The sequence below is a fragment of the Lepus europaeus genome, chromosome 12 (assembly GCF_033115175.1).
Source record: "Lepus europaeus isolate LE1 chromosome 12, mLepTim1.pri, whole genome shotgun sequence".
Lineage (NCBI taxonomy): Eukaryota > Metazoa > Chordata > Mammalia > Lagomorpha > Leporidae > Lepus > Lepus europaeus.
In genome coordinates, this window is record NC_084838.1 from 35,076,008 (window position 1) to 35,143,541 (window position 67,534).

Below are 67,534 nucleotides of genomic sequence, written 5' to 3' on the forward strand. Positions count from 1 at the left end.
ACTACGCTGGAGGCATCAGCGCCTCTCGGTCCTGCTGGTGTTTTGACCTTCTCAGGAAGACGTCGTGGTAGCCCTGAAACTTTATGGCCTGGGGTGGCGCCAGCTAGGCTGCAGGTGATCCGTGGCCTTCTGAGAAAGAGAGGGAGGTCAGAACAGAGGGGCGAGATTCAAGATGGTTTGCTGCCGCCACACAATGCGCCACAGTTCAAACAGTCGCCAGCCTCCGGCCTTTCAGACTGCCCCCAGCTTTCTGAGCTGACCGTGAGCGAGTGTGGGAACAGCTCGAGGCCGAGGGTCCCTGTGGTTATCTCTAAGGGATTCCGGAGAAAGCAGAGTTGACTGACTTGAGGCTCATGGCGTGTGTGGCTGCGTGTGTGGCTGCGTTGCCTTCTATTTGTTCAACAAATGTTAATTGAGTGCCCAAGAGCCAGGCCTGGTTCTGGGCACTGAGAATCCCTGGGGCAGCAAAGAGACCAACTCTCTGTCCTGGAGCCCAGCGTCTCTTCCCACCAGCCACGGAAGGGAATGTCTGGCTCCCTACCTCGTCATCAGCGAGATCATCTTGTAAAAATCCATCCTCGCTGGTGCGCATTTGGCACAGTGGCTAAGACATCTTTTGCGCCACTTGCATCCCATATCAGAGTGCCTTGGATTAGAGTCCCCAGCTCCACTCCCAATTCCAGCTTCCTGCTACTGTCCACCTTTGGAGGCAGCAGGTGATAGTTCAAGTATTGGGGTCCCTGCCACCCGCGTGGGGGACCCAGACGGTGTTCCTGGCTCCTGGCTTCAATCTGACCCGGCTGCAGCTGTTGAGGGCATTTGGGGAGTGAAGCAGTGGATGGAAGACCTCTGTGTGCCTGGACTTGAACCCAGGCTCCCCAGTGGTCCCAAGCATCATCCCAACCACTGTGCCAACCATCCACCCCCTCTTTGTTTTAATTTGCTGCTCTGTGTTGGACAAACATTGCCTGAGATTTAGAGTGCATTTCCATTTCTTTCTGTGTGATCTGTCTATTTTTTTTTTTCCAGAAAGAGGTTTGTCTTTTCCTAGCTGCAGAAGTTCTAAGACATTCTAGGAATGTACGCGTTCTGCCCGCCGTGCGGCACCCTGGATATTTACAAGACCTCGCGAGGATCTTGCAGACATGGGGGACGGGGCCCTGAGCAGAAACAGACGGGTTCCCTGAGGAACTGGGGATGCCTGGGGAAGGCAGAGTGTGTGCTCCCTCACTCCCATGGGGGTGCCTCACGCTGGGTGCTGGGACAAACAGGATCTGCTCTAGGAGACTGGAAGGCAAGCGGTGTGACCAGGCCTGAGGGAGACCCAGCTGGCTTGGGCTGTGCTCCGGAGAGGCAGGGGAGCTGCAGGGGCCCCGGGATGATCAAGCAAGGTCGGGGGTGCCAGATGCACTCCACACCCCCACCTTGGCAGGTCCCACTGACCATGGTCAGTGCGGGAACGGCTCTGAGAAATCCGCAATACACAGACTCGTTTAACCTTGTGCAAACCTGCACCTCTCCAAGGTCACCGAGGAGAGAGGAAGAGAAAGGACGTGGTGACAGCAGGAGGAGTTGCCTCTCCAGGTGAGGGTGGTCCAGAATTGCAGGGAAGTGGGCATCCTGAAGACGGTGTCTGGGAACTGAAAACCCTGGGACTTAGCTCAAGATTGGCTATGGAACAAGAGAAAGGGAAAGGTCAAGGCTGACTCCCGGGCTGCAAATTTGAGCATCTGGAGGGTGACGCATCCTTGTTGGAGAAGGATTGTGTCTGAGGCCAAAGGGGAGGAGGTTGGAGAGAACATTGTGCATTTGCAAATCAACGTTACCTTTAGACGTTTTAAGTTAATAAATGCCAGCAAACTATGGAACCATAGACAGAGGCCCGGATTAAAGACTTGAGTGCTCCATCCACTGCAACACACGAGTGGTGGTATGACCGTCACGGAGCACCCGCTTCCTCACCTGCAAATGGAGATGGTATGTCCCATTCTAACTCCTACACACCGCTATCTGCTTGATCCAATAAGCTAACAGAAGCGACAGCGCGTCCTAGACTGTAGGATGCGATCCAAATGCCAGAGCGTGGTTAGCAACGCCGCTAGTGGTCTGAGAGGGCACCCCAGGGAACTGAGACCCAAGGTCAGCAGACGCGGAGTGGCAGGCAGCTGGGCTATGAACCCGCGGGCTGGCCCCCAGGTTCACCGTGATGAGCCGGGCAGCATTTTCCCTTCTTTTTTCCCTCTGGCATTGATGTCTCTTGCATTAATCAGGAGGGGACTCCAACCAGGGCCACCCCCAGGCCATGAAAACCTGCTCTCAAAAGTCATTGGCTAGGGGCCAGCGCTGTGGCGCAGTAGGCTCATCCTCCGTCTGTGGTGCCAGCATCCCATATGGGCACCGGTTCAAGTCCCGGCTGCTCCACTTCCGATCCTGCTCTCTGCTATGGCCTGGGAAAACAGTAGAGGATGGTCCAAGCGCTTGGGCTCAGAAGAAGCTCCTGGCTGCTGCTGGCTTCAGATCGGCCCAGCTCTGGCCATTGCAGCCACTTGGGGAGTGACCTAGTGATGGAAGACCTTTCTGTCTCTCCCTCTCTCTGTAATTCTACCTCTCAAATAAATAAATAAAATCTTTTTAAAAAAAAATAAGTCATCGGCTGACTGGCGTCTGAGGAAAAATGTCAACAGAGCATGAGTGCTTTCTTCCCAGAGACCCAAACCCTGCCAAGGAGGGGATTTTTTTTTTTGCAAAGATTTATTTATTTACTTGAATAGCACAGTGACGGATAGAGAGAGATTCCAATCACTGGTCACTCTCCAAATGGCTGTAACAGCCGGGAGTGAGCCAGGCCAAAGCCAGCAGCCCAGGACTCCATCTGGGTCTCCCACGTGGGTACAGGGGCCCCAAGGACTTGGGCCATCTTCCGCTGCTTTCCCAGGTGCATTAGCAGGGAGCTGGATGGGAAGTGGAGCCGTATCCCACCAAGCAGCAGCTGAACCCGCTGGGCCACAATGCCGAGCCCAGGGGATTCTTACTGGTGGCACTGGGAGCAAAGAACCAGGGGACATACTCCAAGAGAGCTGAAAGCGAAAGCAGCCAATCAGAGAAGGGCAGGCACTGTGTGCTCCCCGCACGTGAGACTCCCCCCACGGGCAGAGTCCCGGAGACAGAACACAGAATGCTTTCACTGCCAGGGGCTGGGCGCAGGAGGGTATTGGGCGATGTCCCGTGGGCAGAGTTTCAGGGTCGCCGGACGGAAAGGGCTCCGGACGTGGTGGTGGTGATGCCCGCACACCAGCGTGACTGGACGTACCCGAGCTGTGCCCCGGGGCACGCGTAAGATGGCAAGGTTTATGCTGCACGCGTTTCGTCACTGTGAAAAGTGACAGGCGGCAGCGAGGAGGTCCAGGCTCACGGCGCCTGTCCTGGTGCTCTGGGAAGCGCCTCGCCGAGGCAGCCGGCCCCTGCACACACACGTGTGCTCACACACCCGCACACGCGAGCTCCGCCCTGCTCTGCCTTCTTCCAGCCAGGCGAGCAGAGCTGAGCCTCGTCATGTGGGCCAATCTGGGGCTCATTCTGGAACTTTTAAGACTCAAAAGCATCTTTGTTCCCTCTGTGGAGCCATTTCTCCTCCCATTGAGCTCTTACATAAGACATCATTTGGATCCGATATATGGCAGGGAAAAAAAACCCATTACCCATTTCACTCATTCTGAATAAACTAAAAATAACTACCCTTCCCATTTCCTGGAGCCAGTAAAGACTGTTTGGAAAGGAGAAAGGAAAGAAAGACACGGAATATGGAAAAAACCCTGGGCTGGGCAGACAGGAGCCTGAGTTCAGACATGACCATGTCCCTCCCCCTATTGCTGTGTGGCCTTGCACAAGCATCTGCCCCTCTCTGGGCCTCAGGGACCAGAACGCTGCAACAAGGGGGTTGTGCTGGACTCCTCTGGGCTTTGAGGTCCCTTCAGTCCTACTTTGCGGTAAGAAACAGGACAGGGAGTTGAGACATCTTATTTTGTTAATCGTCTGCCGGATGAATCATTCTATTATCAGGAAATGTTTCCAAATTAATTTTGATGTGATCCTGCTGGGAAAAAAACTGCTCACGGCATCTCTGCTGGCACTCCTGGCCTAGTGTCTAGGAAGCAGTCTCCCTGCTCTTGTAAGTGACTTACAAAACGCCTCCAGGTGAGCATGGGTGTGACCCTGCTTGTCCAAAGTGGCTCTGCCGTCCCGTGCCCGATCCCGCTCCAGCGTCCAGACAGCGGCCCCAGGCCGCACAGCCTCCACTGCCTCCACTCCTGCTCACTCCCCCGCCGCTGGGTTTGCAGCTCCTCATGCCTTGGAAACCCGCCTGGTCCAGGTCACCCTAACCTCGGCGACTCAGCCCTACAGGCCCCGGTCTCTTTCCCCTTGGGTCTCTGACACGCTCCCAGCTGAGGGACCCTCCTCTCCTGCGTGGGACACTCTCCTCCCTGCGAGCGTGGGGCAAAGAGCTCGCCCTCCCGGAGCCCCGAGTGTGCAGGACGTGTGCCCTGACGATGGACCTGCCCAAGTCCCTAGGCGCCATGTCCATAGCGTGCTTGGCTGTGACTTGCTTTCCGACTGCGATTCTTCATTTTACTGCCAAATCCTAGGGTCTCTGCCTGGTTCATCCATTCGTTTGTTTACCAATTATTTGTTGAAAGCCAACTATTCACCAGGCACTGCATGACGTAATGGGAGTAAAGCAAGGCCTGCGCCTCCTCTGCCCTCCCGGCATTTTCAGAACCAGGCCTCGAACGGGCAGCACAAGATCCGTGTTTCATTACAGACAGCACAAGCCTTCCAGAACTGGCAGCCCCAGAGCAAGGGAACCAAGTGCCCGCTGGAGAGGGACGGATGCTAAGATCGTAAAGTGGGGAGGAGCCAGCAGAAGCAGGTGGAACGGGCAGGAGGGTTCCAGGCACAGGAAGCCTGTGGGGCCTGGTGAGGACAGCAGCTTCAGAGGGGAGCCTGGTGGCTTGACACTGTCATGTCCCAACAGCACTTGCTTTTTCCATAGACCAGGGATTTGGGGGAAATGGATGAAGCCCCCACCACATCCCACCCCCACCAACCTCCGGCACCAACCCCGTGGCCAGGTCCAGAGGAAGCCCTTGCTTGGACCGCTGACAGGACTGGAAGAGGCCAGAATGAGTGAGAGCGTGGGGCACCTGGGTGGCGGTGTGGGTCCCACAGGGCCTCAGAGGACAGCCTTGGGAGTCACCCAAGGGTGAACATCAGCCTGTTGATCTGTGGGGATTTGGGTGGATCCTGGAGACCAGCTCTTTAGCACCGACCCAGCTTAGACCCAACAGGCATGGAATTAAAAGTATCTTGTGATAGAGGAGGAAATAAAACCCCTTCCTCAGCGACCTGCGGGGGGCGGGAGCACCTGTCGTCAGCACCAAGCCCGCAGGTCCTGCATCCTCAGTGCGCAGAGAAGGACCCCTCAGCGCGACGGGGAGGACTGCAGCCTCGTCTGCCTGGCTCCTGAGCCCTCCCCTCGCCCGCCTCAGAGGCCACCTGGGCCAGCCTGCTTTGTCTGTGAGATGGGGAAACTGAGGCTCACAAGGTCTGGAACCTACACCCAGAGCCGCGGCTTGGTTCCTTCCCCTGCGTCCCATGGGTGGCCAAGAGAAAGTGTCCCCAGAGCAAGTGACAGGATTGTGCAGCTGTGGCGAGGCCATGTGAGGCGAGCAGTGACTGCTTTCCCCGGAGCTGGAGCAGCTGCCGTGGGAGCTGGAGGCCTGTGCAGCCGGCCCCCGTCCCAGGAACATCCAAATTTTGGGCAGGAGCCCATGGGAACAAGGGCCGCGTTCCCCTCTCCAGGGGCTGCCTTAGCAGCTGAGGGTGCTCCCAGCAAAATCCTCGCCAAACATCTGTACGGGGCGTGCAGGGAGCCGGCACAGACTCTGCTGCCACGGCTGGGTAGGGGGCTCCGTGCAAGCCCCCTGGGGCCGTCACCCCTGATGCCACAGACCCTGGCTCCCAGAAGCCACAGCCTGACCCTGGAAATCTGCAGCGAGTTAGGGGGGTGTCAACAGATGTGGCTCTTTCCAGTTTTCTGCGGAAATTAAGTGAAACCAGGAGGCGTGTGATACAGGGGAGAAGGCGAGATCCGAGGAGATGCGTACAGGCCGGGTCGGTGTGCGAAGCCCTTGTTTCTCCCTCACTCCGTGCTCCCCAGGAGGGAGCGGAGCTCTGGCAGGGTGCTCTGCTCCGAGCATGTCCTTGGCCAGCCCTGGCTTCCGTCCTGCACCCCACCCATGGCCCCCACCCTAGGGTGTTCACAACGAACCCACAATTGCCCACACTCGATGCTCTTGCACACTTCTTTTTAAAAATTTTATTTATTATTTACTTGAGAGGCAGAGCTAAAGAGCTTCCATCTGCTCGTTCATTGACCAAATGCCTGCAACAGCCACAGTTGGGAGCCAGGAACTTAATCTGGGACTTCCACGTGGGTGGCAGCAGTCCAATTATTGGAGCCATCACCTGCTGCCTCCCAGGGTGGCATTCGCAGGGAGCCCAGCCGGGACTCAAACCCAGGCACTGTGACATGAGATGCAGGTGTTTTATTTAATTTTTACTTATGTACTTAACTTGAAAAAGTTACAGAGAAGGATACAGAGAGAGAAATCTTCCATCTGTTGGTTCCTTCCCCAGATGGCCACAATGACCAGGGCTGGACCAGGCCAAAGCCAGGAGCCAAGAGATTCTTCTGGGTCTCCCAGGGGGTGGCAGGGATCCAGGGACTTGGGCTATCTTTCACTACTTTCCCAAGTGCATTAGTTGGGAGCTGGATCGGAAGTGGAGCAGCTGGGACTTGAACCAGAGCCCATATGGGATGCTGGCGATGCAGGCTGGGGCTTTAACCCGCTGCACCACAGTGCCGGCCCCAAGATAGAACAGCTGTGCCAAATGCTGCCCCTGTTGCCTGTTTCTGAGCCTTTGCCCAGGCTGCTTCCCCAGCTGTCAGGGCCCTGTCTTACCTCTCTTTCTGGAGAACCCTACTCAACCCTCATGGATCAGCTCAAGCAAGAACCCCGAAACTCCCTCCCTCCCACGTTGGCGAGCGACATGGTGGTCACTCCCATGGGGACAGAAATCCCCCACGGAGGCCTTGTTCCGTGGATGGCAGTCAGTTATCACCCAGTCTCCTTTGCCAGCCCACAGCAAAACTGTGCTCTGATCAGCTCTGTGTGCAGGGCCATGCAGAGCCCTGGGGCAGACGACGAGTCCGAGAAATGACCTGGGGATGAGAGCAGAAGCGGGACATGGAAGAGGGAAGGGAAGAGATGGAGACAGAGAGAAACGTTTTCCCTTCAAAGCCTCCTCTGTTGATGGAGCCTGCACTTGCCTCTTCCAGTTAGGAAGGACCCTCACAAAGCACGTGGAAAGTGCATACATAGCCCAGAAACACAACGCTTAGACTTCACAATCTTTGCACCAAAATAAATGCCTTGTAAGTCCACTTTCCAGGCACTTTTGGAAGTGTCCCTGTGAAATGTCCCTGGGAAACCCGTTGACAAAGCCGAGGTGAGCTGCACAAGCAGTAGCGACGTCAGCGCGGACAGAGTCCAGTTCCCACTCACAAAAAGAAGCCATCCTGAGCAGGGTGAGGCTGCTCCTGGAAGTCACAGGGCTCAGGCCAGCCCAGACCTCAGCTCGCCCGAGTCCCCGCTTGGCCCTCTCTACCTGGCCCCTTCTGTCTCCGGCTCTGCCAGGTGGCACAAGATGGCGCACCACCATGTCTCCACTCCAGCCATGGGAGGGGCAAAGGGCAAAGGGCACGAGAGGGCACACCTCTCCTTTCAAAGGAACAACTTATAATGGCTTCCTTTAAGATTTGTTTTTAAAGATCTATTTATTTATTTGAAAGGCAGAGCTATAGAGGCAGAGAGAGAGAGAGAGAGAGAGAGAGAGAGTTTTCCATCCACTGGTTCATCCCCCACATGGCCACAATGGCTGGAGCTGAGCCGATCCGAAGCCAGGAGCCAGGAGCCTCTTCTGGGTCTCCCATGCAGGTGCAGGGGCTCAAGGTCTTGGGCCATCTTCTACTGCTTTCCCAGGCCATAGCAGAGAGCTAGATGGGAAGTGGAGCAGCCAGGACTCAATATGGGATGCTGGAGCTGCAGGCGGCAGCTTTACCAGCTATGCCACAGCGCCGGCCTCTAAGATTTTTTAATTTTACAACTGTATGAAAGTGGATCCCTACAACCCTTCTGTATCCACTTGTAGCCCATGACACGAACTATACAATACTACTAAAGAACAGTTGTTGTGTTAGAGGCTTTTGCCCACGTGTAAGTTGATGTGAATATCTTGAGCACATCTGTGGCCGGCTGGGCTGAGCTCTGACCTCCTGCATCCTACCTAGGTGTATTAAATGCATTTGTAACTTACACTGCTGCATCTTACAATGGCTGTACTGGGACTGAAGCCCATCGTGGACCAGGAAACACCTGCATACGCTTCCCCTCCCCTCCCGAGTCCACGCGGAGTGCAAGGCAGGCTGGGAATTTTGGTCTCGTGGTGAGCCTCTGGGTGCCGTGCTCAAAATTCTCTTCCTGTGTCAGAGTGGGGAAGGGGATTTTGGAAACGACCAGAAACAACAGCTAACGGAACCAGGTTTTTACACTTGATCTTAGCCAAAAGGCTGAGAAGCGATGAGAACCAGTTTTTTAAAAAAACATATTTTAAAGCCCAGACATTTTAAGTATTAATTTAATTAATTATTTAATTATCTATTTGCTCACCCCCACAAACCGATGAGGAGATGAGGCTCCGCGTGGAGATGCTGTCGGCCAAAGGCAGTGTAACAGCAAAGGAACACAACAGAAGCCTGAATATTCGCTCTGACTTAGGATTTCCAGCTGTGTTGTGTGCAGTGGAATAGTCCATTTTATTTTTTAAAGATTTAGTTAGTTATTTATTCATTTATTGAAAGACAGAGAGAGAGCGCGAGAGTGATATCTCCCATTAGCTAGCTCATTCCCCAAATGGCCACAACAGGAGCCTGAAACTCCCTTTGGGCCTCCCACGTGGGCGCCAGGGGTCCAATGGCTCAGGTCGTCTTCCGCTGCTTTCCCGGGCACATTAGTGGGGAGCTGGGTTGGAGGTAGAGCAGTCAGGACTCGAACCGGTGCTCCTATACGGGATGCTGGCTTCAGAAGCAGCAGTTGAACCCACTGGGCTACAATGCCAACCCCTGTGATTACCATTTAAAACTTCAGGTACTAGAAAGAGGAAAGGGAAAATACGACTGAGGATCTTTCAATGGGAGATCTGGGCGTGGGAGTAGACCCCAGCTCATTGTATCTGCTGTGTCACTCAGACTGGGCCAGCTTAGGTCACACACTCACCCCTGAGCCAATCCGTACGGTTGTGCTGACTGACTTAGACCGGATCCATGAGCACCACACTGAGAGCTTCGGTGGCCCCATAGAGACCACAGAGGCTAACGCGGGAGGGACGGGTCCCGAGGAGACAGTGGAGCTCTTACCAGGATACGGGAAATAGATGCCAGGGAGACCACTTCTTTCTAGCTTGGCGGCCGGCATGGGAGCAGAAGAGCAGGCTGGGGAGAACTAGCCGATGAGTCTAGACCACCCTGCGCTGTGACTGCAGGCTGTACGGGACAAGCAGAGGGAGGAATCCAGCAAGCAGAGGGTCAAGGGACTCCCAGGCTAGAGCTGGAGCTGGAATCGCCAGTGTTGATGGCAAGACACAAGCTTAAGGTGGCACAGACTTGGGGGGCTGTTCTGGCTCCCTGCTCCAGGAACAGCAAGTGTGTCCCGGTGAGTCTCTTCCTCCTTTCGCTGTACAGGATCAGGCCGTGCTCGGCCCCTGCAGTCTAGGAGTGAGCGTCGTCCCAGCCTCCATCCGCAGCTCTCTTCTTGGCTTTGGCTGCTTCACACCTTCCCCTCCCTTAGCTGATACCAGCAGCTGACGACCAGAGTTGATCATGATTTGAACCACTGGTGCGATCCATGCCTGGCCTTGGTTCCAGGACGCGTGGCAGAGCCAGGGTCCTTCCAGGCTTTTGAGAGTGTGCAGACCAACAGCTCCCTAGGAGACAGGAGGTCAAGCAACTCCAGACAGTGACACTGACGGCCCCTCCCACCTCTCCCCAGGCCCATGTAAGTCGTGTCCTGGGGGCGTCCCAGGATGAAGAGCTTCTGCAGACCACTGTCAGCCAGCACCACCTCTCTCCACGGTTTTTCACCTGGCACCCCCGGGCTGTGAGTGTTGAACAAAGTCCTACAGAGTGGACAACAGTCACTCTCCCCTCTTCTCTGACTCGCCGGCCCTTGAGCTGGTTGCAACGTGCCAGCTCCAAAACCCACATGGCCCAGCCTCCTTGGCTTCTCAGGGGCGGACAACACGGCACAGGTCTGGAGTGCGAGTGTGATCTGTGGGTCGTTACTCAACACACCGGCAACTTCTCCGCTCCTGCTAGGAGTGAGCAGGCGCACTCAGCCACCGAGGTGGGGTTGGTGACATAACTCACGGTACAGGGTGAGAGGAGGGAACAGGCAGAGAGACCTTCGATGGACCTGTCCAGCTTGGCTTGCTTCTGGCTCTGATGAGCAGGCACTGCTCACGTCATCCCTGCTCACGCAGCCTGGGTCCTGGACCGGTACCCTTGGAGCAGACCTGGAGCCAAGACCTGCCAATTTCATTCTGGAGCACTGCCCACACGAGCCCGGCCCAATCAGCTCATACTGGATTTGCTTGGTTGCTACACAGCCTTCGCCCCGGAAATGACTGCATGCAACGGGTTGGGTCCCCAGGGCTCACGTGCTGGAGGCTCGGTCCTCTGTGTGGGAGTGTTATGGTGACAGGGCCTTAAGCGGAGTCGCTTGGGCTATGGGAGGCACTGCCCTCAGGAGGAGTTGAGGCAGCTCTCGTGGGATCCCCAGTTAGTTCTCAGGAAGGCGAGTTGCTACCTGAGCATGCAGACCCCTGAGTGGCCCTCCGACTTCCTGTCTGGCCAGAGGTGTCTTCCTCTCTGTCATTGTGATGCCATCAGTCTTTCGGCCCTCACCAGAGGCTGAACCTGCAGGGCTGCCCTACCTTGGATCCCCAGCCTCCAAAACTGTGAGCTAAATATCCTCATTTCTTTGTCAAGTTCCCTAGCCTCGGGGGTTTGGTTACAGTAATCCAAACAGCAGGGTGCCACACAGAGGAAAGCTGGCCTCCCTGAGTGGCTCCTGGAAGACTGCTTGAGGGAGACGGTTCAGCCAGCATGTCTCTGACCCTTGTGTCTCTCCTTCTTTGTGAATAAAGACGGGCTGCAGGCTTGGAGGGGAGCAGGGGGCTGGCAGCCGCAGGTGCATGGAAAGACAGGATGAGCCTCTGCAGCCAGTAGCATCACAAAGCCCTGAGATCGGACTTGAAATGCCAAAATCTGCACTTCACCTTACCCAGGAAAAAAAAAAAAAAAAAAAAAAACCTCTAAGTTGATGGAGCCACTGTTTTTTTCAGTTTCTGATATTTGCCACCAAATACAAGTCCTGACAGACAAAGCACTTGACATCACCCACCGGAACGTGAGAGATCAGAGAAGGGTCCAATGGGACCCTGGGCAATGTTGCTCGAGGCTGCCAGAGAGGGGCTGGAGCTGGTGCACTGGTTTAAGCCACTGCTTGCGATGCCGGCAATCTATATCTGAGCACTGGTTGGAGCCCTGGCTGCTCTACTTCTGACCCAGCTCCCTGCTAATGCACCTGGGAAAGTGGAAGAAGATGGTCTAAGTATTTGGGCCCTGTCATGCACATGGGAGACCTGCATAGAGTTCCAGGCTCCTGGCTTTGGCCTGGCCCAGCCCTTCGGGAAGTAAACCAGCTGGTGGAAGATTCTCTCTCTCTGCCAAATAAATATTTTTTTAAAAAGAGAATGTCGGCAAGGAAGCCCACAGAAGTGAATGAGAGGGAGGATCTGGGGGTGGCTGCAGAACCAAGAGATGCAGTGACACAAGAAGAGAGGATTCTAACTGGGACAGGGCTAGACCAGGCTGGATGCAGCGGTGAGAGTCGGGAACACAAGGAGGAAATCTTTTCAGGGATTCAGCCAACCAGAGGTCTTTGACCTTGGCAGGGGAGGTTCAGCTCAGGACTGGGGACACGAGCCAAACCACAGCTTGTGATAGAATCGCAGCCCTGGGCAGCTCGCGCCGAGAGGGCTGGAGCTCGAGGAAGGGTGACGCAATGGGAGGAAGTGCCTGGGCCAGCCTCGTCCTCCCCTCGGAGCCCCCAGGGCGCAGGCTCCACTGCACAGCATGGCAGCTGGCCCACCAAGGGGTACACCCCGCCAGGATGTGCGCCACCTGCCACAGTCCAGGAACACCACCACCCACCGCCTCACCTGGCACAAATGCCACCCCCTCTTAGGATGAAGACAAAGCCACTCCCTTCTCCAGGCTCCTCCCACGTCTCCAGCTTCCACCTGGAATTGTAATAGGCAGAGTCCACGTGGGGTTTGCTCCCTGGGGGGACAGTATCCGTGCTGCGTGTTCCCCACAGAGCAGAGCACACCGGCCTGGGCCGCACAGGGCACCTGCAGCAGCCTCGTGAGCTGTCATGGGCTAGAGACACCCTGCCTCCATGAACTCCTGGGCCAGGAGACCATGCGGAGGGCTTTGTGGCTGCATCTGTCCCCTTCCATCCCACAGAGGGCCGGAGGGTGGGGGGAGAGGGGAAGGAAGCCCGCACATCCGCAGAGAAGTGTGGGGGCTTCTTCCCTTCCCCCTGGGGACAATTCCCAGAGGGCAGCTGCTTCCTGTCTCTCAGTTTAGAACTCGAAGACATGACTGTGCCCAAATTTAGAAGACAACCAGAAACTGAAATGCAACCCGTAGTTTAGGATCCATTTTGCCAGCTCCACCCCGCCGGCAGGAATGTGTCTTCTGAGCTCTGGGGGTGAGGAGTCAGCCGCAGAGCAGCAGCTTAGCCCGCTGCAACATCATGGCCTGGGTCTGGGGGAGGGAGAGCTGTTCTCATCAAAGGCAGGTGAGGGGCAAACAGCCAGGCCTGGGGGCAGCAGATGGGCCCAAGTGCAAGGAAGCCTCTTGCCGGCTTCTCGTTTCTGCCAGTGCCAGAGGAGGGATGCTTTGGGAGCCAGCGCAGAGACCAACCACAGGGGCGGACCCTCCTTCGCGCCAGGCTACTTTTAGCTCTTTGTGCTGAGCTCTGTGGGGAAACCCAGAGACCCAGGCAGACAGTGTGGCCGCCTTGGATCATAATGGCAGCCAGGTACTGGGTGTGCGCTCTGCACCAGGTGCCCTGCGATGAAGACTCTGGACTCTCATGCCAGGAACTCGCTGGGAGTCCTGGTGCCCCCGGAGACAGAGAGGAGCCAGCACTTGTGAGCCAGAACGAATGAGATGGCTTTGTCAGGAGCCAACGCGAAGGCTTGCTGTGCTAGGATGGCATTCAAGAGGCATTTGTGCTAAGCTGTCAGGGAAGCTGCTGTGTCCTCTGGTCCCATTAATAGAGATAAAGTAGTCAGACTAAAGGAGGCTGGGGCTGGTGCTGTGGTGTAGCAGGTAAAGCTGCTGCCTGCAGAGCCGGCATCCCGTATGGACGCTGGTTTGAGTCCCAGCTGCTCCACTTCCTATCCAGCTCTCTGCTATAGCCTAGGAAAGCAGTAGAAGATGGCCCAAGTGCTTGGGTCCCTGCACCCGTGTGGGAGACCCAAAAGAAGCTCCTGGCTCCTGGCTTCAGATCGGCCCAGCTCCAACTATTTTGGTCATTTGGGGAGTGAACCAGTGGATAGAAGACTTCATTCTCTCTCTCTCTCTCTCTCTCTCTCTCTCTCTCTCTCTCTGCCTCTGCTTCTCTGTAACTCTACCTTTCAAATAAATAAAAAATCTTTAAAAAAAAAAAAAAGCGGCGGCCATCCTCTCACTGAATTCAGTTCCTATTAATCCAAATGAGACCCATTCTCTCTGTCGGTTTCTTCCCTTATAAATAGGAGCTTGAAGACATCCCCTTCACGCGGTCATTTTGAAGATTAAATGAAGAATGAAGGCCAGCGCTGTGGCATAGCAGGTAAAGCCACTACTTGCAACAGCAGCATCCCACATGGGCACTGGTTCAAGTCCCGACTGTTCTACTTCTGATCCAGCTCCCTGCTAATGCACCTGGGAAAGCAGCAGAAGATGGCTCAAGTACCTGGGCTCCTGCCACTGATACAGAAGACCCAGAAGATGCTCCTGGCTTCAACCAGGCCCAGTGCTGGCCATTGTGGCCATTTGGGGAGTGAATCAATGGATAAAAGATATCTCCATCTTTCCCTCTCGCTCTGTAACTCTTTCAAAATAAATAAATATATCTTTTTTAAAAAAAGGAATGAATGAAAATCAATGTCATCTCTTACAAGTAGTACACACTCAGCAAATGGCAATAATTATAATTGCTGTTGTAGATCTTGGCATTTATAAAGGCGTAGGGGGAAGGGCATTTGGTAAAGTGGATGAAGCTGCTTGGGACACCTGCATCCCATATCAGAGTGCCTGGGTTTGAGTGTTGACTCTGCTCTCCGTTCCAGCTTCGGGCTGATGCACACCCTTTGGGAAGCAGTGATGGCTCAGGTGGCTGGGGCCCTGCCACTCACATGAGAGACCTGGATGGCGTTTTCCACTTCCGGGTTTGGCCTGGCCCAGCTCTGGCTGTTGTGGGTACTCAGAGAGTGAACTAGCAGATGGAACACCTCTCTCTCTCTCTTTCTTTCTTGCTCGCTCGCTCGCTCTCTTTCTCTGCTTTCAAATAAATAAATAATAAAAATAAAACATATGAAGTGAGGTTGGGCATTCTCCCAGGGTGGGAAGAATCTGAGGGTGGATGCTGACTTCTTATATCTGAACCCCTGAAACGGAGGAAACGAATCTGCCTTTCTCCAAGGGACAAAACCATGCTCCCTGGGCAACAGCTATTAATGAGCCAATTTCAGCCAAACGAAAGAGACTGTGATCATGAGAAAAGACAGGGAGAAAACACTTCCAAATGCTGCTGTCTTTGGGTGGTGAAAACTTAAGTGGGTTCTTTATATTCTGTGCAGTTTCCAAATTTTCAGCAGTGAGAATATGTAGCTTAATAATCTAGAAAAAACAGAATGTATTAAAGGAAACATAACCCAGGCACACATGAGGAATGCTATAGAAGGAGCGGGAGACCAAAAGCAACTCGAGATTTTAGCAAGTGTGAGTCTAAAACGCTAACATCTATGGCACAGAGGCCCCGGTCCTCACCCCCAGGGGACAGAAAGCAGACATTCTGACGAGGGCCCGCAGAGTCCAGCTCCACAAGTACAAGGGCCAGCTCCAACCACAGGGTGTCCCCCAGAGACCTGGAAGCCAAAGGACCAGCAAGGAGAGCGGCCAGGCTCCATTTGCTAAAGCAGGGCCCAGTTCGCCATCAGAGAGTGGCAGAACAAACCCTTCCCTTGACTTTCAATGAAGAAAACAGCCCTTGGGGCTGGCATTGTGGTGCTGCAGCATCCCATATGGGTGCTGGTTCAAGTCCCAGCTGCCCCACTCACTTCTGATCCAGCTCCCTGTGAAGATGCTTGGGAAAGCAACAGACGATGGTTCCATCTTTGGGCCCCTGCACCCATGCGGGAGACCCAGATGAAGCTCCAGGCTCCTGGTTTTGGCCTGGCCCAGCCCTGGCAATCGCAATCAACTGGGGAGTGACCAGGAAGATGGCACATCTCTCTTCTGTCTGTCTGTCTCTGTAACTCTGCCTTCCGAATAAATGCATCTTTTTTTTTTTTTTAAATAAACAGCCTGAGTGGGATTCTAAAAGGCAGAGCCATGGAGTGAGAGACAGGGGCAGGTCACAAGGCAGAAGCTGGACCGGCAGCAGATGATGGCTCTGCTTTGCTGTGTGAGGCTGGATCAGCCCCTTCCCTCTCTGGGCCTATGGCACCCAACCTGCCATGTCTGGGGATTGGGCAGAATGAGTTCCGAGTCATTTTTGCACTTAGCGTCAGCAACCTGGTGCCCCAAGCGCTTGGCCGCCTTCCTCCCTAGACTGCAAGTCTCCTTGGCCCAGGGGACGCTGGGAGTCTCTTATTGTTCCCCCCCTGTTTCTCGTGCAGCCACATCTGGAGCGCATCTCCCTTCATCCCTCACAGCTGGGTGCCCATCAATCAATTTGTTCTGCAGGCAAGTTCCCAGAATTGTCCAGCATCTTAGCCTGAAAGGGCAGTTCTATTTCCTGGCAGCTTCTGCTCCCAGCCATCATCAGCTGAGCCCAGTCCTCATGGGGACAAGCTCCCCCGTTAGTCTTCCAGGTCCCTTGGCCAGTGAGGGCTCTGCAGAGCGGCCAAGGCCCATGTTCCTGACGTTGGCCGCATGGGTGAACCGGCGCCTTCCTGCCCTCTCGCAGGGAGTGGGGTCCCTAACTCTACCCAGAGTCCTTTGCCGCCCTTGGATTTGCTGTGTTCCCAGCGAGCAGAACTGGTTAGCAGAGAAGAAAGGCTCAAAGCCTAAGAGCCCTGTGGAGGGAGGCAGTGAGCACAGAGCCCAGCAGTCTTCATAAAGAGCAGCTGTTCCTCCCGCGGGCAGGAGACGCCCCGTGGTTTGTGGCTGCGGCCCTGGTCCCCACAACATCTCTCTGGGATTGAGCAACTTGGAAGCCTGGCCTGGCCAGCCTCTGCTCCCCGGCCGCAGATTCTGGCTGCGTCTCCGCGCCTCCAGCCGCGTTCAGCTCAGCTCTCTCGGCTTCACGATTCCTCCAAGGCTCCAGCATCGCCCTGTTTCACAGCCCAGGAAGCCAAGGCTCAGGAAGTGAAGCCAGGGACCCCGCAGGGTTTATACCCAGGTCTGTCCCACCGGGACTTCCGACTTCCGCCCTCCATTCGAATAAAGTCACAGCCAGGCCCTCCTTCTGTCCCTAACAATGAGAATTCAGACTAAACTCCAGTTAGGAAAATTGCTGAAGATAACTTTTTATCAAAGGAATGCACCTGCTCAGGTAACAAAGCTCAAGAGCCCCTAAGGTTTATAATAAAATACAGGGTACAACCGGCTCCGTGGCGCACTAGGTTAATCCTCTGCCTGCGGTGCCGGCATCCCATATGGGTGCCGGGTTCTAGTCCCGGCAGCTCCAGTTCCAGTCCAGCTCTCTGCTGTGGCCCAAGTCCTTGGGCCCCTGCACACACATGGGAGACCTGGAAGAATCACCTGGCTCCTGGCTTCGGATCAGCACAGTTTAGGCTGTTGTGGCCATTTGGGGAGTGAACCAATGGAAGAAGACCTTTCTCCCTGTCTCTCTCTCTCTCTCTCTTTCACTGTCTGTAACTCTGTCAAATAAATAAATTAAAATCTTTAAAAAAAAAAAAAACACTAGGGTCCCCTGTTCCTCCCCTCACCGCCTCCTCACCTCCCAAGAGAGCCCCTACTAGCAACTCTTCCAGCTCTTTCTTCCTGTATTTGCCTCTGTGTTTCAAATATCATAACCAGCCCTGCTTTCTCCATATTTTTCAATTGTAGACCATTATGACTGGCTTTCTACTATGGACAACGGATGGATGTTTTTAACACCATTTCTTTTCTTCTGGTCTCTCTCTCTTTTCCTCCCTCTGTCTCTCTCTTTTCCTCCCTCTCTCTCTTACATACACACAGGTGCCCCAGTGCCTCTCCCCATCTCCCCTCCTCACAGCCGACCCTCAGGACAGGGGTCAGCCTGAGCTGGCCGGGACCCCTCCGCGGGGGTGCAGACCAGAGTCTTGACCGTCAGTTAAAAGCAGCAGAGTGAATGCAAATGTCTGTCTGCCCTCCCTCCCTGAACCCCAGTGAAAACCACATCCCACAGGGACGGATGGAGAAACCAGGGTGGCCTGCCTGAGGCAGAGGAGGTTCAGGGACACAGCCTCTCTGTGTGACCCTCCAGGGGCCGTCCTGGGGCAGAGAGAGCAGACACGCTGGGTGGCCTCAGAGGGGACCCAGGGCCTCGAGGAGACCCATTTCAGCTTCATTGGAAGCCACCTAAGAACAGGAGGGGCTGGCCAGTCGAACGAGGGCTTCCCATCAGTGGGCAGTGGGCAAGCCAGGGCTGGCTGACCGCTGCTGGGGGCTGCGAGGGTCACCCGTTTCCCAATGATTTGCTCCCTTTTGTGACAGTTGGCGAGCAGAACCCCGGGCTGCGTTGCAATCACCCTGCAGTTAATGACTAGAGCGGGCCAACCGGCACACCCATCTGGCAACCCCTGGATCCGATGCTGAAATCACGAACTGTCTTCCCATTCTCATGAGCAATCTCTTCCCCTGACCCTTGCCTCCTAAGAGAAGGTTCTGGAGCATTCACAGAGGGATCGTGACATGGCACTTGGGACAAGGCTCTGCAGCCCCTGGCGCTAAGCACTCTGAGGAGGGACGAGGCCTGCGTGGAGCATTTGCTGCGAGCTGGCTGCTGGCTGTGGGCCTCTCTGGCTACAGAGAGAAACTCAAAGGAGGAAACTGAAGAAATGCCTCCCATCTGTGCCCCGTTTTAAGGAGAAGGAGGGCAGGGCATGGGTGTGGGTGTAGCCAGAGCTCTACCTGGACACCTGCTCATGGAAGAACAGGTCTGGGCCCCGGGGCACTGTGCTTGCAGCCCCGTCCCGGGTCTTCTTCCTGACTTGACACTTTGAACAGTGACGTGCTTGGTGAGCTATAAACCTGGTCTAGCCAGCACTCTGCACGCACGACAGGCTCTCAGAAGCTGCCACGCTCCATCTGGCACGGTGTGGAAGTCGGCAAGAGTGGCCGATGGCCCTGGGGCACACAGAACCAGCTGCGAGACTTGGTGAGTCCCCTCTGCCAAGGCGGGAGGACAGAGCAGGGAGGGCGTCTGGCACAGTGGTCACGTGGCTGCTTAGGATGCCCACAATCCATATGGGAGTCCCTGCGTTCCAGTCCTCACTCCACTTCTGACCCAGCTTCCTGCCGAGGCACAGCCAGGGAGGCAGTGGGTGACGGCTCAGGTAGCTGGGTGCCTGCCACCCGTGTGGGAGACCCAGATAAAGTCCCAGGCTCCTGGTTTTGGCCTGGTCAGGGAATGAACCAGTGGATGAGAGATGTCTCTGTCTCTATCTCTATTCCTTTAAATTAAATTAAACTAAAAAGGACATAGAAATTTTGGCTGAGCTGTGAAGAAAGACTGGGTGCAAACTCCAGCCCCAGTAGCTGAGACCTCAGACCAGTTCCCTACCCTCCCACAGCTCCCATGTCTTCACCTTTAAATGGTGGGGTAGGGTGGGGTGGGGTGGGGTGGGGTGAGGTGGGGGGTTGGGGGGAGGGTGTGTCCACTAGCAACTGGCTGAGTGTTCGGAGAATTAAATTAGCACAGGTGTACAAAGTGCTTAGAACAGTGTGCATGGTGTTCTAGTGATTGCTATTATTATTATTATTACTGCTATTAGCAGGGATGAAGGGGAGGCTGTGAGCCTCACCCAACTGACCTCATTTGATCCAACACAGCAATACCTGGGGGAAAACCCAAGCTGCCAGGGTCTTGCCAGGCCCACAGCCGGCAGCCAGCTCGCAGCAAATGCTCCACGCAGGCCTCGTCCCTCCTCAGAGTGCTTAGCGCCAGGGGCTGCAGAGCCTTGTCCCAAGTGCCATGTCACGATCCCTCTGTGAATGCTCCGGAACCTTCTCTTAGGAGGCAAGGGTCAGGGGAAGAGATTGCTCATGAGAATGGGAAGACAGTTCGTGATTAAATGTGAGGAATGTGGTGCACGGGCACCAAATCTCACAGATACTGGGAGACTGGACGAGGCCAGCGTTTCCAGCCCACGCCTTACAAAATAGACTGGACTTAGGAAACACCAAGTCATGTGCTATACAGAACTTTTCATCAGGATAGAAAACTAATTTGACTTTATAACTGCATATCACATAGCAAAGCTAATTTTGCAGACAGAATTTAAAATAGAGAGAGAGAACCACTCTAACACTACAAAAAGCAACAAACCCAGGCCAAATGTAGAGAACACTGGTTGCTAAATGGATGGCAGGTACTGACTGAGAAACTGTCCCCAACTTGCTGTGTGGTCTCGGGCAAGCCCCTTCTCTCCCCAGCCTCAGTTTCCCCAGTCAGTTACACATGGCACCAGAAGACCTCGGGGTGCCTTCGGGGACCCCTATCTCATGCCTCTCTGCTTTGGAGGATTTTTCCTGACCCGTACACTTGACCTCCTCACAAGTGTCATCACATTTGCTGAAGCAACACCACCCTCTAGTGTGCGCCGGCGAGGAAGGCACGGCTCCCTCTTGGTCTTACTGGAGTGCTTGTACAAGCCGGCAGCAATGGCATCGCCAGGCGCCCTCTGGGTGATGCCCACCCTGCAGGCCCAAGGGTGAGGAGCATTACTCAAATAGGAGACAAGGGACGCAGGAAACTGAAGCCCAACAGAAACCCAGCTCTGACCTCGCTACCTACGACAGCTGCTTGCCAAGAAGCTTGTCACACGATGAAGACTCAGTTTCTCGGGAATTTTTACTAGTTTTCAAAAATGGAATCTTCTCAAATGGTAAGTGGGTATCGGATGGTTATCCCTGAGCCCCCGGTTCCAATGCTCCTGCGTCACCGACATTGCTACCGGTGTAACAATCAGTAGCAACACCAATAGTCATCAATAGCCATAGTTTCTGATTCCAGAAATTCAACATGAACCCAGCCAGGCCAAGGTCCTAGAGGCCACACTCAGGTCCTAGCCTTGTGGACCCCTTGCAACCCGACAGCTCATTTGTCCAAAGCCAGCAGCGGACTCTCCCTGAGCTGGCAACCTCTGGGAGCTGACGGTCTCGGTCCCACAACCACTAGGAACTAGATGTGGCCAGCCAACAATGAGCCTGGAAGGAGACCCGTGGCTCGGAAGAGCCAGCTGTCCCAGTCCCTGCCTTCAAGTCAGCCTGTGGGACCCAGGGCTGAGAACCCAGCTGAGCTGAGCAGGCCCTGACTCCTGCTCTACCGTGAAATACCAACAGACATGGCTCCCACCTGCTCCACGTGTGGTCATCGCATACAGAGCAATCGATCACGCGCATGGATTTTAGCACTTGGGAGTGACAAGCTTCTACAACAAATGACTAATGTGGGAGGAGGAGGGAGACATTTTGAGGCATCTGCATTTCCTTGAACAGATTTTCCTATGGAAATATGGGTGCTGAGGGTGCTGCCAGCAGGGGCTCAGAGGGGAGCGAGGGCCGCGTTCTTAGAAGCTGCGGGAAGGGGCCCTGGCTGCGTCATGGGCCTGCGGGAATTCTCAAGGGGAAACCTGGTTAGGCAGCGAAGCAGATTTCCATGTGAGACGCCGCCTGGGTTCTTCCTGCTGACCACAGCCGGATGGCAGAGGAGCGAGGTCAGTGGAGGGAAACACTGTGTCCCCAAAATGAACCAGGGCTGAGTGAGTGAGAAAATCTTAGCCCTCCAGATGGCAAAAGCTGCTGAAGAAATCAGAACTACAGACAGCCTGGGCTGGAGAAAGGCAGAGTGCGGGGCTGCACAACTTGTGCTAAAACCTTGGAAAGGTCAGAAGGTCAAAATAGTCACTCACACACAACACTTGCAGCAGGTGTGTGCACCTCGAGGTCTCTACTACTGAGCCCGGGACGGCGTGGCGGCAGGAGGCCATGTCCCTCCTCTGAGCCCGGGACGGCGTGGCGGTGTGAGGCCATGTCCCTCCTCTGAGCCCGGGACGGCGTGGCGGTGGGAGGCTGTGTCCCTCCTCTGAGCCAGGGGCGGCGTGGCGGTGGGAGGCCGTGTCCCTCCTCTGAGCCGGGGACAGTGTGGCGGTGGGAGGCTGTGTCCCTCTACCCATGAGCCCACGATGGCAAGGCGGCGTGAGGCCGTGTCCCCCGCCCCTGAGCCGGGGACAGCAGGAGGCCGTGTCCCTCCGCCATCTCAGCAGGAGGATGACAATGAAAAGGATGGGCTTGGAAAGAGCTGTGGTTGTGACATCTTTCGGGAACAAAAGCCAGTGACACCCAAGCAACACCTTCAAAGTTTGCGAGAAAATAGCTCCAGCAGATACAGTGCCTGGCGTGGACCAGCCGAGAAAGAGAGGACAAACTGAAAGGTGGTTGGCGCCCCAACCTTCCACTGGCAGGAAGTTAGCTGATGAAAGTGCTCAGGTGCGGGGCGGGCGACGCGGCACAAGCAGGTCAAGCCGCTGCTTGGGACGCCCACAGCCAGATCCCATATCATGGCGCCTCTGATTAACTTCTGCGTTTTCTCTCTCCTTCTCCTCTCCCTCCCTCCTCCTTCAAGATTTATTTATTTATTTGAAAGTCAGAGCTATGGAGGCGGGGTGGAGCAGCCAGAGAGAGAGAAAGAATCTTCCAACTGCTGGTTCACTCCCCAAGTGGCTGCAATGGCCAGGGCTAGGCCAAGCCAAAGCCAGGAGCCAGGAGGCCAGGTCTCCCACGCAGATACAGGGGCCCAAGCACTTGGGCCACCTTCTGCTGCTTTCCCAGGTGCATTAGCAGGGAGCTGGATAGAAAGTGGAGCAGCCAGGACATGAACCAGCACCCACGTGGGATGCTGGCACTGCAGACTGCAGCTTAACCCACTATGCCACAGCGGTGGCCCATCAAACAAATACATCTTAAAAGAAAGAGAAGAAAAAATCAGTTTGCGTGTCGTTTTCATAAACAGGGAAGGATGCCGTGAGGGCGGCAGCCAGTGCTCAGAGAAAGAGCCAACAGCGCTGAGGATTATTCCCAGGTCCCACAGCCAATCAACTTTTTGAAAACTCAAACGCTGCGATGCTGTGGCATAGTAGGTTAAGCCTCTGCCTGCTTTGCCAACATCCCATACAGGTGCCTGTTCATGTCCCAGCTGCTCCTCTTCCAATCCAGCTCCCTGCTATGGCCTGGGAAAGCAGTAGAAGATGGCCCAAGTGCTTGGACCCCTGCACCGCATGGGAGACCTGGAAGAAGCTCCTGGCTCCTGGCTTCGGATCTGCCTAGCTCCTGCCATTGCAGCCAACTGGGGAGTGAACCAGCAGATGGAGGCGCTCTCTCTGTCTTTGCCTCTCTCTGTCTATAACTCTACCTCTCAAATAAATATTAAAAAAAAAAAAAAAAAAGTCGAATCAGTATCTGGCTGGACCTCAAAACCATGTGGACCCAGGATTCCTTCTGACCTTGCATTCCTCCCCTCCTTTAATTTTATTTATTTTATTTAAAAGATAGACCGAGAAACAGAGACAGAGACAGCGATCTTCCACCCACTGGCTCTCTCTCCAGAGGCCAGCAAGAGCCAGGGCTGGGCGAGGCCGCAGTCAGGAACTGGGCACTCAGTTATGTCTCTTGTGTGGGCTGCAGGAACCCAAGCATTGGCTCCAACTCTTGCTGCCTTCCGGGGTCTACATCAGCAGGAAGCTGCGATTGGGGGTGGAGCCAGGACTTGAACCTTGCGCTCCAAAACGGGATGCAGGCTTCCCAAGTACCACTTAACCACTGTGCCCCATGCCCACCCCAACTTCTGCCCCGCTCTGAGCCAGACTATCTGTAACTGCCAACCCGTGCCCATTCCTGCCCCAGTGACACGCAAGACCCTCACCTCTACTTGGACCTGATGTAGATTTTGGGCTCCTAGCTGATGAGATTTAGATGAAGCTAAAGAAATGTTAGATTTTAAGCTCGGGCTGTCAGGAGAACCGGCCCTAGGGAAACGTGGCAGTGAACGTGTGTTGTCTGTGGAAGGGACAGGAATTACTGGCAGTCAGAGCGTGGGCTCTGGCAGGCGGAATTCCAGACAGGACTCCCTGTGGAACACGCCCTCTGTAATCCCCTCCCCTCGGGCGTGGAAGGACCTGGGGTCATGGGCTATTTCTGCAGCAAAGACATGTGCAGATGTAATCAAGGTCCCCAGCCGGCTAACTTCTGAGCTAATAGAAGGCAAGTTACCCTGAGTGAGGCTGACCTAATCACTGAGCCCTTAAAAGCGATGAGAATCAGTAACAGGGGTGGGCATTTAGCCTAGCGGTGAGGATGCTGTCTGGGCCACTCACACCCTCTAAGGGAATCCAGTTAGAGTCACAGCTCCACTCCCAGCCCCCACTTCCCGCCAATGCACACCCTAGGAAGCAGCAGGTGAGGAGTCGAGTATTCGGGCCCCTGCTGTCCGTGTGGGAGACCTGGACTGAGTTCCCGGCTCCTGGCTTCAGCCTGGCCCAGTCCCAGCTGTTGCAGGCATTTGGAAAGTGAGCCAGTAGATGGAAGAACTCTCTCTTTGTCTCTCCCTCCCTGTCTGTCTCTCTGCCCTTCAAATATATATGTTTTTAAAACAGCATCAGTAGCCAGCACGTTGCTGCTGGCCTTAAAGAGCCCAACTGTCCTGTTGTGGGGAGGCCACCTGGCGGGGGATCCTCAGTTCCATGGCCCTGAGCTTGGAACGGTGCCCTAGGCCTCGGAGGAGCCCACAGCCCTGGCTGACCCTGTGACGGCAGCCTTGGGAGACCCCAAGCCTCTGGCCAGCCAAGCCACGCCCACATCTCTGACTGGCAGAAACTGTCCGAGCAGGCACCTGTTTCCATCTGCTGGGTCACAAAACCAGCCGTTACCAGGACACTCATAGGACCGAAGTCAAGGAAGATGTCCTAACAACGAGTCCATATACGAGGAATCTCCACAGAACCTAATGGCTGTCCAGGTCGAAGGGTACGGGACGAGGAATGACCAGACAGGCTTGGGAGGAGGCAGAAGTCGTCAGCGACCGTCAAGACAGAGCAACAGAAATCCTTTGTCCAGCCTGAAGACAAAGGAAGGCGCAGGAGAAACTGAAGAAATACGGCCGAAACCTTCCCAACTTGGAAACATTAAATTACATTCCCCCAAGCTCAACGATCCCCACGCGGGATCCACACAAACCCATCACACGGTGCTTCACAACCGAACTACTGGGAGATGAAGCCACAACCTCAGGAGGCAGCACAGGTGTGAGTATTAATGAACTTGACTTAATGAACTTGACTTCTCAGTCAAGGCTGTGAGGATCCTAGGACCCCATCCCCACGGTTCACAGGGCTGAAGGAAAAACTCCAACAACTAGAACTCTGGGTCTACCTAAACTGGCTTCACAGATCGAAGGCAGAATAAAAGCACCCCCAAATCAACAACAACGGCACTTACGGCAAACTCACCCCCAAGGAGAGAGACGTCAAGGGCTCCTGGGGCTTGAGGAATGATGCCGGGCAGGGGAACGGTGCAGAGCGTGTAGATAGGAGAGACCACCCACGGCGGTGCTGCAAGGCAAAGATGGACTGGGGGTGGGTGTCGCGGCACAGTGGTCAAGCCGCTGCCAGGGGCACCCGCACCCCAGACTGGAGGGCCTGGATGGACTCTTGCCTCTGTTTCTGGTCCAGCTTCCTGCTAATGTGCACTCGGTGCGGGGGCAGCAGGTGCTGGCTCAAGGGCTTGGGTCCCTGCCACCCATGTGGGAGCCCGGATAGAGTTCATGACTGCTTGCTTCAGCCTGGCCCAGCCCTGGCTGTTGTAGGCATTCGTGGCATGAGCCAGAGGCTGAAAGATCTGTCTCTCCCCCCTCTTTAAAATAAACTTTAAAAAAAGAGAGAGAGAGAGATAAATTTATTTGGTGCAAAAAACCTTGAAATCCATGCATGTAAGGGATCTTCAAAAAGTTCATGAAAAATGAGCATTAGGAAAAAACTACATACCCTCCTCTTGTACTGTACTGAGCAGCGACTATAGCACTCCACTGAGTTATTACACATGGATACACATGGCCCCAGCAGTGCAGAGAGGAGGGTAGGAAATGGCGCTACTCCAGGGCAAGTTTGCTGTGTTTTCCTGGAACTCACTGCTACCAAGCTGAAGACTGTGGTGAATGCGGGAAGCAGGGTGGGGGGCTGGTTTGCTCCCTAGACGCCCACCTCCCTGTGGGCCAGCAGGAGACAACCCATGTGACGCCCGCCAGCCGGCTGCCCACATGGACTGCGAGGAGGAGCCACAGTGGCGCTGCGCAGCCACAGCGCGACTCCTAGAAACACCTGCCTGCTCGCCCCAAACCCACCAATGAGAACTCCCCGGGGGGAAACCTGTTTGGGCAGCACCCTGGACCCCGTCGTGGCTTGGCCACGGGGCCCTCTGTCTCTCGCCCCCCACCTGCTGGCTGAGCCCGAGGGTCTCAGGTGGCTCCCTGGACTCATCTCTGGAATCCGGAAGTCACGCACTGCTCTGTCGCTTCATGTGTTTCAGGATGGCCTTCTCCGTGTCCCCCGTGACCCTGCCACCCAGGCCTCCCTCTCCTCCCTGCCTCAGCAGGAATGGGCTAGACACGGGCCAGGCAGGGCCACACGGGCGTCTGCCAGGATGAACAAGCTTCCTGTGAGAGGGACACCCAGCCACTCGCCGCACATGAGGATAAAGTGTCCCGGGAAAGGCTCAGCCTGGACCAAGGCCCTGGGGCCCTCTGCCAGCCGGAGTCGCTCTTGGTCGCTCTCCTGAGCCCTCAGGACAAATTCGAGAGAACAAGAGTCCCAAGAGGTGAGAGGCTCTGCCCCGCACCGGACGCCCACCCCCAGCCAGGTCTGGACTCACCTCCTGGGGGGGCAGTGCATGGGGCGCGAACCCACGCAGGCCAAACAAGCAGACACGAGGAGCTGCTCACGGCCACGTGGGCCTCCTCCGAGTCTTCCCCAGCAAGGAAGGGAAAGGCCTGATTCTGTAACTGCCTGCCCCGACACGCCCCACGATAGGATTCCGATTTGTGCTGATTGGTTTCCGGCTTAAAAACGCCGGCCGCGGCATCTGAGGCGGCGGCAGGAGCGGGATGGCGATTTCTCTGGTGAAGCTCTTCAGCTGGGGTGCCCAAGAACCCCGTGACAGCGCCGCCGCCGGAGCTGGCCGCGGGTTGGCCCGGGCGAATTTCCTGTCCACTCTGCACCTGGGAGGCACGCATGCCCCTTCACCAAGCTCCCGCCGCAGGGAGCAGAACTTCCGCAGTCGGCCCCGCACCCAGGGGAAGGCAGGGCCTGCGGCGCCCTCCCCGGACCAAGAGCCAAGCTGTTCGGGAAGGAGCCCGCCCCTGCCTGCTGGGGAGCTTCTGAGTCCCCAGACACCAGATAACTTCCTTATGTCATGTTTGTTTTTGCACAGACACCTAGGAATGTTTATTGTGCTCCCACTTTACGACGTGCATTTATGAAAACAGAGGCAAGCGCTGGGGCCGGCGCTGTGGTGTAGCGGGTAAGGCTGCAGCCTGCAGAGCCGCCATCCCATATGGGTGCCGGTTCTAGTCCTGGCTGCTCCACTTCTGATCCCTGCTGATGGCCAGGGAAAGCGGTGGAAGATGGCCCAAGCGCTCGGGCCCCTGCCCCCACATGGGAGACTCAGAAGAAGCTTCTGGCTCCTGGCCTGCAGCCATCTGGGGAATGAACCAGTGGATGGAAGATCCATCTCTCCTCCCTGCCCCGTCTCTCCCTGACTCTGACTTTCAAATAAATAACATTTTTTTTTTTTAAAGGTCTTCCTACCAGGGAATCCTGAGACACCAAAATAAAACATTTACCTTCTTTGCTGATCACAATAAAAGGCACGACTGTGGAACAGACATGGCAATAGAAAAATAAGATAAAGTTTTAATTCTCTGAATACCAGGAGCTCACCCGTGAGGGCTGTCCTTGGAAAACGGGGTATTTGGCAACATTTCAAAACATTTCAACATTTCAAAAGTTCTCAAAATCAGCACAAAGCTTATTCACATTTTTCCTAAACCCAACAACGCTCACAAATACCAAAATGATGTCCTTAAAGCGGTAGAGCAGTTGAGTTTGGGTGGGCTCTGGCTACCGCCCATGGCTAAACTCTGCTGGGCACACAGACCTTGGGCCCGCCGTCCTGGGCCCAGCGATGTCCTTGGAGAAGCCTTCAAGGCATGCGCTCCTTGAAGAACCATTTCTGACGATCTGAGCCGGTGCAGTCTCGCAAGAGTGGCACAAAACTGTCGCTGGCCTTCTTCTCAGCCTGGACACATTTCTTGGACTGCTGGTGAAGTATCAAGCCGTCCTGCAGAAGACAGCGGACACTGGGTGTTCAGGAGATACGTGAGCGATTTCTCAGCAACTCCCTTTTCCCTAAGAGCCCCGGATATGATTCTCATCGTTTGGTAGGTAGTTATCGCAGGGTAACTGCCCGGGTGTGGGCAGCACCAGGGAGGCCTGACTGCCCAGGGCTTGCCTTGTGTGGAACTGATGCTGCCACCTGCTGGCTGATCTGGGGATTCCCTCAGACCCCAAGTCTGGTCCCTACTGCTTTTTCTCTACCACGTGGAAATCAAAACAAACAGCTTTTGTTTATTTCTGTCTTGTCACTTAGGCCAATTAATTCCATCCCTGGTGAGCTCTTTCTCTTACATGTATTTGTAAATTTTTACTTGCTTATTTGAGAGGAAGGGAGACACAGAGACAGAGTGCCCTTCCACTGGCTCCCTCCCTAAATACCTGGCTGAAGCCAGGAGCTGCTAATTCAACTCAGGTCTCCCACGTGAGTTCTTGGGCTCTCACCACTGCCCACCAAGGTGCGCATTAGCAGGGAGCTGGACCCCGGAGTGATGCTGGGAACTGAACCTGGGCGCTCCGATATGAGAAATGGGTGTTTTAACCCATAACCTCTCTTATGTAAGTGGAGACCCAGGAACCTTGGCAAGAGCCCCAGCCTGGCTGCAGATCAGCTGGGTGGTGGGGGTGGGGGAGAGTCCCTGGGCCACCCATCAGGGTCAGAGGCCCCACCCGTGAGACTTGCCAGGACTTTGCCAGAGAGGATGTTAGACCTTCATCCCGTCCCTTACAGGACTGAGCCCAGGGAAGCCGCGAGGGGGCGCACTCACCTCCTGCAAGATGAACTTCTGGTTCTCCGGGGTGGTGTCTTGGCACGGATGCACGACCAGAACGTCCTTGTCTGCTTCCACCGCCACGCAGCCCTCCGGCTGGTGAGTGTTGTAGCGGATTTCCTTCTGGGACGTGTACTCAAAAAACTGCAAGGAGGCAGCCGACACATGTCAGTCACCCGCTGATGTGGAAGGAGGGAAAAACACTGGACGGGAACTTGAGAACTGGGCGGGGTGGTGTCCAGGAGTGGGGGGGAGGGCAGGCTCTGCTCTCCCCAACTGGAGTCTCTCTGATCAGGCTCCTATGCGTCCTGCAGCAGGCGGCAGTCTCTAAGGCAGGCTTACTGACTACATATCAAGTGGCCCTGTCCTTAAGGCAGGGAGGCCGGGGCTGCTGCCCGCCCACCTCTGACCCTGGGCTGGTACGGAACAGCAGAGGGAAAACACGAGTGCCGGCACCAGCACTTGGGACTCTGCGACCCAGACCAGCCGCTGCCTCTACTTTTCCTGACTCCTTCCCTCTCCTCCCCCCATCCTCCACTCCCCCACCCTCCCCAATTTAATGGCTCCCACACTAACTGGAAACTGTGAAGTGCTGTGCATGGCTGGCAGTGGCTGCAAACGCCTGGCTCTTTCAAGGCAAGGGCTTTGCTACTGTAGGGGCGCAGGATCCACCTTCAGGGCATGTAGAGAAGCAATGAGCGCTTCTGTCTGAGACGGGGCCTACAAGGCTGAATTCTTTGCATATTTTCCAAGACGCTCACCCAGCCACCCCACCACCTCGCAGCTGGGAGACTGTACACAGGCAGCCGGTCTTAAGGCACATAGAGCAGTGCTGATTAAAACAAGTGTCTGGGATTCATAGGGTTGCAAGGCAGCTCTAGGCTCCCAGCGGATGCTGATGCCACCAGCCAGGCCCCATCAGCTTGGAGAAGCCCTGTTCTCGGGCGTGGGGCGGAGCCAGGAGAACGTAAGGTTAGGGGTCTGAATGATGATAGACTGCTAGTGACCGTAAGAAGATGCAATACTCAAGTGGAATTGGGGCAACTCCAGCTTAGAAGACAGCACTGACTCTCCAGCCCAGCCTGGTAACTCCTCGGAGTGGTAAACTCTGGACGGTCCACAGCCAACACTTCTCTCAGCTCCCGCAGTCTCCAAGGGACCGGCCCCAGGGGGTCCACCTGCCTTCCTGGCCTGTGGGTCCCGTCCTAGCCCTCAGGACAGAGCTTCCCTTGCCCAGCCTAAGCATAGCACGTAACTCAAAGACCCAGCCCACAAAGGCCGATCCCCCTCTGCCATTATTGCAGTATAGCCACAGAGCATCGACACCTGTGACAGCGTTGAGCAATTCTAAAAGTTCACCTGAAACACAGACCCGTTATTCTTTCCCTTCCTTTCTTTCTGACTGAAGGTGTCAGTCACTCTGTTGCTGATCACGGCCGAGACGGGGAGGTGGGGAACCAGTCCATACAGGCACGCGGGGAAACAGCAAGAAGCCACGAGTAACGCGGCAGGTGCCGGATGCTCCAAGGACGTCTAACAAGCCGAGATGGGTCTGATGAAGGGGACAGGAGTGATGGGCTATGCAGCGCACGGACATGATACCAGCAAGGATGAAAGATGTCGTCAAAAGCCCGTGTACACAAAAGGGTGGACGAAAATGGGGCTTAATTTTCACGGAGGCCTGAGTTCATCCCCCCACACCCCGCTGCCTGTTTCCACTTTTGATCTTTCCCCAGTAGTCCAACATGAGCACACATTGCTTTTTGCAGTGAAAAAAGAATCAAATATCTAATCTAAAAGGAATACTCATGACGTACCCATCACTTCCCTCTCGGAGGCAACACCCACCTGGTTCTGGCCCATCCCATGGCAGGTGTACAGGGTGACCTGGTGCCCTGTGATCTGGTTCTCGTCAGGAGGGTTGTAGTCGAAGCAGAAGTTCTTCAGGCCTTTGTTCTGGAGCTAAACAACACAGAACGGCAGTGGTTTGGTCCACACTAGCCCGCGCCACGGGCTCCCCACAAGGCACCCAAGGGAGGGCGAGTGGAGTGAGAGGACAGCCTGCCTCGAGAACTGGACCGCGTGGGGCAGCCCCTCACCTCCTCACTGCACTGTCCGGCCTACAGGTGCCTTCCACGGGCCGGCGTTGTGGAGCAGCAGGGTAAGATACCACTGCCATGCCAGCATCCCGTGTCAGAGGGCTGGTTTGAGACCCAAACGCTCTGCTTCTAATCCAGCTCCCTGCTAATGCACCTGGGAAGGCAGTGGATTGCCTTCTTGAGCCCCTTGTCACCCATGTAGGACACTAGGATGGAGTTCCTGGCTCCTGGTCTCACCTGGCCCAACCCTGGCTATTGAGGCCATTTGGGGAGTAAAACAGTGGACGGAAGATCTCTCTCTCTCTCTCTCTCCCCCAATCTGTGTCACTGTGCCTTTCAAATAAATAAATCTTAAAATTTATCTGTTTAAAAAGTGCTTTCCTGGGCCAGTGTTGTGGCAGAGTGGATAAAGCTGCCACTTGCAGGGCCAGCATCCCACATGGGCACCATTTTGTGGCCCGGGTGCCCACTTTCAATCCAGCTCCCTGCTAATGGCCTGGGAAAGGCAGTGGAAGATGGCCCAAATTTTGGGCTCTTGTCACCCATGTGGGAGACCTGGATAAAGCTCCTGGCTCTTGGCTTTGGCCTGGCCCAGTCCTGGCCATTGCAGTCATTTGGGGAGTGAACCAGCTGATGACAGATCTCAATCTCTCTCTCTCTCTCTCTCTCTCTCTCTCTCTGTGTGTGTATCTTCCTCTTTCTATAATTCCAACTTTCCAATAAATAAATAAACAAATCTTTTTGAAAAAAAGTACTTTTCCATTCTGTTTTGTAGCAGCAAGCTTTATGCCCACTTAAAACATTTACTTATTTATTTGAAAGCAGAATTACAAACAGAGAGAGAGAGAGAGAGGGAGGGAGAGACAGAGATCTTCCATCCACTGGTTTACTCCCCATATGGCCTCAACAGCCAGAGCTGGGCCAGGCCAAAGCCAGGAGCCAGGAGCTTCTTCTGGGTCCCCCACATGGGTGCAGGGCCATAAGCAATTGGGCCACTTTACACTACTTTTCCCAGGCCATTTGCAGGGGGCTGGACTGGAAGCAGAGGAGCTGGGACTCGAACCCACTCCTGTATGAGCTTCATCTGCTGCAGCACAGCACCCACCCCTCTTCACCTTCAGTGTAAGATGACAAAACTGAGGGTCAGAGACTGAAAGCTCTTATCTCTTTGTTTCTCATCAGTAGCAGCCTTGTCGCTGCACTGGTTCAAACACATCTGGCTGTAGCCTTGAACTGAGATGGATACAGCTAACTAAGCCAAGGCAATGATATAAAACGGTTTTAAATGACTTTAGAGCATGGTAGCGTTGACAATACTTCCTTAGAGAAATATATTCTATAAACAGAGACAGCTGTCAAGAAAGCGTAAGCCTCACGCAGTGCAGCACTGTGAGTTGTCATGTTATTTTCAATCTATTTTTGAAACTATGTTAAATGTACTTTGGGATAAAACCATGAATAATTATGTCGATGATCTTAGAAACCAAGATTTTCAGTGTAAGAAAAAAAAATTCAGGGGCCGGCACTGTGGCATAACAGATAAAGCCGCTGCCTGCAGTGCTGGCATCCCATATGGCTACTGGTTTGAGTCCTGGCTGCTACACTTCCCATCCAGCTCTCTACCATGGCCTGGGAAAGCAGTAGAAGATGGCCCAAGTCCTTGGGCCCCTGCACCTGCATGGGAGACTCAGAAGAAGCTCCTGGCTCCTGGCTTCGGATCAGCCCAGCTCCAGCCATTGTGGCCACTTGGGGAGTGAACCAACAGATGGAAGACCTCTGTCTCTCTCCCTTTCTCACTCTCTGCCTCTATCTATAACTCTGTCTTTCAAATAAATAAATAAATAAAACTTTACAAAAATACAATATCAAAGAAGAAAAAGTCTTGAGATTGCTTTGAATTTGAGAGAGCAGTATGAGCTCATTGTTTTTCAAAAATATGTATTATTGTAGGCTTTGTGGCATAGCAGGTTAAGCCACCACCTACAGCACCAGGCATCCCATATGGGCTCTGGTTCAAGTCCTGGCTGTTCCACTTCTGATCCAGCTCCCTGCTAATGCACCTGGGAAAGCAGCAGAAGATGGCCCAAGTGCTTGGGCCCCTGCACCCATGTGAGAGACCCGGAAGAAGCTCCTGGCTTCAGCCTGGTCCAGCCCCACTCATTGTGGCCATCTGGGGGAGTGAACCAGTGGATGGAAAAATCTCTCTCTCTCTGTACCTTTGCCTTTCAAATAGATTAATAAAGTCTTTTAAAAATACATGTATTATCCTTTCTCTGTCTACTGACAAAGGCTACAGCGATACTATTTCACATGATGGCTACTAGCCATATGACAATGAACACCTGAAATGTGACTTATTCAAAATGAGATTTATTATAAAGATGAAATATACACCAGTTTCAAGACTTAGTATGAAAAAAAGAATATAAAATATCTCAGTAAGTTAAGTTTTACATTAACTCTGCTGAAATGCTAATATTTGGGATATGCTAGATTAAAGAAAATACATTATTGACTTCACTTGCTAAATGTCCACAACAGCAGTGGCTGGGGTGGGGCCAGGCTGAAGCTGGGAGCCAGGAACTCAGTCCGGGTCTCCCACGTGGGTGGCTGGAACTCAGCTACTTGAGCCACCACTGCCGTGTCCCAGGGTCTGCCTTAGCAGGGAGCTGGAGTGAGAGCTGCAGCCAGGAATGAACCCCAGGACTCTCACGTGGGGCACACGCACTTTACCTGGTGTCTGGCTAGGCTAAAGGCTCATACAAACTCATCTTTTAATGCCACTTTCCAGGAAACCTTTGAAGGGGCCTCACATGGTTCCCAAAACATGCTTCCTGACGTACGCGGCTCACAGCGTGCCTCTGCCGGACGGCACCGTCCACAGGCAAAGACGACCCGCAGCAAGGACCGGGGCTTCTGGGAGGAAAGGCAGGACATGCTTGAGTCAAGCCTGCGTCCACCACCACGGGGCTCTCGGAGCCAACCAAATGGGGTCAGAAGTCAACAGAAAGAGGTGGCCACTGATAGGAGATGGGACAACTTGAATATTAAAACCAGGGGGCGGTGCTCTGGCATGGTGGGTAAAGCTGCCTGCAGTGCCGGCATCCCATATAGAGTCAAGTGACACCATGCCTGGGATTACTTAAAAAGAGAAAAACATGGAGGGTGGTGTAAGGAAGAGGGAAAAGCAAAAGAGGCAGAATCTTGAAATTTCTAGAACAGGGGTTGTTGCTGTGGTACAGCAGGTTAAGCTGCTACCTGTGATGCCGGCATCCCACATGAGTACTGGTTACATCCTGGCTGCTCCACTTATGACCCAGCTCCCTGCTAATGCACCTGGAAGAGCAGCAGAAGATGGTCCAAGCGCTTGGGCCCTGCACCCTTGTGGGACCCTGGCTAAAGCTCCTGGCTTCTGGCTTTGGCCTGGCCTAGTCCTGGCCATTGCAGCCATTTGGGACTAGAGTGAGTAAAAGGGAGATTCTCTCTCTATCTTCCTTTCTCTAACTCTGCCTTTAATTAAATCTTTAAAAAAAATTTTTCTAGAACCTCCAGGACAGGATTCATTGTATCATTCTGTCTGCATTCCTGTATGATTACACATTTTTATAATGAAAACAGAATTTAACACAAGCATCCTGCTTTACCTATCAAAGACTTCCAGAACGCACTTCTGATGGGGAGGACCCAGAGGAAACCCTGCTAAGTCGGTGTGATCCTGGCAAAAGCCAACGACGCTGGGCATTTCAGTTGCCTCATCCCTAAAACATTTATTTTAGGTTTTCTGAAATACTAGAAGTGACTCTCCTATTCCCAACTGCCTTTGTAGACCGCCAAGCTGGGAAATACCACCTAGTCTGGCCACTGACACTGGAAGCGAAGTGATAAGGTGCTAGTAAAAACACGGACATGGAAACATGAAGGAAACCTCGCTTTCCCCATCTGTAAAATGGGAGGCTTTCCTTGCCCATTCCAAGACGGCTTGCAGCTCTAGGATCAAGGACCAGACACTCACAGGGACAAGGAAGGACAGGGACAACGAGGTGGGAGAGTGTGGGTGTGAGGGTGGTCAGCAGTGTCCAGCCAGAGGTCTTTGTGCCCAGGACGTGCCCAGGAGCTGCTGAGGAGTGTTGGAGGCCAGGGCCTCCCTCCCACCGAAGCCCACCATGCTCACCATCCCGAAGAAGCCGGGCCTGTCTTCAGGGACGTGCAGCTCTGGGTACACGGTCTCCAAGAACCACTTGAAGTCCTTACACTGGAGCTTGGCCCGGAGCTGCCGCCTCTCCGTCACGTCCCCAAAGGGTTCCTGGGAAAACAGCATCCCAGTGAGTCCCTGCAGGTCCAGTGCTTCCTACGCAAGCCCCGGCTCCCCGGTGCTCACTCACTGAGGTCGCAAAGCACAGAGACTAAACAGCCATAGGGGCGCGTCACAGCTTATTTGGGTACAAAATGGATTGTGAACACTGTGCACAGTTTTTTCGTGATGTGCCTCTTCCACAAACTTTCTGAAGACCCATCATGTTGTGTGCCAGGCCCCGTGCAGGGCAAGGAGACTAAAAGACCAGCAGGAGCGGCTGTCACAGAGACGACCCCACTCCCAGGTGCTGGCACGACAGGGAGGCGCACACAGGTGGAAGAAGATGCACGGGCTGACGGAGCCCGGGAGCCGAGCCCCGGAGCCACACTGGCACCCTTGAACCCGTGCCTCATCCATGGACCTTTGATCACAGAGCTCTACCAGCAAAACTTCAATTTTGCCATGACTTATCCCACGGCATTGCCAGGATATTCACCTCCAAACACGGGCACGTAGCCACCACCTAACCGTGAGTGAGAGCCTTCTATGTGCTCAGTATACTGAAGCATCAATAAGTAGTTATGCAGGAGGCGCGTGCACTACAATAAGAAATACTTGTGCAAGTTTGGTTTTATTCATGAAACCAACGGGAACTTGCAAACAGCCACTCTTTATCATAGCAAATGTGCTGCTACAAGAACTATACTGAGTGCTGAGACATGGCTACCCCTCACCAGCATGTTAAACTCTAAACACTGACCAGCGAGCTAGTTAACACAGTGTAGTAAGTGTGTGTTGGGTAGATCTCCAGATTCCTGCTCGTTTTCCAGGAGCTCTTTCTTCCACGGGTGTCACTGTGACACTCAGCCCCTGGGCATTCAGCCTGGAGGTGTATTCAGGGACCCTCTAACTGTCGTTCCTTTGGGAATCCTCAGGAACAGGGAGATGGAGGCTCCAGGCTGGTGTCACAGAAGTGCAGGTGTTCCTATCTGCAGCCCCGGAGAAGGCAGAGAGGAAACAGAGGCAAGTGACCCTGGGAGCCCAGGGGCAGAGGGGGCCCAGCCAGGGGTCAGGCTGAGAGGTGCCCTGCAGCACGCAGGCCCCCTCCTCACATCTCCCTCTCTCAAGCTCCAGTTTTCTTATCTGTAAAAGGAGACTTTTGCTGCTGCCCTGCAGGGCCGCCGTAAGGGCTCAGAATCCCATCAAGCGGTCAGGGGAGAAGTCTTGGAGCAAGACCTTCTAGTCCACTCAGTGGCTGGGTCACCCATGCAAATGCAGGACACGTGGGCGCCCTGTCCTGGGCGCCCTGCCTCTGGCGTGCACAGCCGGCTGTACAGAGCCAGTGAGCTGCACTGCGTCTCAAGCCCAGACCTTGTGGGAAAGAAGGGGCAGATCCCTGGTCCACAGCGGTCCTGAGGCAGACAATGGGGCCCTGAGATCTGTTGCCGGAGGGCAGTCTGGCCTGAGGCCCTGGTCCCACAGATTCCAAGGGGCTTGTGCTGGTCTCAGGACAGTGTGGCCCATGTCCATGGGGAGCAAAGCAACAGCTGCACCTTGGTGTCAGCAGGGCCACCTGTGCTGTGTGCAGACACCCAGCTCAGCAAGGCCACCAGGAGGGAGGGCTGCCCCATCCTCAGCATGCATGGTGGATGGGGAGGGAGGGTGGCAGCGGTGGCCTGGCCACTCCCCAGGTCTCCTTCTGTCAGGAAATGGAGCCTCTGGGGTTCTCGGACACTTCAAGGAGGCTAGGAAGAGCTCTGTAGAGGGAGACAACAGATGTTGAACTTACAAGGTAGGTGCGCCCTGGGCCATTGTTTTAAGGTAAAGGCCTGTGACTTGCACAACTCTACTGGCTACACAGAGGAAACCCTGCCATGCACACAGTGCATGACCCGTGACACTGGGCGTTCCTAACCAGCTAGGGCGGCCCAGTCAAGCCTCAGGACTTGTGGGTTCTGTGTTTGCAAATCTGCTTGCCTGCTAAAGTTCATTTGTAACCCTCAAATTAATACTTGCAGTCCTTTTGCATTTTCAGATACTCAGGGACAAAAATCTTAAGTTGCCCAATGCTTATGTCCCCCCGTGAGGTTGACCGGGGCCAAGCCCTGTCTCCCTGTCTCAGCTCTCCAGGATCCACTGAGTGCCGTGTTTGTCCCGGTCCTCCTGAGCACGGTGACCTCCCCAGCCTTTTCGTTCTAAAACAGCCCCCAGCCGGAGTGCTGAGGTCCCGCCGGGAGTTCCCGAACGCAAGAAGCTCACGCTGTGCCTTTGACAGAAAGCGTGGGTGTCAGATCAGCTTTGCTCAGGCGTGAGGTACAGTGCGGTTGGCTGTGAGCTCCATGCTAATGACTCAACAATACATTAACCAAGGGGTCTTGAAGCAGACACGTGCACAAAACAAGGTCTCTATCGATGGGTTGATCCAAGGAACCTGACCGTGGATTTCCCCTTGGGGCAGTGGCTCGGTATTTCCAGTGTTTGCGATGGCTTTCCCAGGCAGAACAGCTGGGGATGATGAGCATCGGTTGTAAAAGGAGGAAGAAAGTTTTCCCATACTTGTACCCTGGGCGCTCAGCGGCTCCTCTGCTTGCTGAGCTGGGCCTACTACACTAGGAAGCCAGGATCAGGTGTGTGTGTTGGCGTGCGGCTGGCGGGAACTCACCAAGCGGGCACGTGGGTTGCGATGGTAGTACAGCTCCTTGAACTCGTCCATCCACACTTCAGCCGCCCGGACACTGTTGGCCAGGGCCTTGTTGCGGGAATAGGGGGCTTGCTTGGGGAAAACATGGCCGACGTGCGAACACGGGTGCGTCTCCAGAGTGCCCCCACACTGCCAGATCTGCACACAGAGCGGGAGGGAGGCCAGGGCAGTGAGCAGGGGAGGAGCCGCCAGGCCACGGGTCCACCGCACGGAGACGGGGCACATAGACAGATGTCACGGTGGACACCGCTCCCACGCCCAGTCTCCAGGGGGCGCACTCACGACACGGCATGCAGGCCAAGAGCGCGGAGGTGGGCCCCGAGACCCTGCGTCCACGCACTAGAGCTCATGCACTTGACTCAGACACTTCGCTGTGACCCACATTCTCAGGACGTGAGACACGGGCTTGGTTACCTGAACTCCTCGCCACAGAAGAAGGGAAAGCAGCAAGGAGGAAGAAGGGTTGGGAAGGGGGGGAGGGGGAGCAGAGGAGCTCCGAGAGGCAGGCAGAGCAGCCTGACACCTAGGGGAGAGGCAGAAAGAGCGTTACAATCACACCCACACAACTCGAGGGGCAGCCAGCCAGGGCCCATCTCACGCTGCAGCAGACGGCTGTGAACAGCGCTCCTTCCCACGGACAGCGCAACCAAGCGCCGCATCTGGTCCTTAGAGCAGAGGGCGTGAGTCCCCAGAGCAAGGCCAAAGTCTTGTTTATGTGAGATAGTGGGACACCAGGAACATATTATTAAAAATCTTGTTTCTCTCAAAACACATTTATGGGTTTTTTTCTTTCTGTTTATTTATTTCAGAGACCAAGAGAGCTCCCGTCTGCTGGTTCACTCCTCACATTTCCACAACATTTGGGGTTTGGGGATCGAACTTGAGAGCAAGGAACTCAATCCAGGCCTCCCACAGGGGTGGTAGGAGCCTAATGACCTGAGCCGTCACGGCTGCCTCCAGGGTCTGTGTGAGCAGGAAGTTGGGCTCGGAGCTGGAGGCAGGCATGGAACACGGGTACCCCGATGTGGGACGTGGGCACCCCCAAAAGGCAGCTTAGCCACCAGAACAAACACCTGCCCCCACATAAAGTTTTGATACTTAAAATGAACGATTCTGTAAACCGGAAAATCCATAGAAATGCTAAGGATTTTTCGAAGAGGTTTGTGCCGAGGCCACAGTCAGCAGTGGGTTTGTTTGAAGTTCCTCAAATCTGCGTGCTCAGAGACGGTGCTTGTAAAGCTGTCGTCTTAACAAGATCCCCCAGTAATTCTCATACGTGTCCAAGTTTGAACGTCTCCAAGCTAAACAAAAAAGTGGCATCCCAAGTCGCTAACACAGCCAGGCTCCAGAAAACGGGTTCAGAGGCAGGGGCCTATGGATGGTCCAGTCTCTGCCACTCACTCTGAGTGACTTTGAACAAGGCATGTACCCTCTCTTGGTCTCGTTTCCTCCCCTCTGCAGACAGAGAGAACTGGGTGACTGGCAAGGCCTCAAGTCTATTAAAAAGTATACTTTTAAAAAGCTAAAATAAGAAGGCCAGCATGTCTCTAGGACATGTGTGTTGTTATCATATTTGGGGGATCATGGGAGAAACTGGCAATATGCAGAAAAGGCCCACTGGGCTCCCAAAGCAGAGAGAGAGAGAGAGAGAGAGAGAGAGAGAGAGAGAGAACAAACACAGGGTAAGAATAGGTCCACAGAGAAGCCTGGAATACTTACCCTAAAGGAGAATTCGAGGTTTTCTCCTCCCCAAACTTCCATTCCTGTATCATAAGACCCCAGATACTCAAAATATTTCTTACTCACAGCAAACAGCCCACCAGCCATTGTTGGAGACCTGGGGAAGCATGACAGGCAGGTTTCAGGGGAGCAGCAGGGAGCCGGCACACTCCTGGAAGCACCTGCCCACCTCGCAGCCTATCGTCCCTGTACCCACCCCTAAGCACACCTTCAGCTGTGCAGGGACCCCATGGTCCCTGCCTTGGGGAAGTCCACACACGTCTCAGCAGGCAAGCCCTCTGTGGGATCCCCGGCTTGGCCTCAGTCAGCCAGGCTCCCGTGAACACAGAGGAGGCCAGGGCAGGGGAGGCCTGCAGGACAGAGGGGCACTGGCGGCGAAGACGAGTGGCGTGGCAGCCCAGCAGGAGCAATGGCCCAGGGCTGGGCTGGGCAGCAGAGAACGAGGAGAAGCTACGAGGGCGGGCTTGTCCCCTGAGAAGGTGGCAGTGGCCTCCCAGTGCGGGCACCTGCAGGTTGCCACCTTCAGTGGTGAGCACGGGGCTGTGAAAGGCAGCTCTGGCATCAGGAGTTCCAGGGGACCAGGGCCCCTCTGGTCTCCTCTGGGCTGTGGTTGGCGAGCAGCCAGCTCCACAGTCAGGAACAGCCCAGGCTTCCATGTGACCACGCGGAGACGCAGGGTCAAAGAGCATGTCCCAGAACGGGGGCGCTCACAGCAGTGAGAGCTGGAGGCGGGAGAGCCTCCGGCAGCATGGACTTCCCTGAGCTCCAAGGCCATGGCCACCGAGACAAGGACAGCGGCAGTGCCCGCGGGAGGGGAGGCTCCAAGCTGTAGTGCAAACACTTTCACAGTGTTCACCCCAGAAACACAGGAAGTGGCAGGACACATACGCTCGCTCCTGAAGCCCAGGCCTGCTACAGGTCAGGGAGGTGGACCAAGAGGACTTCGTGTGGGCCAACAGGCTGCATGGGATCCAGGCCAGCCCCCTCCTGCTCTGTGCCCCTGGTCAGCCAGGAACTGAGCCGGGTGCCCTGCGAGGATTCCCACAGAAGCCTGGCTCCCAGCCTGGCTCCCTCCCTTCCCTGATGCCCACTCAATGCCCCCAGTCCCTCCACCTCCGCATCTCTGGAATCCACCCTCTCCCGAACCTGGAAGACAGCGAAGGCTCCTGACAGTGTCCCCACCCACAGCCCCGTGCTCTCCAGAGCCTCCCCCGCTCTGCAGAATGTCAAGTGCTCAGGTCACTCCTGCCCTCAGCCTTCAAGGCCTTCAAGGCCAGTGTGACTGGCCCCGCCCGTCCATCCAGCCTCATCCCCTGACTCTGTCCAGCCAACAGAGGGTCATCTCAAGGATTCAGCCCAACTGCCAAATGTGGGTGCAGACCCAAGTCACCACGTGTAGCCCATACACCAGCAATACAGCTGAAGTCCTGACCCCATATCCATCTCCCGATGGGTCCTGAACTTGGAAGGGGAGGAAGAGGCCAGACTATTGCTTCCATATCCCAGAATGAGAGCCATGGGCCTCCCTGCACCTGGCTCTATTCAAGCCAGACTCACCCACTGGCCAGCACCGACTCCTCCATTCCAAGTCCACCCACCACCCAGTCCAAAGCAGCAGACAGTGTTAAGCCCAGAATTACTGTATGTCCCAGCCATGCCACTCCTAGGGCACACACCCAAAAGAACGGAGAGCAGAGCCTCCAACAGATATGAACATGAGTGCCCACAGCAGTGTTACTGGCAACAACCACAAGACAACCCCAGCAGCCATCGGCAGGGGCGTACATCAGTGAAGTGTGGTTTATAGTGCATTCTGTGGCATATCACCCAGCCATGAACATGTGTGAAGTTCCGTGGGCATCTTGACAACATTATGCCGGTTAAAAGCAGCCAAATGCCAAAGGACAGATACTGTGTGATGCCACTAACGGGAGGTGCCACAGAGACAAAACATAGAACACAGGCTACCAAGGGCTGGGAGAGTCTCTGCATGGGGGGTCGAGAAAGATCTGGAAATAGAGCTGATGGCTGCACCACATTTTGCATGTGCTTCATGCCACCGGACTGCACACTTAAAAATGGTAAAACCGGGAAATTTTGCAATGCGTATTTTACCACGATTCAAAAGTCAAATTAATTAAAATGTCCTAATGGAAAGTCATACGTATTTGCCAAGACGTTTGGTAAAAACAAGTGGTCTAGGAGAGAAAGCTGACAGCTCCCCACCCTTTCCCGCCCTGGGGGCCCTTCGTTCACAGGACAACCAGAGGCAAGGAGACCCCAGAAGCCAACGGCTGACCTGATGACGTCGATGGGGGAGCGCATGCGCAGCCTCTCCCTCTCGGGAACCACATGCCACGTGAACACCAGCCTCCAGTCGAACCCCCCAATCTGGGGCTCCCCGGGATTCCCCAGGTACTCGAAAGTGTTCCAGTCGATCACATCAATCACGGGGCACACCACTGCTGACTCCTTTTCATGGATCCTGCAACACCCAAGACATCCCGTGGCTCCTACCTGGACAGGTGGCAGGAGGACAGTTAAGAAACCCGAGGATGAGCGCTCGCCATCGTCCTGGGAGGAAGGAGGAATGCCAGAAAGGCCTGCTAACCTTATTCAGGGGTCTGCGCATGCCACAGCCCTGGCGGGCGACACTCGCGGGGGATGCTGGTGACACGGGGTAGGGGAGACTTTAGTACAAAAGGCGCCAGGGATCCAATGCTCTCTACCTCCGAACTTAGGACACACAACCAAGCTGGCTGGCCCCACGGGCAGCCTACTTTGTACGAGAACGGGAAAGCTGGGCGAGGCCAGGCTGACGCTGGAGGACAGGAGCCTGAGCCATGGCTAGAGAGTGCCGTGCCCCACAGGGCTGCTGCTGGCACCTGGGGCAGAACCATCTCTTCTGGTTCACACTTCACATGCTCGCAGTGACCACCAGCGGGGCTGAAGCCAGGAGGCAGGTCTCCCATGTGGGTGGCAGGAATCTATGACTTTATTTATTTATTTATTTATTTATTGACAGGCAGAGTGGATAGTGAGAGAGAGAGACAGAGAGAAAGGTCTTCCTTTTTGCCATTGGTTCACCCTCCAATGGCCGCTGCGGCCGGCTCATCGTGCTGATCCGAAGCCAGGAGCCAGGTGCTTCTCCTGGTCTCCCATGCGGGTGGCAGGGCCCAAGAACTTGGGCCATCCTCCACTGCCTTCCCGGGCCATAGCAGAGAGCTGGCCTGGAAGAGGGGCAACTGGGATAGAATCCGGCACCCCAACCGGGACTAGAACCCGGTGTGCTGGCGCCGCAAGGCGGAGGATTAGCCTGTTAAGCCACGGCGCCAGCCTAGGAATCTATGACTTTAGTCATTGCCCACTGTTGCCTCCCAAGATCTGCATCAGAAGAAGCTAGAATCAGGAGCCAGAGCCAGGTACCTGACCCCGACACTCTGATATGGGAGGAGGGCATCCTAACGGATGTCCTGACCACCAGGCTAACTGCCTGCCCCTGTGCTCGGAGCTTCCTGCATGCCGCAGGGCACACGGCATTCCAGGCCACAAAAGCCAGCAACTCCACCCGCTCACCATTTCCACATTTCCCAGAGCCCCCGGAGGGGAGGGGTTGCTGCTCTGGCTAGGAGCTCCGGGGGGACAAGCTGCCAGCCAAAGTGTCTCAATTCTGTCACACACCAAAGTCTCCGGGGAGTTTTGGAAACTTCCAGAAGCCCGGGTCCCACCCACAGAAAGTCAGATCCAAATGGTCTGTGCAGGGCCGGGCACTGGTAAATCTCCAAAGGTCCTTAGGAGATAACCAGGGAGGAGAGCGCCCTTGTGACAGCTGTGGGGCAAGGCCTTGGCCCTGGGGAGGGCAGGCAGCTGTGCAATGCTAGGTGGTATTAGCGCCGCAGCAGGAACCGAGACAAAGCATTGTGGGGAGAGAGGCAGACAGAAGAGAACAAAAGCCGGGGTGCAGTGGCTGGTGGCCTCTGGAGAGGTAGTTTGGGGGTTACAGAGGAGCTGGGGGTGACAGGGGATAGTGCCTTGGAAACAGGGACACATTATAGCTTTTGTGGACTTATTCCTCCATAAAATGTAAATATACACAGGGGGAGGGAGTGGATCTAAAGACAAATACAATCCAGTCATTATTATGATATTCATTTTTTGCCCTTCTGGTTTTTAAAAGAAATTCACACCAAACAGTCCCGTGTCCTGGGCCCGGGGTGCTGTGCCTACAGTGTGCAGCGGATCAGCCAGCCCTGTTGAAAGAAACGCATCAGACGGCCTATTCTCTAGCGTGTGATGCTCCAAGACTGGCAATGACATCACTCTCTTGGCTGATGGCACTTCCTGTATTCCGCAGCAAACTGGGATAAGAACTACTAATAAAAGCCAGCAGCGACACAGGGCTCCTCGACCGCCTGCCAGCTCCCGCATGCGGGTGTGTTCTCAGCACTTCTATGCATCCCATCACTGAGGCCTCGGCAGGACACTGCAGCAGGTGCTGTCGGCACGCCCGGCTACAGGGGACCTGCCCAGGGGGTATCTGAAGGCAGGCGCCCCCATGATGAGCCCCCTCCTTGGGGGCGGCCCACGCACCTGTGCAGCAGCGGCTCCAGCCACCCTTCGTGGCACTCACAGTGACAGTCAAGGAAGGTCAGCACGTCGCCCTTGGCAGCAGAGGCGCCCAGCAGCCGGGCACGCACCAGCCCCTCCCTCTTGGTGGCACGGATCAGGCGCACCTTGGGCAGGCCTGACAGCTCATTGGCCAAGCGCTCCTTCAGGTGCTCTGGGGAGGCAAGCAGAGGGCAAGGGTCACTTTCAGGCTCCCAACAGAGCGTCTCCCCCGAGCCACTTCCTGTCCCCACAAGAAGGCGGAATAGACACAAGCCTCCTTCACTTTGCCACCTGGGAACCTCCTCACCTGTCCCAGATCCAAGGTGGGAAGTGTTCTGAAGGTGGGGGGGGGAGAATATTCTAGAACCATGATTGGTTCCCCATCAAAACACATGCATATTGCACTACACACTTGCACAGGTGAAATATGGTGTATGTGAACACATCTCCATAGAGCTATTACCAAAACACTTTATGGTCTGACTTGTGGACATTAAACAATTAAAAAAAAAAAAAAAGAAGAGACCAGCATTGTGGCACGGCCAGTTAAGCTGGCTGTGACACCAGCAACCCACATTGGAGCCCCAGTTCAAGTTCTAGCTGCTTTGCTTCCAATCCAGCTCCCTGCTAATGCACCTGGGAAGGCAGTAGAAGATGGCCCAAGTGTTTGGGCCCCGTCACCCATGTGGGAGACCCAGATGCAGTTCCAGGCTCCTGGTTTTGGTCTGACCCAGCCTTGGCCTATGTGACCAACTAGAGAGTGGATCAGTGGGTGGAAGATCTCTTTCTCTCTCTGTCTCTCCCCCTCTCTCTCTCACTCTGTTTTTCAAATAAACAACATAAATCTTTTTTTTTTTAAGATTTATTTATTTATTTATTTGCGAGGTAGAATTACAGACAGTGAGAGGGAGAGACAGAGAGAAAGGTCTTCCTTCTGTTGGTTCACTCTCCAATGGGTGCAACAGCCAGAGCTGCGCCGATCTGAAGCCAGGAGCCAGGAGCCACCGGGTCTCCCAAATGGGTGCAGGGGCCCAAGGACTTGGGCCATCTTCTACTGCTTCCCCAGGCCACAGCAGAGAGCTGGATTGGAAGAGGAGCAGGCGGGACTAGAACCCAGCGCCCATATGGGATGCCAGCACTGCAGGTGGACTAACCTACTGTGAAACGGCACTGGCCCCAAATCTTTAAACAAATAAAATGAATCATCTAACCATAGTTGTTATAAAAACAGGAATTATGTTCATAGGGATTTCCCCAGGAACAGATTACAGTAGAAATAATAACAGTGGCAGCTTCCATTGGAGAGGCTGCTGTGCTAAGCTTGCCTGACTGCTCCTCTGATCCCCAGAACAATCCTACGAGGTAAGTACTAGCATTATCCCCATTTCACAGATGAGGCCAGAGAGGCCAAGTTACTTGTCCAAGGTCACAGAGCCTTGATTTGAACCTAAGAAATCTGGCTCCAGATCCCACAGGTTAGCAGAGCTTTTCTGCTGCCATTTCTCATCTTCATTAAACAAACAGAAAACCTGCGGGGGGCCTTGCCCACGCCAGCCGGTGGGAAAGGAAAGGAGGGGAAAGGAAGTCCCCACAGTTAGCAGTGGCCCCCAACTCTCCGACGCCCTGACCAGGCTCTGAGCCTGGAGGTCAGGCACTCCCTGTGAGGGGTCAGGTGGCAGCAGTGGGAACCGCTCAGGTCAAACCAAAATGAGAGAATTTCCTCCCAGGAACTCGGGCTTTGGCTCAAGGCTCTCAGGCAACATCAAAGGGGAAAATCACACACTACGGTGCAGGGCGCTCCCTACTCCAGGAGGGCCTTTCTCTAATTCCCCTGACATTATCAGCAATGCAGATGGATTTTTTTTATCCTAAATATAACTTCAAATAAGCTGAGGGTAGGAATAAGGCAGAGGATGTTGCAAGCAAAGTCTGGCTAACTGCGAGCCGATGCTCACCTGGCTTCCCACCTGGGCACGGGTTTGTGCTAATTTCACGTCTGCCCGAGCTGCCTGCCTGCACCCCTTCATCAAGCTCCCACTGACACGGCTGGAAAGGCAGGACTTCTTAACTCCTCGCTCCCCTGCTTCTACAGGGAGCCCGGTGCGACCCCAGAGAGGAGAACTGAGCCGTGTTGTAAGGGATTTGCCCCTGCCCGTGGAGGAGCTGATTTTTGGAAGGAATATATTTATAAAGCGGTGCTTTGCTCACTTTGTGGCTGTCAGTGCACCAGGGCTAAACTGCCAGGCACTAGCTCTGGACAATACCCACCTCTTCTCATTCACCCCTCACCAAGCATCCTGCAAGGCAGGAACTATTTCACTCCGGTTTTATAGGGGGTCAAGGCCAAGGCTGGAAGCTGTAAAGTCAGGAGGTGCCTGAGGGGATTCAAGGCCATGCAGTGTGGCCCGAACAGGTGTCCACACAGAGTTCAAACAGCCCTGGAGGAGCAGGCGATGGGAAATGCCGATGAGCACCTACTGTGCACTGGCCACTACATGGCTTCCTTTCTTCCTCACTACAACTCTCTTAGAGGCGGAGGAACCCATTCACAGGGGGGAAACTGAGGCCAAGACAGTGTCTTATCTAAGGCGTCACCATCGGACTGCAGCAAAGCTTCCCTCAGACCCAGAAGCCCTCACTGCAGAACCCTGTGCCCACCAGGCTCCACTCAGCACCAGCCCCAGCCGGCCTGCGTGCTGTGGTGGACACGGCCCCGACCCCCCACTCTGTGATTTCTAGCTGAGCACATGACCACCAGGATAGCAGCCACTTTCCCAGCCTCCCAGGCAGAAGGCGTGGCCAGACCACCACGTCTGCACGGTGAGCTGTGGGGGCAGTAACCTTTAAGGGAAAGGGTGTGGCTCCCCTTCCCCTCCAAACCCTTCTGACTGACCAGAGTGCACGCACAGGAGGCTTAAAAACACCCCGCCTGGACCACACGGCCAAGGCAGCACCGTGCCCTACGAAGGTGGACACACAGGGCACAGGTGCCAATGCCCCTGACCCCTGACCTTTGACCCCAGGGGCTGCATCCTGGCCTGGGCTCCCATACCAGATTCACGACATGGGAGAGACCTATTTCCATCCCGTGTGAATCCCCGTCGAGTCTCTGTGAGAACAGCCCCAACACCCCCCCCCCCAATAACACACAAATGCCAGCTTCCAGGACACATGAAGATAGCCTGGTGCCCAGCAGCTGCCAGCCCCAGGGTGGCCCAGGGGTGCTAACTGGGCTGCAAACGGGCTGAGGCAACCAAGCTGGCCACCCGACCTGGCCCCGCAGCCCTGAGATTTCCCCTCAGCTACAACTGGTCGCCCAAGATGCTCCTGCTAACACGACTCCAGGGACACACCTCATCCCTACCAAGCCAAGGCGCTGTGTGTGGGCCCCGAAGAATCCCCTGCACCCCGCCCCCACTTCTGTTCTCAGCCCCTGTGGCCACTCTCCACACAGCAGGTCCAGGGAGCTCCCATACTGACCCTGCCCTCCCCGCAACCCTAAAGCCCTCTGATGGCTCCCACTGGGCTCAGATTTAAGTTCAGCCCTTTGGGCTGGCCTCCCAGGCCCTACCTGATCTGGCCCTGGCCACCGTACACTCTCACTCCAATGTCACGGTCACATCGGCTGAGGTCGGCCCCAGAGAATTCTCTGCTCATTCCAGGGTCTGGACCACTCTTGCCAAGACCTCCGTAGAGCACTGGGGTGCACGGGAAGCCTGTCCTTACGGGGCTAGTCCCACTCTCCTGCATCACACCGGTCCTCCTGACGCTGCCCCGGGAGGACAGGCCCCCCGAGCCTGCCGGGCCTACCTCTATCGCTGTAGTCATCCACCAGGATCACTTCCTCCAGCAGGACGTCTGGGGAAGTCTCGAGCACGCTGTACACCGTCCGAAGGAGAGTTGACCAGGCTTCGTTGTAAAACGCAATGATGACAGATGTCTTGGGCAGATGGTCATAATCGTATTTCACCTCTTTGCACCTGCAGATACAACACACTTCAGGCATTGAGAGCTCAGGCCAGGCTGGCGCGGGGGATGGAGCAGGATCTGAGATAGGGGTCACGGTCAAGGCCTGCCCCTAGGGAAGGGGGGATGACCGGTAGCAAGATCTTCCAGAACCCCACCTGCCATGTGCCATGAGGAGCCTCAGAAGATTCCAGAAAGGTTCTAACTATGACGCTCGACAAGCTTTGAATGCGGGATATTGTTTAATGTTTTAAAGCAATTTTTCAGATGTAAGTCACAAACTAGGCAGACTTGGAAGGGCGGGGGACGGTCGTCTGCCTCACCAGCAGCTCTCCTCTCTGCCCACTCCACGCCAATCCCGCGGCCAGGCCTTTGCTCAGTCTGTTCCTCTGCCTGCAATGCCCTCTCCTGCCTTCTCTCTTTGCCAAACTCCCTGCTCTCTTTTGGAGCAGCTCAACCCCGTGCTTCTCTGGGAAGCCCCTGGGGCCACCTGTCGGGGGCAGCCCCTGGCCGCTTCATCTCAGCACATGCTACTCATAGTGGCTCTGCCTCCCGTCTCCCAGCCACCAGTAGTCTGTGCCTCCCGAACATGGACATAGAGCTAGTGGAGAATCGTGGCCAGAATACGCATAAATGAACATCCCAAAAGGACACTGCAGAGGGCACTGACTACCTGCCCAGGATCCAGCTCCCCATGGCAGCTGCAGGGTGGGCTGGAGCTGAACCCTCCCACCTCTGGGAAGGAGCCTTGAATGGCAGTGGCAGGAACCAATACACTTCCTCTGTTTAGTGGAGTTTGCTGTCACTTTGCAGAGCAGGTTCCCTGGTTGACACAGAATCCCACCCTCGGAGCCACGGATGATAAACTCCCGGTGTCATCGGACTAAGGACAGGGCCTACTTCCTGTCCATCAGCAGAGAGTAGCCAATTGCAAGATGGGGGAGGAGCAGAAACCCAAGAGGGACACAAGGGGACACCAGAAAGACTGGAGTTTGCATGCTGGAGGCTGGCCTTAGATATTTGAAAAGGGGATACATTGGGGAAGAGCAGCCAGGCCGTCTGGGCAGCTCCAGGGAGGCCTGACAGCTCCCACTCAAGAGGTCAGGCATCAAGTAAAGAAACAAGTCATTAATCATCAAAAGTGATCCATGCTGTGAGGAAACACAGGAGGGATGCAAACAAGGGCAGGAGGGGAGTGGGAATGGCAGTCCTGGAGGGCCTCTCTGAGGAGACGACATTTAGGATGAGAATGGGTTGATGAGAGATTCAGTCCTGTGAGAAGCCAGGGAAAGGCCCTTTATGTACACAACCGCTTTCTGGGTTTTTTCCCCCTTCTATTTTACTATGAAAAATGTTATACGTACGAAAAGAAGAGAGAATAAGAAACCCCTGGGTATGCATCAACAACTCTGAATGCATGGTCAATCTTGGTTGAACTATGTCATTACCCACTTCTCCAGCCCAAGATTATTTTTAAAGAAAATCCAATACATCACAGCATCCATATATAATTCAATAGGTGAAGCAGGTCTGGTGTAGTGGTTAAGATGCCCACATCCCACACTGCAGTGACTGGGTTCAAGTCCCAGTCCTGCTTCAAATTCCAGCTTTCTGCTAATGTGTATACAGGGAGGCAGCAGGTGATGGCTCAAGTAATTGGGTTCTACCCATGTGGGAGACTTGGATTGAGTTCTCCAGCTCCTGGCTATAGCCCCGGCCCAGTCCCAGCCACTGTGGCATCTGGGGAGTGAACCAGCAAATGGGAGCTCGCTCGCTCTCTCTCTCTCTCTCTCTCTCTCTTCCCCTGAGGTGTGTGTGTGTGTGTGTCTGTCTGTCTCTCTTTCTCTCTCTCTCTGTCTCCCTTTCTCTTTCTCTCTCTAACTTTGCCTTCCAAAAAATAAAATTTTAAATGTTCTTCTTCTCTTTGATCTCATATCAATCTACCTAAAATCTTCTTGCCAAAGGAAATAATCAAATGCCTGCAGTCAGCTTACCATAAAAACTTTTCTTTGTAACATTATTTGTAATCCTAAACAAATGTAAGCAATATCAATGTCCAACAAGAAAAAGAGAAATTATAACATGGCTGCATGAAGAATTGCAACCCATGATCAATAGCACCAATTTCAGAGCATTTGATGATAAAGGAAAATAGTGATTCTAGAATGTTAAGTCAAAAAGCAAAGTCCAAATCTATAAGTAGCCAATTCTAAAAGAGCAACATGTGATCACAAGTATTCACACATAAACAATAAACAATAGAAAGAAATACGCCAAAAATGTTATCAATGGTGATCTCTGAGAAGTGAGATTGCCCCGAGTCTTAATTTGATTTTTTCTGCATATTTTGATTTGACTTGATATCTTTTGCACTCTACGGTGAACATGCATACTTTTTAAAATCACAAAGATCATTTTTACAAAGCTCAGTCACCCATCTGTAGCCAATGCTTTCATTGACAATAGCTTCGCATTCTGCCCTTTGCTTTTCTCCCAGCCTGGTTTGATTTCTGTTTCTTTCTTTCAACATTCCCTAAAGGCATGTTCCTTTATGAAGCTCAACATACTCGCCCAGAATGACTCTGAGCTTGCAACCAGGAAAAACATTTCCTCTTTCCCCTGGCTGGTAAAAGCTTTGTATCTTCGATGAGATAAACGCAGCCATGCGCTACTCCAGGTCTCTAGGCCGGCCTTGGTTAGCCTTGCGAGGGGCTGTTCATTTTGGTTACCTCTTCACACAACCAGCTGTGAGTTTCACGGATCATTTCTCTTTTTTCAGTCTCCGTTTTGTTCAGTTTCACTCTGATCTTTGAATTGCTCCCCTCCTAGTCACTTGGGGCTGGGTTGGTTCTTGCCTCTCTAGTTCCTTGTGTGGCAGTGGATAGGTTGTTTACTTGAAATCTTTCTGGTTTTTTGATGAAGGCATTTACTGCTATCAACTTCCCCTAGTACTGCTTTTGCTGTGTTCTCTGGATATTGGTGTGTTTTTCTCACTCTTCATTTGTTACAGGAAGAAGCCCAGAGCTACCTTTCATGCCAAATCATAGTAAGACATCATTTGGCTAAGTTCCTGGGATGTCCCCAGGGCTCTCTGAAGACGGGGCTACTTGTAAGTTGTGTGGTGCCTGTTTTCCCAGCATGATTTGCACTGTAACTGCTAACAACACCGACAGGATCGAGTGGCAGCCACAAGATAGACATCGAGCTAAGCATTCTACAGGTGTTATCCCACTTAACTTCCTTATCAACCTCCTGTCCGAGGACCACCAACACTCCCACTACTATAACACGTGTCTTCACATTCTACGGAAATAAGTGGAGTGGCAGTGCTCCTGGTCTGATCTGTTCACATATGAAGGGCATCAAATGCATGTCTTTCCTTTGTGTCACAGGTCAAGGAGATCCGCAGGTGCACTGCGTGTTTCACCTGCCCGGAATCCTTTCTCCTTTCCTCACGGTGCTGCACCCTGGTTCTCTTTCAAGAACCCATGCGTCCCTGACCCTCCATCTTTCTGGCTTGTGAAGCGCGGGACACAAACACAAGTGCACACACAGACATACCCCCAAGCCCCTGGGAAGGTTACACGCCTCAGGCCTGACCCACCAACGTCCTCTAGCTCATCTGAGTCCCTGAATCCAGAAGAACCTGAACCTATTCCAATTCCAAACTTTTCTAGGATAGAAGTCAATATACATTCTTTTCTACTTGAGTCATTTTGCATAAGGTTTTCTGTTACTATCAAACAAAAGAATCTTGATCAATACATAAAATAAGTATTTTTAAAATAAACATAGAAACTATTTCTGGTAATATGGAAGACTAAAATTTCTTGCAACACTTGTGGTATAAGACACTCCCCAAATTCTTTCTTTCTTTTTTTTTTTTTTTTTTTGGACAGGCAGAGTGGATAGTGAGAGAGAGAGAGACAGAGAGAAAGGTCTTCCTTTTTGCCGTTGGTTCACCCTTCAATGGCCACTGCGGCCGGCTCATTGTGCTGATCCGAAGCCTGGAGCCAGGTGCTTCTCCTGGTCTCCCATGCGGGTGCAGGGCCCAAGCACTTGGGCCATCCTCCACTGCCTTCCTGGGCCATAGCAGAGAGCTGGCCTGGAAGAGGGGCAACCAGGACAGAATCCGGCGCCCCAACCGGGACTAGAACCCAGTGTGCCGGAGCCGCAAGGCGGAGGATTAGCCTGTTAAGCCACGGCACCGGCTCAAATTCTTTCTTTTTTTATGGTTTATTTTGGGGCTGGCATTGCGGCATAGCGGGTTAAGCCACCACCACCTGCACATTCCATATGGGCACCAGTTCACGTCCCAGTTGCTCCACTTTCAATCTAGCTCCCTGATAATGTGCCTGGAAAAGCAGCAGAGGATAGCCCAAGTGGTTGGGCCTTTGCACCCACACAGGAGATCCAGATCAAGTTCCTGGCACCTAGCTTCTGCCTAGCTCAGCTCTGGCCATTTGGGGAGTGAACCAGCAAATGGAAGATCTCTCTTCTCTCTCTTCTCTCTCTCTCTTCTCTCACTTCTCTCTCTTCTCTCTCTCTCTCTCTCTCTCTCTCTCTCTCTCTCCCTTTCCCTCTCTCCCTCTCTCTCTCTCTCTCTCCCTCTCTCTCTTTCTCCCTCTCTCCCTCTCTCTCTCTCTCTCTCTTCCTCTCCCTCTCTCTTCTCTCTCCCTTTCTCCCTCTCTTCATCTCTCCCCATATCTGCATTTCAAATAAATAAAATAACCTTTTTAAAAAAGATTCATTTATTTTATTCAAAAGGCACTGTTACAGAGAGACAGAGGCTGAGAGACCTTCCATCCGCTGATTCACTTCCCAAATGGCCGCAATGGCCAGAGCTGGGCCAGGCCAAAGGCAGGAGCCAGGAGCTTCTCCTGGTCTCCCATGTGGGTGCAGGGGCCCAAGCACTTGGGCCATCTTCTACTGCTTTCCCAGGCCGTAGCAGAGAGCTGGATGGGAAGTGGGGCAGGAGTGAGGGTGGGAGGATGGATATGGGGGGAAGAACCACTATATTCCTAAAGCTGTACCTATGAAATTTATGGCTGCAGGGAGAGGGCATTTAGCCTAGCAGTTAGCAGGCCTGCATCCCACACGGGAGTGCCGGGGTTCAACTCCTGGCTCCAGCTCCTGACTCCAGCTTCCTGCCAACACGGACATTGGGAGGCAGTGATGATGGCTCAAGCAGTTGGGTTTCCACCACCCACATGGAAGACCTGGATTGCAATTTCAACTCCTGGCTTCAGCCCCAGCCACTGCATCTGAGAACTGAACCAGGTGATGGGAGCTCTGTCTCTGTCTCTCTGCCTCTCAAATAATTAAATACACATTTAAAAACATATGGATATATAATGAATGAAGGAAAAAGGATGGGAAAAGCTGAACATATTCTGCAGATCTGAAATCCTGACTCTAAGATACAGAATGCCACACTGACCAGCCCAAGATGGGGCCAATAAGAATAAAATAAAACTCCCTGGGAAAACAAAATAAACATCAGTCTAACCTCCACACTGTGTGAAACAATTTTACAAAAATAATGTTATTGGGGCTAGCACTGTGGTGCAGCAAGTAAAGCCACAGCCTGCAGTGCCAGTATCCCATATGGGTGCTGGTTCGAGTCCTGGCTGCTCCACTTCCGATCTAGCTCTTTGCTATGGCCTGGGAAAGCAGGAGAAGATGGCCTAAGTCCTTGGGCCGCTACACGCATGTGGGAGACCCGGAAGAAACTCCTGGCTCCTGCCTTCAGATCAGTTCAGCTCCAGCCACTGCGACCATTTGGAGAGTGAATCAGCAGATGGAAGACTGACTCTCTCTCTCTCTCTCTCTCTCTCTCTGCCTCTCAAGTAAATAAGTAAAAAATTTTAAAATAATGTTATTATAAGACCACACAAACAGGCTATCCTTCAGCAAAGAGAGAGACAGAGACAGAGAGAAAAATCTTGTCAACTTATTCTCGTACCCACAGGACACACTTTTGCTGCAATATCTGTTTAGAACTACTTGAAGACTCTTCACCATCCCAGCACCCAAATCCTGATCCCTGAAACTCAGATACACATCTGCAATTATAACATTAACAAGGCTAAAACCAGGTACACCGCCATCTGCAATGCTGGGCTCCCATATGAGCGCCAGTTCAAATCCTGGCGGCTCCACTTCTGATCCAGCTCCCTGCTAATGCACCTAGGAAGGCAGCAGAACACGGCCCAAGTGTTTGGGCCCCCACCACCTACGTGGGAGACACAGATGGAGTTCCAGGCTCCTAGCTTTGGCCTGGCCCAGCCCTGGCTGTTGGCAGCTATGTGGGGAGTGAACCAGTGGATGGAAGATCTCCTTCTCTCCCTCTTCCTCTCTCTCTGTAACTCTTTCATATAAAATAAGTGAATCTTAAGGAAAAAAAAAAAAAAAAAAAAAGCTAAACCCAGAACAAATGGTCAAGAAACACAAACAAACACCTGTGTATTTATCACATGCTTTGCTGGCCAGGCGGTCACAGGTCTCTGGCGCGGCACAGCATGATCGGTGTCCCGTGCAGGGCAACCCCACACATGGAAAATGCACAGCCCCCAGGGCGCTTCCAGGTGCCCTTGGTCAGAATGCAAATGACCATCTCACAGCCCTTGCATTCTACGAAAACTAATAATTTTTCTTTTTCAAATGTTGGTGCAACATTACAGGGTGGGTAGCCATGATCCAAAACGCTTGGGATCAGAAGTGTTGCAGATCTGTTTTTTTTTGGTTTTTTTTTTGTAATAATTTTTTTTTTCAGATTTCAGATATCTTAAGGGAAGAGACAAAAGTCTTAACAGGAAGTTCACTTACGTACTATATACAACCTGTACATATGGCCCGAAGGCAATTTTATACAATATTTTCAGTGCACCTGCGTTTTGACTGTGACCCGTCATGAAGTCAGGGGTGGAATTTTCCATTTGTGGCATCACGTATGTGCTCAAAAGCCACCGGTTTTGAAGCATTTCCGATCTCTGGATTAGGGATGCTCAACCTGTATTAGTAACTACTTCCTTCTAGCACACTTCCCAAGTTACTGCGAGGTCATCACTAGTTTCAACTGCACTTGACCTATTAATCATCCCACTTCGCCTAACCCCAGTATTCTTCCACACCCTCCAAACCACCTTCTAAGGCGCCTGAGTCAGAAATCCCCAGGCTCCAGGTCAGTAGCTTCCAATCGCAGTTGCACATCAGACGCAGCTTGGGTTTTACCCACAGAAATCCTGGTTTCACTGTTCAGGGGAAGGGCCACGGCATCAATATTTTTATAAAAGTCCCCCGGGACCACCGACTCAGCACTGTGGCCCTCCACTTGGGGCTGCTGTCCTCCTGCTGCCCGCCAGGATCCAATGAGATGGTGTCTGTGCGAATGCCGCAAAGCCTCTACTCACTGTACTTCGTGCAAGGACTCCACACCCTCCTTCTCCTTCTCCTAAATTCAGTCCTGAAACTAACAGAAGTAAAGCAGTGCTCCAACCCACTGGCCTGAGAATGAGAGTCACCATGGCAGCAGGGTCTACACTGGGTCTCACATCGAGTCAACACTCAGAAAAGTCTCTGTGGGTCCAGCACGGGCACACACAGTGCCAGGCCTTGGGGACACTGCAGAGCCAAACCAAAGGGCGCCTTGCTCGCTTCCGACTCCCTGCCCTCGTAACACACTTATGAGCCATAGCGTGTGGGCCTAGGCATATGTTCACAGCTGAGTATACTCTTACCCATACACCTGGACACGCATGTTTCAAACCTATTTCCACACCTGGAAAAGTCTAGAAGGGTACACAGCAAACTGCTAAAGACCATTCTTCCTGGGTGCTAGGCTTATCCTTGATTATTTTCTTTCATGCTTTTATCTGCACTAAAATTTCTAAATGTGTACTGCTTTCACAATTAAAAGAAGTAAATAATCGTACCCACCCCAAAAGGGAGAAACGTAGCAGCTGTCTCCATAAAGGACCTGAGTGTGGGACAGCGCTGCTGTGGGACCCACCTGAGGGCCTGGCCTTGCCTCTGGTTAGAATGGGTGCTCTCCCAGGCCCTCCCTCCCGTAGCACCCAAGAACCTAACACCCCTCTGCTTATTAAGTGGGCCCCAGCAGCACCCCGGGCCTGTGCTGTGCACTCAGTCTGCCATTCCATTCTCCAGGGCTAACCTCGGTCAGCTCCCCACGCCCACAGGAACTACAGTCCTCCCTCGGAGCCACAGTTCCACTTTCCCCACGCTCAGCCACCTGCTCAATCAGTCTGGAGATAGTAAAGGGAGAATTCCAGAAGTAAATAACCCATACGTTTTCAACTGCGCACTGTTCTGAGTAGCGTGATGGCATCTCACACCACCTGGGTCTGTCCCGCCTGGCGCATGGTCACCCCCTTGTGATCGGCCTGTTGGTGACTAAGGAGCTGTGTCGATTATCAGATGGTGACATCACAGTGCCCAGGATATGAAGAATTCAGTACCATCCAAGGTTTCAGGCATCCACTACAGGTCCTGGAACATATCTGATGGGGATGAGGGGGGATTACTGCACAATAACAGTGGGACCCAGGGCCAGCGTTGTGGCACAGCAGGCTAAGCAGCCACCTGCCACTTCACCGGCATCCCATATGAGCACCAGTTCAAGTCCCACCTGCTCCACTTCTGATTCAGCTCCCTGCTAATGCGTCTGGGAAAGCAGCAGAGGATGGCCCAAGTACTAGAACCCCTGCCACCTATGTGGGAGACCTGGATGGAGTTCCAGGCTCCTGGCTTCTGCCCAGCCCTGGCCGTTTTGGCCATTTGGGAGAGTGAACCAGCAGGGGGAAGATCTCTGTCTTTCAGATGAATAAATAAATCTTAAAAAAAAAAAAAAAAAAAGTAGACTCAATGCAAGGCCCTGACCCTACTGACCACACAGAACTTCCCACTCAAAGCCTGGCCTGGCTGAGACCCACACAGCTGGGCAAGAACAACTCCACAGACCTCACACAGGGCTTCGGAGCCAGGAGGCATTCACACTCCTTATCACGCTGGGCTTGGATTAACTTCCCAGGGTGACTGCAGTGGCAGGCTCTATAAGCAAATCCTGATAGGACACAGGGCAGCTGCGTCACCATGGAGACAGGCTATCACAAGCTCCACAGGTCATCCACGGTGTTTCAAAGAGATACCCACAACCTGACAATAAAGGAAGTTGGTTCCGGAAAAGAAAAACTTTGCAATCAATCCCTGGGTGTTTCTCAAAAGTAATCTGAGTCTATTCCTGGCGGCAAGAAAGGGAGGAAAAACACCCAGAAAAAGGGCACACAGCACGCTCCTGGGGTTACTGCTTGTTTCTTTCCTGGGTTAAGCTCCTTCCACCCACTCTTACGAGTTCCCTGATTTGCAGATGGGGAAACGGAGGCTCAAAGACGCTAATGCGCTTGCCTGAGTTCACACAGCTAATGAGCAAAAGAACCAAGATTTCATCCCACAGGGGTTCGGGCTGAACCCTGGGTCTGACCTCACCCCAGCGGGCACCCGTGGGGTTTCAAGGAGCGAAGCTTCAGGAGACTGGTGAGTGGGAAAAGGGGAAGTCACTGCTGACCCTGATGGAGTTTTGATCAACAAGATGAACAGCGACAAAATACCCCAGGCAGAAGCAAGGGGCCAGGCAAGAGCAGATGCCCGGAACAGGAAGGGCACTGAGGTCCAAGGGCATCCAGGCTTTGCCAGCTGGGGCAGAAGTGGGGGCCCCTCCCCAGCATGCACCATCTCTCTGGACAAGGTTCCAAGAAGCAAAGCTCTCAAAACCCCAACTGAGACCAGCTCAAACCAAGCACTCACAGGCCAGTCCACAGAGGCCAGTTCTACCCCTTCCCAGCTGTGAGGGCCTGTGAAAGCCACCTGTCCCTTTCCACACCTGTAAAGCAGGCACGGTGCAGAGAGGAGAGGAGTGGAGGCCGCCAGGTACACACGGCAGGCTGCCCCCACCAGTTCCAAGGGGGACTCCTCCTCTGAGCCCCCTGTTCTTCTGTAAGGAGGAGAACTCAAGTGGGAGCCTGGGCCACCCCCACCAAGCAGGAGGGAAGGAGAGACAAGGCCAGGAGGCCCAGGGGCACGGGTGGTGGCAGGGTCCCCACCTAGGCTGGGCCACAGGCTGCCCAGCCAGCAGCTCCACCAGGAACTAGGCCTGCTACCCCCCGGGCAGTCCTGCACCACCCACAGGAGTGAACGGCGCTGGAGCGGCTCCAGCAACAGGGCTGTCCACAGCCACTCCCGCCTGCCTCCCTCCACCCTCGGCTCAGCAGTCAGGCTCCGGGGCAACGTGGGGACACAGGAGGCCGGGCCTGCCAGCCACATCCACCTGCCTGCCCCATCCTCCCTCTGCCCCAGTTCCTTCGGTGGTCCCGGGCACACTCACAAATGAATGGAGCCTAGACCGGCCTCGAGGAGTCGGTAGCTTGGCAAGGCACAGGGGGAGGCACAACCGAGCTGCGCCTTGTGCGCCTGACCTTACACTTCGCTGGAGACCCGGTAACACGCTCGTCAATTTCTGAGATCGGTCCTATTTCCCTGTTCTTAACTTTCCTGCCTTCCCGCCTACAGCGCCTCCTTCCCAGCAGCCCATCAGACGCGCGGTGCCCGAGTGTCCGGCGAGCCCCGCTCCACCTGCCACATCACCAGGGGGAGAAACTGAGGCCTGCGGGGACTCACAGCGGGTTCCAGCGCTCGGGCAGGCGGCGGTGCAGCGAGATGCGGTCGCTGAGGTAGATGTTGATCTGGTGCCGGCGCACGCTCTCCTCCTGCAGCCGCCGCTCCTCGCCCTGCAGCTGCAGCCGCACCGCCTCGCCCCGCGCGCCCAGCGCGTCCGCGGGCACCGGCGGCCGGGGCAGGACCGGTTCCCGCCGTCCCGGGCGCGGGGAGCTTGGGAGGCTCGGCGGTCCCGGCTCGGCGGCCGCCGTCCCGGCTCCGCGCCGCGCCCGCAGGACCGAGCTCAGCCCGGCCAGCGCCAGCAGCGCCAGCAGCGCCAGCAGCGCCTCCCGGCCCCGCCGCAGCCCCCGCGGGCAGCGCCGCCGAGCCGCGCGCCCCCACATGCGCCCGCCAGCTGCGCGGCCAGCGGTCGGCGCCCCGAGGCGGCGGCGGAGGCCGGGACCCGGATCCCGGAACCGCCGCGCCGCGCCGCCCCGCCCCCGGCCCGCCCCACCTGCGCGCCGCCCCCTTCCCGCCCCGCGGCCGCCCGAGCGCGGCTCCGCCACCTGGGCGGACGGCTGACGGCGCCGGGGCCCGCGGGGCGCTGCCCGGGCCTGGGCCTCGCTCCAGAGGGGACTCGGCGCCCGGCACGTCGCGGGCGTGGGCTGAGCGCGCCCCTACGAAGTTCGCCGCTCTCTGCGCGGCCCCGGCGGGAGGCACTGGGATCAGCCACGTTGCGGACACCGAGCTGATGTGAGGCTGCTGGCCACCAGGCCGTGTGTCCCCTGCCATGTCTGGGACCTCCCCTGAATCCCTGTGTCAACAGCAGTTTCTATGCTTGGCTGTACAGAGGCCTCCTAAGAATCTGACTTCAAGGGCACCGGCTCTGTGTTATAGCGGGTGAAGTCGCCCTGTGGGCAATGGTTCGAGTCCCCGCTGCTCCACTTCCTATCCAGCTCTCTGCTGTGGCCTGGGAAAGCAGTAGAAGATGGCCCAAGTCCTTGGGCCCCTGCACCCGCGTGGGAGACCCGGAAGAAGCCCCTGGCTCCTGGCTTTGGATCGGGACAGCTCCAGCCGTTGAGGCCATCTGGGGACTGAACCAGGGGATGCAAGACCTCTCCCTGTCTCTACCTCTCTCTGTTACTCTCTTTCAAATAAATAAATAAATCTTTCAAAAATTAATAACAATTTTTAAAAAGAAACTGACTCTCAGAAAAACACACATGGGTAAAACTGCACACATGCCAGGCTATATCCTGTGGTGTCCAGGACCCCTGGCCTTGGCTACAGGTCTGCTTTGGAGGGACTGAAGGAGCCCCTGGGCTCCAGAAATACTTAACAGGGACAAGACTAGAGGAATGGGCTGGCTCTCTTCTCTGGGTAAAACATAAGCAGGGGGGCTGGCACTGTGGCGTAGCAGGTAAAGCCACCGCGTGCGGTGCTGGCATCCCAAATGGGCGCTGGTTCAAGTCCCGGCTGCTCCACTTCTGATCCAGCTCTCTGCTATGGCCTGGGAAAGCAGTAAAAGATGGCCCAAGTCCTTGGGCTCCTGCACCCACGTGGGTGAACCAGAAGAAGCTCCTGGCTCCTGGCTTCAGATTGGTGCATCTCCGGCCGTTGTGGCCAATTATGGAGTGGACCAGCTATGGAAGACCCCTCTCTCTCTCTCTCTCTCTCTCCCCTCTCTCTCTCCCTCTCCTTCTCTATGTAACTCTGACTTTCAAATAAATCAATAAATCTTTAAAAAAATAAAAATAAACAAATAAACATAAGCAGGAGGGCAAAATACCAAAAAAAAAAAAAAAAAAGCCTCAGTAATCAAGATCAACTCTGCCAGTCCCCTGTCCAGCCACTGGGGGAGGCAGGCCTTTGCGCGTACTGGTCCCCTGGTTGCCCACCCAGAAAGCTCCTACCCCTCCTTCAACACCCAGCCAGAAGCCACCTCCTCAGGCAGCCTTGAGTCACCCACAGCCTTCAAGGCCAATGCATTAAGGATTGCATTGAGCCCCTGCGTGTTTGGCCTGGTTCCCCCAGAGAAGCAGAACCGGATATGTGAGGAGATTTTGGACAAGGAATGGGCTTGCACACCACTTAGGAGTCTGGCGCGTGCGGCGCAGGCCTTCGGGGAGTGCGGCTGGAACCCACAGGTGTGGGTGGCAGCTGCAGCCCACAGCAGAACCTCTTCTTTGCCAGGGCTCCCTGCGTTCTGCACACGAGGCCTTTGACTGCCCAGAACGCCTCTGTGCCTGAAGTCCACCTATGGCAGACGTCGCTTACGTCTTCAAAAGGCCTTTGCAGCAGCACCGAGATCTGCGTTTGATGGAGCGACTGATCATAGCCCAGCCAAGTGGACACATCAAGCTGAGGGCCTCTGTGACCTTCCCAGGGTTGCCACGGCTCCGTAAAGCAACGGAAAGCTCTTCTCCCACAGCTTGAAAGCTGGAAGTCCAAGAGGGCTCTTCCCTTTCTCTTATTTCCCGAGCTGCCGGCAATCCCTGGCGTTTCTTGGCTTGTGTGTGGGTTCGCTGCTCCACTCTCTGCCACCAGGGTCACCTGGCCTTCTCCCAGAGCGTGTCTGTCTCTGTGTCTAAGAACAGCAATCAGATTGGATGAGGGCCCACGCTAAGGACCTCGTTTTAATTTGATTGCATTTATAAACACCTGTTCTCAAATAAGGTCAGAGTCACAGGCACTGGGGATTAAGACTTCAGTTTAGCCGGCACCACAGCTCACTTGGCTAATCCTCCCCCTGCGGCGCCGGCACACAGGGTTCTAGTCCCAGTTGGGGCGCCGGATTCTGTCCTGGTTGCTCCTCTTGCAGTCCAGCTCTCTGCTGTGGCCCGGGAAGGCAGTGGAGGATGGCCCAAGTGCTTGGGCCCTGCACCTGCATGGGAGACCAGGAGAAGCACCTGGCTCCTGGCTTCGGATCGGTGCAGCGCGCTGGCCGTAGTGGCCATTTGAGGGGTGAACCAACGGAAAAGGAAGACCTTTCTCTCTGTCTCTGTCTCTCTCTCTCTCTCTAACTCTGCCTGTCAAAATAAATAAAGACTTCAGTTTATCTTTTGGTGGGGGCAGGGGGGCACAATTCCACCCATACCACCATCACACTGGCCCGTGTTTAATTCACACTCTGGCCGTGGAACGGAAAGAATGGGAGAGACCTCAGAGTGTGAGTGTGGTCCGCTAATGAGCCCAGAACTCGGAACAGTATCAGCCAGACGGTAAGTGCTCAAGGACTGGCTGGCTCCGCCTCCCTGGTCACCTTCCTGGGCGGCTGCTTGAACCGCTGGGGAGGTTAAGTCCCCAGACACAGCAAACGTGAAGTCCTGGGGGCTTGCGCTGGGAAGGGCTTCATTGGTTTAGGAGATCTCTCAAGAACCCCAGGCACCTAACCAGGAAAGTGAAAGGCAGGCTGAGTGGGTGGGGTCCAGTTCTCCACCCTGGACCCACAGCAGGGCTGTGTTTGCCTGTTTAATCCCCGGAGCTTCCTTATTACCCTGCATTCCTCCCCTCCCTGTTGACTCAAGGGATTGGAAACGGGCAAAGGGAGTGTGATGTCCACAGGAGCAGCCAGGGCTGTTCCGGGACAGAACAGGAAATAGGAAGCCGTGGCAGGACTGCTGGATGTCTACCAAAACCCCCTCCCCTCTCCTTCCTTGACAGCAGGGCCCTGGGTGCTTTGTTCGTGAGATTTCCCAGCCTCCCTTGCAGCTAGATGCGGGTCTGTGGGTACACGTGCTGCCAACAGGTTACAGATGGTGTGCTGGGGCGGGACCCAAGGGTACAGTAGGCGTCCCTTATCCAGGGTTCAGCTTCAGCTACCTGCTTGCATGTGGTTTTGAACAGCATGATGAAACCCTGCACCGCTCCCACGTCCTGCTCCATCCTGCTTGGCGTATCCACCCTGTATGTGCTTAGTAGCCATCCTGGTCATCACAGTACTTGTGCTTAAGTAACCCTGAGTTCACTTCATGATGGCCTCAGATTACAGAGTAGTGATCTTGGGAATTTTATGATGATATACTGCTATAATTATTCTAAGTTACAGCAAGAACAGCTTCTTACTGTGTCTAATTTAAAAATTAAAATTTATCATTGGTGTGTATGTGCAGGAAAATACTGAGTATATAGAGTATATACAGAGATTTGGAGCACTCACTCAGGGTCTTATAACATATCCCTTGAAAATAAAGGGGGAATACTGTAATGTGCTTAAAAGATACTTCCTTGTCCTTCCTTCTGCTGGCTGGATTGTGGATGTGAAGGCTGGAGCAGAAGAAACTACCCTGGGTCATGAGGTAAAAGTCATCCATTGGGAACAGTAAAGGAACAAGGCAGAAGGGGCCTGTGGACATTGGACCATTCCTGACTGCCCCCTTCTCCCCATCCACCTTTCCTCCCTGTGGAAGAGAAATGGGTACTCATGCATTTCAGCCACTATCTCTTGGGTTTTCTGACCTGCATACCAGATGTAGCCCTAACTGCTCCCCTAATTCCGAGAGAATCCCCCCAAGTCTGGCCCAACAAAGCCGCCAACTCTTCAATACCCCTGCCTTTGACTCCAGCAGCACTTGAACTTCTCCAGTCCCCAGGGTCTGGGAGGAGTGCAGCACAAGTCCAGGAAGCAGCCATGAGTTCACGGCATCACTGTTCCTGAAACCTTGAGCTCCCAGGCAAGGAACGTGACTATCCCAGTCCCATAACCAATGGACGCTCCAGTTAACCGTGCCATTGGAGCTCAGCCACCAGCCAGCCCAGCCAGCCCCAGCCCTGAGTGCAGGCGCCACCGTGGAAGCGGTTCCTTCCTGCCCACTGTGTCTCCCAGGCTACGCAGGGCATCTCCACTGTGGCCCCAGACGGTGTAGAACAGAGATGCTCTTTTTGAGCTGCTGACCCACAGGACGCATGAATATTCAGAAGATGGTTGGTTTGCATCATGTTTTGTTATGTAATAGATAACTGGAACAAATGATTTAAATCAAGCTTTTCATTCAGGAAATATTTACTGAGCATCTACTATGCACATGGACTAAGCACCATGCTAGGGAGAAGGCACGCTACAATGAGCAAGTGTCAAAGATAAGGCCAGATTCTAGGGAAGGTGGTGAGGACAGGGCAGACACTTGGCACAGTGATTAAGACACCACTTTGGCGGGGGGGGGGGGGCAGTGTTGTGCTGTAGAGGGTGGAGCCACCTATGGTGCTGACTTCCCATATGGATGCTGGTTCGAGTCCTAGTTGCTCCACTTCCCATCCAGCTCCCTGCTAATGTGCCTGGGAAAGCAGTGGAAGATGGCCCAAGTATTTGGGTCCCTGCCACCCATGTGGGAGACCCAGAAGAAGTTCCGGGCTTTGGACCAGCCCAGCCCCAGCCACTGAGGCCTTTTTGGGAGTGAACCAGCAGATGGAAGATCTCTCTCTCTCTCTCTCTCTAACTCTGGCTTTCAAATAAATAAGTCTTAAAAAAAAAAAAAAAAGATACCACTGGGACTCCCTCATCCTAGTATTTGGATCATTGGCCCTGAAAATACATACTTTTTAAAAAGATTTTATTTATTTATTTGAGAGGTAGAGTTACAGATAGCGAGAGGGAGAGACAGAGAGAAAGTCTTCCTTCCATTGCTTCACTCCCCAAATGGCTGCAACAGCTGGAGCTACACCCATCCAAAGCCAGGAGCCAGGAGCTTCCTTCCCAGTCTTCCATGCGGGTGTAGGGGCCCAAGGACTTGGGCCATCTTCTACTGCTTCCCCAGGCCACAGCAGAGAGCTGTACTGGAAGTGGAGCAGCCGGGACTAGAACCGGTACCCATGCAGGATGCTGGCGCCACAGGCAGAGGATTAACCTGCTGTGCCACAGCGCCAGCTCCTGAAAATACATATTTTTAAAAAAATAAAAACAACCTGTAACATTTTTTAAAAAAATGGGAAAGGGGCCAGCATTGTAGCATATCAGGAAAGCTACCGTCTGTGATGCCAGCATCCCATATGGACACTAGTTCACATCCCAGCTGCTCCACTTGCAAACCAGCTCTCTGCTAATGGCCTGGGAAGAACAGCGGGAGATGACCCATGTTTGGGCCCCTGCCACCCACATGGGAGACCCAGATGAAGCTCCTGGCTTTAGCCTGGCCCAGCCCTGGCCATTGCATCTGGGGAGTGAACTAGCAGATGGAGGATCTCTCTCTCTGTAACTCTTTCAAATAAATAAATAAATCTTGAAAGTAGGGAGGACCATTGTAAATCAATTTACTACTGCATTAGGGAGGAGGCCCAGTGTGAACTGAACTGAACTCAGCTTCCATTTGTGCAGGGGAGACCGGGTGTTTTAGAGGAAGAATGAAGGAGAAGGCATAGGGATGAGTAGCTGCTCAGAGTCACGGGAGTGAAAAATGGCCCAGGGTCGGTCAGCGTTCATGCTGATTAGACCAGCTGTCCGTCTTCCCACGGAGACTGGGGGACATCTTCAAAGAATGGCTTTCAGCTCCTCGAGAAGGAACTGCTGAGATGCAGGAGCTATGAGACATCTGACAGGGCAGAGAGGAACTCCAGTTGCAAGCCCTCTTCAGCAACTGTTCTAAGAAAGTGCGGTGGGGACCGTGGTCACCTGCTGGTGAAGGCAGAACCTTCTGCGCAGCCTGAGCTTTCTCAGCAGCTGTTTTAAGAGGTGCTGGGTCATCCTAGGGATGTGGCCTTGGGCTGGGATGAACTGTGCCAGCATTTCGATCGTTTTTAAAAGATCTATTTATTTGAAAGGCAGAGTTAGAAAGCAAGAGACAAACACACACACACACAGAGATCTTCCATCCGCTGGTTCACACCCCAGATGGCTGCAACAGCCAGAGCGGGGCCAGGCTGAAGCCAGGAACCAGGAGCTTCTTCCAGGTCTCCCATGTGGGTAGTGGGAGCCCAAGCACTTGGGCCATCTTCCACTGCTTTCCCAGGCACATTAGCAGGGAGCTGGATAGGAAGTGGAACAGCCAGTTAAGTCCCAGCTGCTCTACTTCTGATCCAGCTCCCTGCTAACACATGTGGGAAGGCTGCAGAGGATGGCCCAAGTACTTGAGCCCCCACTACCCACCCTAGGAGACCTGGATGGAGCTCCTGGCTCCTGGCTTCAGCTTGGCCTGGTCTTGCTGTAGTCATTTGGGGTGTAAACCAGCAATGGAAGGTGGATCTCTCTATCCCTCTCTCTCTCTGCCTTTCAAATAAATAAATAAATCTTTAAAAAAATAAGAAAGAGAAGTATAAAGTTCTGAAAGGGCTTCTATATGATACTAGAACCTGTCTGGTTTAGGGGCTGGAGAAAGCTTCTCTGGAGAAGCAGCACTGACGCAGACACGAACGCCAGGGTGTTCCAGAGAGCTGCAGTCTTCGGTGAATCTGGAACTCCCTCTGCTGGTGCCAGGCTCAGGGACAGGAATCCTGCTGCGTCTCCCACACAAGGAGAGAGGGGAAACTGTATTGTTGTTGTTGTTTTCCAGGGGAAGCTGGTCCAAAGCTTTTGATCAAATAGTCTCAAAGGGACATCGAGCAAAAAAAAAAAAAATTAAGCACAAATATGGTTCCATTCTTTCATAGATGGGGAGTCTCAGCTAGGGGCTGGGGAAGTAACGCTGGGACAACACAGCAGGTCGGGGAGAGTTAGGATCTAGCTTGTTAGGATCTAACTTGCCGTCCCACCGCCCAGCCTCTGGCGACTGCCCGAGGCTCCAGGAGCCGGCGCCGAGGCTAACCTGCTGCCTGCTTCAGACTCGTGGGAGGCAGTCCCACCTGCTTCCGCAGTTGGCCTCAGAGGGCAGGTGTGATGGGAAGGGCCTGGAGCTGAGACCCTGGGCCCGTGTCCAGACAGCCCACGCCTTCGTGCTCTGTGGTCAGATTAGAAAACAGACAAGGGTTACAGCTCATAATGTCTGAGATCGGCCTGCCAAGCTGGAAGGCTTCGCCATAGGTTCACCTGCAGAAAACAGAGCAATGGAATCAGGCCTCACGAGCCAGGTATTCAAACTCGTTACCAGATAAAAACTGTGGTTTGTTGGGCAGCCACTCTGTGGTCTAAACTGCTAAACTTTATTTTTCATGTACTGTCTCGTTTCAGCCTTACGACCACCTTGCAAGGCACACAAATGAGGGAAAAGGCTCCGGGCAGGGAAGTGATATATCAAACATTACATGACGTACAAGTGGCAGAGTAAGGATTTGAATCCAGGTCTCTGGAATCCCGTTCCAGGATTTCCCACCACACAACTACTGATGGGCAGGTTGCGATGAATTCAAAAGACAGCTTAGCTTAGAGGGTAGGGTCACACCCGCTGGGGCCCACTTGCCTGAGCTCAAACCGCAACCCTATCACGGTTGTGTGTTTTTCTTTAACCAAAAGAAGTTTAGCTTTTAATTTCCTATTCGATGAACCTGTTGAAGCACCCTCATAGCAGAACCTTCTGAGTAGGGCTGTCGGGAGCATTACGTGTGCAGTCTACAGTCAGCCTCCCTGGCTTGAGGTAGGATGGAGTCTGAGCAGGAGTGAATGGAAGATGCCCAACACCTGCTTCTCAAAGTGTGGTCCTTAGACTGGTGGCATTGG

At 54.2% G+C, this 67,534-nt stretch overlaps 1 protein-coding gene across 1 annotated transcript; it reads right to left on the minus strand.

Annotated features, from left to right (window-relative positions):
• Positions 1–27,601: 27,601 nt before the first annotated feature.
• Positions 27,602–59,357, minus strand: GALNT12 (polypeptide N-acetylgalactosaminyltransferase 12). The gene is made up of 10 exons (XM_062207892.1): positions 58,978–59,357; positions 48,130–48,299; positions 44,302–44,491; positions 42,011–42,196; positions 39,691–39,808; positions 37,933–38,109; positions 35,148–35,279; positions 30,726–30,839; positions 28,875–29,021; positions 27,602–28,054 (listed from the first exon to the last, which is right to left on the minus strand). Exons 1-10 carry the CDS (start codon positions 59,355–59,357, stop codon positions 27,917–27,919), a joined length of 1,752 nt encoding a protein of 583 aa, XP_062063876.1. The 3' UTR covers positions 27,602–27,916.
• Positions 59,358–67,534: the final 8,177 nt, after the last annotated feature.

Bases quoted from the DNA above. Each gene is read 5' to 3' on its own strand.
- GALNT12 (XM_062207892.1), bottom strand. From the start codon at position 59,357: ATGTGGGGGCGCGCGGCTCGGCGGCGCTGCCCGCGGGGGCTGCGGCGG. The intron at 44,492-48,129 runs GTAGGCCCGGCA...TTGCCTCCCCAG, and splicing joins GGATGACTACAGCGATAGAG to AGCACCTGAAGGAGCGCTTG. The intron at 28,055-28,874 runs GTGAGTGCGCCC...TGTCTTCTGCAG, and splicing joins AGAAGTTCATCTTGCAGGAG to GACGGCTTGATACTTCACCA.